This window comes from Balaenoptera musculus, chromosome 17 (assembly GCF_009873245.2).
Source record: "Balaenoptera musculus isolate JJ_BM4_2016_0621 chromosome 17, mBalMus1.pri.v3, whole genome shotgun sequence".
NCBI lineage: Eukaryota > Metazoa > Chordata > Mammalia > Artiodactyla > Balaenopteridae > Balaenoptera > Balaenoptera musculus.
The window spans coordinates 7,894,770-7,966,858 of NC_045801.1; the positions used below are offsets into that span (position 1 = coordinate 7,894,770).

The following is a 72,089-nucleotide window of genomic DNA, read 5'->3' on the forward strand; positions in this document are numbered from 1 at the left end:
GCAACTAAGCGCGTGCACCACAACTACTGAGCCTGCACTCTAGAGTCCGTGAGCCACAACTACTGAGCCCGCGTGCCACAACTACTGAACCCCACGTGCCCAGATCCCATGCTCCGCAGCAAGAGAAACCACTGCAATGAGAAGCCCATGCACTGCAACAAAGAGTAGCCCCCGCTCACCGCAATTAGAGAAAGCCCACGTGCAGCAACGAAGACCCAATGCAGCCAAAAATAAATTAATTAATTAATTTAAAAAAAAATATTTTTTCATCACTGATTTTGGAGTAAATTGTTGTCAGAGAATGTGCTATCAAAGTATGGTCCAGGGGCTGGTACCATTGTCAGCAGCTAAGAGTTAGAAATGTAAATTAAAAAGCTGCACCTCAGGTCTACTGAATCAGAATCTCTAGGGATTGAGGCCAGATATCTTGTGTTTTAACAAGTTTAGTAGATGATTTTTTTTCACAATAAACGTTGAGAAACACTGGTGTATATAATATTGATTATTTGAATTTCTTAAGACTATAAGACTCCTTTTGTGACTTAGTATATGGTCGATTTTTGGAGAGACACGTGTACATTAAAAAAAAAACCTGTTAGTTTCTATTTGTTGGATATAAAATTTTACATTACATTAATTTTATTGTTCACATAATTTACATACTTTCCAGTTCTTCAGTATTCTTGACCTGTTTATGGAAGCGTTAAAAAATCATGGTTCTTCAAATGTAAAATAGATAGCTAGTGGGAAGCAGCCGCATAGCACAGGGAGATCAGCTCGGTGTTTTGTGACCACCTAGAGGGGTGGGATGGGGAGGGTGGGAGGGAGACACAAGAGGGAGGGGCTATCGGGATATATGTGTACATATAGCTGATTCACTTTGTTATACAACAGAAACCAACACAACATTGTAAAGCAATTACACTCCAATAAAGATGTTTAAAAAAAATCATGGTTCTTTATTTCTTCTTGCTATATTTTTTATTCATTTAAGCAATGTTAATTGATGTCCACTATGTGTCAAATACTGGACTTGTAATTTTCAGTATTAAGAAGTGAACATCTTCACTCTTATTGACGCTATTTGCTTTAAATTCAACTTTAAAAATAGTGGTATGCCTATGTCTACATTCCATTGCTTAGAATATGGACACAGTTTTTTACCTATAGTTCTAACTTGTCTCTGTAGTTTTATTTTAGGTGTGTCTCTTGTGATCAATATGAATTAGATCAGGCAGTCAGGCAGGAAGAATTCCCCTTTATTCAGGGAAGGCTCAGCCCTTTTGTTCTATTCAGACCTTTAACTGATTGGATGAGGCCTACCCACATTAAGGAGGGCAACCTCCTTTACTCAGTATATTAATTTAAATGTTAAACTCATCCAAAAATATCCTCACAGAAACACCGGAGTAATACTTGATCAAATATATGTGCATCCCACGGTCCAGCCAAGTTGACATAAAATTAACCATCACAGTTAGACATCTAACAACAGGGTTCCAAACTTTCTAAAGCAAAATATGATAATACTAAAGTTAAAAAATATACATATCTATAATGATAGTTGGAGATGTTATCGCCCTTTTCTCTGTATTTTGTACAATAAGTAGATAAGGGTCTCAGTATAATCATCCAGTGAATTTTCCACTTCTGATAGTGTATTATACTTTTCAGTTCTAGATTTTCCATTTGGCTCTTTTCTGTAATTTTAATTTCCCTGCTAAGATTCCCCACCCATTTACTCACATGTTCACCCTTTCCATGAACATAATGTCAATAGCTGTTTCAATATTCTTGTCTGTTAATTCCATCGTCTGAATTATCTCAGAACTCTTTCTATTGACTACTTTATGTTTTGATTCTGGGTCACATTTTCCCACTTCTTTACATTCGTAGTATATATTTTTAACTGTATATTTGACTTTGTGATTACATCATCCGGATGTCTAATCCACGTGGATTATATTCCAACAAGGATATTTGTATATGAGAATCCTAAAGTTTCAAATGTTTGCTCAAATCCTCATAGCAAAGATACCCCAGAGACCAACTTCACACTCAGATCTATTTACTTTTTCACCCAAGCAATGACCCTTAAGGACATCAATATACTGGAAGTTCTGTTAACATACGCCTTATGCTGTTGTTGTAAAGATACACACTGATGACATATATGTCCCCAAATGGTTGTCAAAATGATTTTTCTCCCAAATATTCTCTTTCAGTAGGTCTTCTAGGCAAAGACAGAAAGACCAGGAAAGACTAGGAAACCTAGAAAGACTCATTATCAGGAAGACTTTCCCCAAAGAGAGTAGAAAAATGCCACAATGAAGAGTCCCATTTCCTGAGAAAGTTGAGTCCAGTCCTATATCTCCACTGGCACCCAGAACAAAGCCCAGGCATCTCATTCTCCCTAGTTTGCACTTGAATTTCCTTTGTTGTAATAATTGGAATAACACTGACCTCATGAGATTATTTTAAGGATTAAATGAAATAAATTGTGTCAGCTTTTGGGTTCGTGGGTTCAAGGTATATACTTGATAAACATTTATTGAACCCAAATATTAAGGCTGTTACTGTTAAGATATTGAAAGAAGCAAAAATTCAGATTTTGGGTTTAAATTGTGATGTGGTACATATCTGAGTCTCTGTTTACTCATTTGTAAAATGGGGATAGCGTTAACCACCGCATGGGGAAATAGCGCAGATGAGCTGAAGTGATCATGCAAAATGACCAGTCCAGTGTTGGCTATAAAGTTAATTAATACTAGATCTTTTTAATTAACATTAATTTTTAAAATATGCTTTTACACAGATGCATTATGTTCTCATTTTCTGAAGATTTAGGGCAAAAAAGCACTGCTCCATTTAATCCATCTCCTCTCTCCCACACACAAACACTCCCTTCTTTCCAACAGTTTTCCTTTCTCTATTTTCTTTCTGCTTTAGGCTCAAATGGATTAACTACTTCTGAGCATTAGAGACTGAGATGAATCCTCCAGAAGAAAATCTCATTACAGATGGTCCAGAGCCAGGCAGATTAGAATGCTTACTGTTCCAGCACTAGGACACGTTTAGAGGTGAGAAAGATAAAAACATTTCTTTCTTAAGTGGACGATTTCCCAGAAGGTAATAGGAAAAGAGTCTAAATCAAGGTTAAAAAAAAAAGAATACATTATCTGTTTGATGTTTACCCATTGGCAGATCTTATAAGTTAAGAAGAAAGTAATATCTTTGAGGGGGTTCACATTTAAAATCAGTTATGAACAAAATCTGATGGTATTGAGTGTTTGCATTAGGTAAGCTCCCCAAAGCCTAATTCTCAAAGATCTTACATTTCCATTAGTTTTCCTTTCTATCATTCTACCAATGTAATAAAAAGAGTGCTGGACAGCTGCTTATTAACTTTGCAACCTTGAGCAATTCACAGAAATGATGTCTAGGCATCCTACCGTTTATTTGTAAAGTGAGAGAGTTAATTCTTCTCTTCTCTTCCTACTGTTCCCGTCCTGTTTCGGGTCCTCAATATAGCTTCTCAAGGCAATCTCAAAAACTATCCTTCCCGTAGAGTATTACCCTTTCTGGTCAACTCTTCACATCGCTCCTGGAATTATTTTTGGGCAAATGAATATGTGACTTTTTTTGCAAAATTTTGATCTTTGACTAAGGCAGAGATCTCCTTCAACTGCCACCTCTCTGCCAGCACTGGTCATTATAAATAGGGTCATGTGGTATTTAAGAATAAAATTTGCATTAGTTGCTCTGTCAGTTAAGTGCTCATGCAATACCCCTGTGTGCTGTGATACTTCCTAGTCTTCCTCTAAGTTATATTGAGGGCAAGTGACTCATTCCAGCTAATGAACGTCTGCTGCCAAGGTTGTTAAGAAGCAGTGTACTTCCTCCTCTTCTGCTTCAATGAATGACCTGGAAGACCGTGAGATTCCATTGACAAAAGTACGAAAAGGAAGAGAGATGTTCTACCCATATTGGACTTGGTAGGAGTGAGAAATGAACTGTCATTAGGTTATACCACTGAGCATTGGGGGCCTCTTTGTTTTCACAGCACAGCACAGCATAGCCTGACTAATAAAGTTGCTAACATTTTAAAAGTCACAGAAAATCTTGATTCTGAGCTTTAATGAAAAGCTAGAAAATCTCTGACACTGGGTTTGAACATCCAGAAGGCAGCAATTTGCCGCCCCTTGTGCCCACTGGGGCTTGTGTTCTCATTCACTTTGTCTTTTCCCTTCTTCTCTTATTTTCATTATCTGTCCAGCTATTGTTCTATGTATTTGAGTTTGTAACCCCTGGCTGCAGTTCAGGATACAGTTCAAACCCTCTAACGTCGCATAATGGATCTTTCCTGATTTGGGCTTATTTGTCCCTGTGACCATAAAATCCAGCACCAAATGCACCCCCGATATTGAATAATTTGAAGTTGCTCAAAGATTTCATTGCATTCCATGCCTCTACTATTTTGAATATTCTGGTCTCTTTGCCTGGAGTATCCTTCCTGCATTGTTCATTTTTCAATATCCAGTTCCTCTTTTACCTTTTTGGGAAATCTCTCCAATGCCAGTCTTGTATTTCTCCCTAAAGATTTCTCCATTCTAACACCTAATCTTTCGTTCTGTCTTATTTATCTTTGAATTCTCAAATCCCAGTACAGTGCGTGACACAGTGCACAGGCACGGTCCATGCTAATGGGGAAGCTGTTGAAGTATAGGATTTATTTTTCAAATCTCAAAGCAACTTGTTCACATGTTAATAATTCAAATAACACAGAAAAACTCATGGTGGAATGAATATTCCCCCCTCTTCACTCTTAAAGCCACTACTCAGAAACAGCCTCTTTTTCATACAATTTCTGCTTTTATTTATTCTATTGTTGGCCTCCATTACCCTAAGTACAATGTTTGAAACTGTATTTCTTGATTTATTGTTTTCCTTCCTCCTTACCCTATCCTCTTCCCAGCATTTGATGGTACTATTGCTGTGCTTTACTTTCTGTCAGTTGTCTTTATAACTCTAATAATAAGCTCAAATTCTTTTTTTTTCTGTTCCTTTGATAGTGTCTCTTAAATCTTGCTTCTCCTTTCCTTTCCTCCCCTTCTCCCTCCCTCCCCCATAGCCTCATTCTGCAGACAACACTTTTTGCTGACAAGGATGTTCATATGTATATTACATTTTCACCCTAATCAGGTCTTCCCTGATTGATTTATTCATTCAGCTCAATTCCTTTGTTCTTAAAGCAACACCAGATGCCCCTCCCAAACATCTTACTTATGTCTCCCCACCCCCAATACACATCTCCTTCCCAGCCAGTCCATTGCTCACCTGTCCTTCAAAAGCAAAGAAAAACCTTTTTCTGCTGTGAAAGCTTCCAGCCAGATCTGTTTTTTCCTCCTTTTATCCTCCTTTCTCTACTATTTCCTAAATTATCATGAAAGTACATCATGAAAGCTGAGAGCTGGGTCAGGGACTGTCCCAAGCACTCTGTGTAGGAAAAGAAATATAGTTTTGCAAGCTAGGGAAATCAGGAGTCAAAATTTTTCTTTGTAGACACAGATTAGACTTAATGGGCTGAATTAGTAAATCCAGAAATGGACCTATTTTAGAGCCAGGTCTATCGTTTTTATAACCATGTGGTGTTTTTGAAGCATAATTCTGCAGTCCTTAAAATTCAGAGCTGTCAGTCTCACTGAGAAAGCAGCCAGTGTAAGGGAGGGATGGATAATCAGAAGCACTTTAATTTTTGCAGTGTAATTAGCCCAGCATTGGTAGGTTGGAGTCTTGGGTTCCTGATCCAGAACTAGCAATTGTTGGCTGGACAACATCAAACAAGTGGGCTTAATGTCTCTCTGAACTTCTTCAATACTTGAGAAATTTGGATGAAATTACTTTCAAGGTCATTTCAAACCTTAGTCTCCAATAATATCACTCCCCTGGTAAAGATGTTGTGGTCTCCTTATTCATTTCTTCTATCAGAGTCACATGTGGTACCCAACTATGAAGGGACTCTTTGGTGACTTTCTTAATGAATATCTGTCTTTTAATCTACCTGGCATTTATTCTCTCTCCTTCTAGTAATCTAACTCTGATTTTCCATGGAGACATACCCTATACATCTGCAAGTGTGACCTTGATGGAGTTGACCACAACCTCTAACTCTAGGTGAGCACGTGACTCAGCCTTGGCTAATCACCATATTCTAATACCCTGGCCACCAGACTCAACTCAGGATGGGCATGGACCAATCAGAGTGACTCACACTATTTTTTAGGTGCTCTTGAGAAGAGACCTCTTGGAATGGAACCAATACTGAGACTACAGAGCTGAGAGATGGATTAAAAACCATATCCTCATATCATCTGTCTTAATTTGACTTCTCCTGAAAGCAGAGCCTGAGATGAGAACTTGGGTTCAGGTAGTTTGGAATGTTCTTCCAGGAAGAAGTGAGGAAGTAGGGAGAATGAAAAGGAAGAAAAGGAAAAGCCCATTTAAGGGTGTGTTTTCATGTTTCAGCACTATGCGCAACAGAACTCAAGTCTGCATACTCTCTGACCCAGCCCTTCTCTGATGCTGAAGGAACCTTCTTAGCCTGAGGGCAAGTGCAGTCCAGAAGTGTGGGCAGGATCCTGTAGATGAATCCTTCAGCCTCCTTACCCTTCAGTGGACGAATCTGAGGGGTGTGATCATGTCCCAGCAGACCTGACACATAGAGATGGGTCTCTGGATTTAGACATAGATTGGGGGATCACATACTTGAAGGTGAGAATTGAAAATATGTGATGGGTGAGACCACCCAGGGATAGATGGCAAGGTGAACACACAAAGACATAAATAAACAGAGATGTATTAGAAGTTCTTTGAAGTCATTAAATGATAGTTAATGTGCTTGGGGGAAAGCAATCCAAATTAGATGTATAAGATGATAGACTCTAAGAAATGAGGTCTTGTTCTTTGAAGATTTCATCCCAATGAACTACAGGTCAAAGTGGTCCCCAGAACAGAGATAAAACAAAACAGGGAATGACACCGCAATTTCTCCCATATTATGGGCTATGCACTTTGTAGCTGGACCTTAGTGAGAGCATTATACAGCAGAAGGATGCAAAGAGAGAGAGAAAGGATGTGCTCAGAGTACTTACGCTGTGCTAGGCATCACACATACCATGTGCCACTTTATCTTGGGGCCACCTATCTCCTAGAGATAGGTGTTGTTGTCATATCCCTTTTATAGGGAAAGCAAAAGAGGCTCAGAGAATTTAAACGGCTACCCACAATCACCTGGCTAGCAAGTGACAGAAGCCAAGATTCTGCCTGATGCTGAAGTCTTTACATCTCCACTATGATGATTATGCTATGTAGTCTTTTTTATGGATATACTATGCTTTCTTATAGAACAATAATTTGTACACATGTTTTATCCTCCATGCATGTTGCTGGTGGCAGATTCCAAACGTATTTTCTAATTATGAATTATGCAACCTAGCATAGTACATTATGAGTGAAATTTGCTTAATAATTGCCTATGAAGAGGGGAATTTCTATTGAATAAATGTTGGCTAGATCATAGATTGAGCCCTCATGATTGTAATAACTTGGACTGTTGTTGAGCATTATCTATTCCCCTCATCCACTCACTGTGGTTAGGGTATATTTCCCACCCATTAATGTTGGGCTTGGCCATGTGACCTGTTTTGACACTGGGATGTTAATCGACATGAAACAAACAAAGACTTGAAACGTCCTTGTATGGTTGGGCTTCTCCTCTTGCACTTTTACCATTACCATTAGAGAAACCTGTCCTAGGAGACCTGCTGCTCCCAAACAAATGGGAGACATGTGGAGGAGAGTTGCTCCAACTGACCCGTGATCTGCAGGTTGAAGCAGGGCTACCACAACTACCCGCATAGGTGTGAATGTGTGAATGAGCACTTACCATTTCATGCCCCTGAGTTCTGAGGTAGTTTGTTATGCAGTAGTAGCTGACTGGTGCAATTATTTTCAGTATAAATTATATTCACTGATAATCCTGATGTGTTCATTATTTCAACTAATATTTATTTAGCAGTTACTGTAGTGGGCCCTAGAAATAAACTTATGAATATGATAGGCACAGTCCTGTTGTTGTGGCCTAGTAGGGGAAAGAAGTATTTCAATAAAGTATTATAAAAACATATTGTTAGAGCTCTGACGGGGAATCATAAGAGGGTATGGACACCATAGCAAGGACACCATCCCATTGTGGGTTTATGGTTAAGAGAGGTTTCTGGGAGACGCAAAATCTCATCTGAACCTGAGGAGAAAATGATATTAGTGTTAGTCAGGAGAGGGGGACACTTGGGAAGGAGAAAGAGTTATGGGAAGAAAGGACGTCACAGGGAGAAAGAAAGGAGAGCATGTGAAATGTGCCAAGAGAAAGAGAGAACAAAGTCTACCAAGGAATATGAAAACTTTTTGATAAAATGAGGGCAAAAGAAGCCATTGGAAAGGGTTAGGATCAAGAGATGACTGAGCTTATATCATATAAGCACTTGTAAGTCTTGTTAAGAAGTTTGGACTCCATTCTAAGATAACTAGAGGATAAGGAATTGTTGTATTAAGCTTTTAAAAAATCCAAGTACTTTTCTTCCAAAATTATAAATAACTTAGTTTATGCAAATAACACATTTTGAAAATTTTAGGGCAAAATAAAAATTTTAAAGATCTCTTCCAACACCAACACACCCACTCTAGTGATGAAGCACTAGAGCATTTCTAATTAACCAAGAGCTCATTTATGTTCCTGATCAGCACACTCAGAGGGCCGTGTGGATAATTTAATGTTAGGATTGAACATGTGCTTTCCTCCACTCTTCATTGCTCGCTTAAGATGTTGCTATGGGTAACCAATATCTGTTCCAGAAATTGATGTTAGTGCTTACAGAAAGGTGGGCAAAGAAGGAGAAGAGAATCTTCTGTCACAACCCATAATTTCTCCATGACCTATCCTCTTGGAATCTTCCCAGATCCCAATCATCCCCTGAGCTTCTCCACGTGGAGACTGTAAACTCCACAATGGCAAGGACTTTAACTCTTATCCATTCATTGAATCCCCAGTACACAGTAGGAACTCAATATATAGTTGATGAATACATGAATAAATGAATGACTGATTGACTGGCTCGTATAAATCACAGTTAGCAGACCCAGGTTAGCTTCCTCTACTAGACTGTGAGTTTCCTGGGGTCATAAAGCAGATCTTATTCTTCTGTCTGCCTTAAGCACCTATCACAGTGCCTCACAGGTAACAGACATGCAGCAGACACTAATGTCTAGTTGAATAAATGAATGAATGAATGAAAGTAATGAATTGCAAGTACAGCATCTGCTAACCAGAAATAAGTTGGAGTCCAAAGAATTAAGTATCAACACAGAAACATATTAGTTTAAAGAAAGTGGTTTGAATAGCTGAAGCAGAGATGGAAAGACACGGGCAAACAAAAGAGCAAATGAAGTGGGGAAAAAATAAGTAACCAAAGAGAGAGAGAGAAAGAGAGGAACAGCATGCCTTAGCTCATTCTGTACTATCTGCCTGGGATATTTTTACCCTTCTAATGCCCTCAGTCTGCCTTCTCTGTCTGGATGTTTCTTCCTCAGTTATTAAGACTCAGCCTAGATACATCACTGTGATATTTTAATTCCTATAATGATGAAGATGATAATAATAATTATCTAGACCGAAGTATCTTTTATTTTTCCTTGAAAGGCATATAAACAGAAGGTAGGTGTGGACAGAAAATAAGCATTTCCCACTTGATTTTTTGATATTATTGAGACAAACCTTCTGACTTTCAGGTGAAGAAGACCTAGTCTGGTGACCGTGACATTCCCCTGTGGTTTTTTAGAAATGTTGGGTTCCACCCATTCTCCAGACTGCCCAGCTGGGAGCTCTTTCAGAGAACACAGCTAGATTGTGCAACATTTCATCTGGGAACTGACAAGGAACAGAAAGCCCCACTACTGCTCCTGGGAAGTCCTGACCAACTTAGTGAAGCCCCAGAATGTACCCCTCATCCTGGGCCGTGGTGTCTCCCTGTGGGGTTTTGCCCCTAGAGGCGCTTCAGATTTGATGCCCGACCTCCATTCTGGTAACGTGGCAAGGAGGAAACAACAGTGGTCCGTGCAGAGAGATTTCTATGTCAGAGCTGACTGGGGAAGGTCTCCCAGGTGCTTTGTGGGGTATCTTTCACAATGTGCAGGTTGCTGATGAGGGAGTGTCTCTGGTTTTATTTGCAGTGTGAACTAAGTGTTTACTTGTCTTTTTAAATTCGAATAACAGACGTTGCCTCACCCTAGTACCGCCCCACCCACCTTCCATTCATTCTGGAAACACTCATCTGGGGAGTGTAGGTCTGCTCTGGGCTCTCCAGTCCTGATTAGGTGTTCTGAGCATCTCTCAAACTGGAGACCCCAAATCCCTGAGAACAGACCTGGTGATGAGAAACCAATATCTTTCTTTCCTTGAATCCACCCCAAACACTTACTGAAGGATAACTCTGGGCACAGAACTGTGCGAGATGTGAGATGTACAAAGAAGGAGAAGGCAGGATGGAAAATATTAGTCAAAGACGTACACATGGCAAGCATCCTGCTTGGCCAATAATGTACATTTTTTTCCAGTGAAACACTGTAAGATATAATATTATTATTATGGTTTGTTCTTCACAAGATATAAACAGAGGCTTGAGAATATCAAGTAACTTGTCCAAGTTCATACCTCCATGAAGCAGCTGAAGTAAAGTAATAGGTGGGAATCACACCTGGGTCTGTTGTCTCACACACAGCTGGCTGTCCCTAGCGTGGCTCTGGGGGTCTCGTCAGCTGCACATCACTGACAGCCCAGTGCAGTTACAGTCACGAGGTCCCCCTCTCTTAACAGATCTCAGGTCCCCAATGAGTCCCACTGTTGGAAAGGAAGTCTGTTTCATTGCAAGGTGAATTCAAAGCACTATCTGGAAGGAGGAGAGAGTTTTCTAAGAGGGTTATAATGCCCTCCCCCCAAGGTCCCAGAAACCACACCACACAGCCATATATCTGGCCCAGCCCAACCAAAACAAAAATCATAAACTAATAATAGGAAAGGGTCCCAATGAACAGTCCCAAAAGACGTGGAGAGGTTACGGGTGTGCATTCTAGTGGGAAGCGGAGATGGAGGCCCAGGCAAAGTCTGGACGCTGGGACAGTCCAGTGTGTGAAACTGACCCCCGGAAGTCCAGAGCGCAAACAACAGTGAATAAACGAGCTTAAAATGCAGGTTTTATTCTGTGAACCCCAAGGATATAACTTGTGGGTGAGGGTGGCAGGACTAGCTTGGGCCTGTAGCAATAAGTAGGATGATGAGATAAAGTGAGGGTGATGGGGGAGGAGTGGAGGGCTTCAGAGAGCGGGGGGGAGGGGAGGCCTTTTAGGGGAAGCTCTACGCATGCCTGAAGGCTGAGATAGAGCCGGCCCCGTGCCTGAAGGCTGAGATAGAGCCGGCCCCATGCCTGAAGGCTGAGATAGAGCCGGCCCCATGCCTGAAGGCTGAGATAGAGCCGGCCCCGTGGATAGCCAGGAGGAGAGCATTGCAGGGAGAAGGTGCAGCAGATACTAACTCTTCCACTCAAGGGAATGTTCAAATAACGGAATGGACGTGAGCTCCCAGCGTAATAGTTAAATGCAAGGCGGGAGAATGAGCAGGAATGAACGAGTCTGGAGGCAAGGGATACTTCAAAGTATCCAAGGCAATGAGAAGCAGCTAAAGTTTTATTCTAAGATAATGGAAAGCCATTTTAAATGCATTAATATAATATAGCAAGATTTCCAGGGCCCTGAGCTAGCAAGCCTGTACTGGTAATGATTAGATCATGGCTCTACAAGTTAAACTCCTCACTAATGGGAGGAGCCAGGCTGAGGTCTGACTCTAACCTGCCCATAAACCCCACCCCAGAAGCTTCCGGGGAGCCCTCTCACCCACTCCAGAACACAAAGCCGGGATCAGGCTCCCAGGGTTCAATTCCTGGCTCCATCCCTTACTACCTGTGTGACCTTGGGCAAATTACTTAACCTCTCTGCGCCTCTCTGTCCTCATCTGTAAAATGAGGATGATAATGATAGGATCTCACATGGTGGCCTGAGGGTTTCATGAGTTATTATATAGGCTCATAACAATGCCTGGCACATGGTAAGAGCTATTTGAGTGTTGGCTCTCAGTACTCCTATGATTACATCGGATTTTCAGGGCCAGTAGAGAAGACAAACTCACAGGAGGAACTTGTCTTCAATTTAGAGCTGAGGAGACATGATCTCACTTAGAAAAATAAGAAAATACATGGGCTCAGGTTGAAGACACACCATGGAAACAGTTACACAAAGACGATGAATGGATGGGTTTAAAGAGGGGACAGTGCAGGCAAAGAGACCAGCCCCACGTGGTCAGCAGGCAGAGAATGGGGACTTTGGGTAAGCAGTGAATTTTGGGGGGTCTCTCAATTTGTGTCAGTTCTTCTGCAAACTTGCGGCTTCTCCACCAGCTAACCTGTGGATGTGTTTTGACAAAGGCACCAGTTGAATTGCTCTGCAGGTTCACCTGTTTTGCATCTCATCACTTCTGTAGGCTTTTGTCACGGGGAGGAGGCCCTGTGGCTGTCCTTCTGGAGCACAGGTGGCGTGTGCAGGCTTGGGAGTCATCCAGCTGTCCTTCCTTGAGCCTTGGTTTTCCCATCTGTAAAGTGGAGTAACATTGTTCATCCTGTGAGGATAAAACAAAGGGATGCACATAATGTGCCTCGTGCATAATATGTGGTCAGTGTACGTCTTTTCTCTTTCCTTTCTGTAGCTCATTGGAAAGTTTCACTCAAGGAAATAGCTGAAGGGGCATCTTCTTTAGTCTATAGAAGCTCCAACTAAGTCACAGTACCCCTGTTAACACGGCTGGGACAGACTCCAGAGCCATTAGGAAGATTAGTTCATTCAAAAGCATTTATTGATCACCTACTATGCAATAACTCCTTCATATATATATATATTTATATATATTTATATATATATAAATATGTATATATAGTTCCTGCATCAGTCTTACTAGATAAATGCTATTATTATCTCCATTTTAGATGAGAAAACTGAGGCTCAGAAAAAAGAGTAAATTTGCCTGAGATTGGAATTTACATGTGTCTGATTCCAGAGAGTTAGCTTTAGATTAACCACCCATTAGCTTTCATGCGTTGCAGCACAGGGCTATTTGTAACTTTTGTAATTACCTCCAGCAGTGCCTGACCTTCTCAGGAAGTCGGTTTCTCTCCCTGTATCATGTCCACTGTTAAGGTATGAAGTTTAGTGACTCGTGGAAAAAGAAGGACACCACCTCGAACAAAGTCGGGGAAGAAGATGCATAGGACTTAGGAGAAGTCCCCCACTCACCCCAACACACACAGAAGGGGGAGTAAGGTGGTCAGATGTCAGAAAGAAAATCACTGCACATCCAGTTAAATCGTATCTGCTAACCCTAAGGAGGCTAGGGATACAAGAGGGAAGCCTCTGGTATCAGGGGATTCAGAGGAGAGTCAGGGAAGGGCTCGCTTATATCCCAGGCTCAGCATTCCTCATTTCTTTGAACTTAGTCCAGGATGGCCATACCGGGAGATAAAACACAGAGAGGTTGAAGGGAAAGCAAGATTCGGAGGTCTTGGGACCCACTGGTCCATTTGAACTTTGGGACGAGACTCCTCATAGGATATCCCCACACCAGCACCAGGGGCAGCTGGGCAGGATGGCAAGGGCTGAGTGACAGATTCAGGAAGGGCTGGGAGAGGGTTAGGGGGCGCACCCCCAAGGGCTTAGTCTGCTGCAGAACGGAGCCCACAGCTCTGCTGGCTCCCAGGGGAGTGAGGCACATAGTAGCTGAGGGTAGAGAGCCAGGAGCCCAGCATGAGGCTGACTTGCTGAGGTTCAGGCTGCCGGCTCACATCCTGAGCCAAACGCTGAGAAGCAGAGTTGAGATGGGCCTCACCAAACAGAGGAGAGAAGACAGGGAGTGACAGAAAGTCTCCTTATTGTCTTATGTGTCACCAGTCTGGATTTTAGCAACAAATGTCATCCTGGTGAGGAGCAGAGAAAGGGACCTCCCCACCTAGACTGTGAGGACCCTGAGAAACACAGGGCCCCCACTTAGGGTCAGAATTCTCTCTACCTGGGTCGCCGCTGAAACACTGATGCTCCCTGTGCACAAGACCCCATCATGGCCGGGAGAAAAGGGCGAACTTGGCAAAACTAAGGCGTTTTCTACATAGCAGAGACTTCAGAAAATTAGAGGATGAATTACCCATTATTGGCAAGTGTAAGTGTGTGAAGTGAGTGTGTGTTTCCTCTACCCAGTGGGGTGAAGGCCAAGACTAAAAGGGGATCAGATGTAGAAAATAAAGATATGTCTATTGAACTCCCTAGTCTGCACTTTATTAACTTACTGACCCCACTACACAGCAACAAGGAAATCATTCTTGGCCTAGTGAAAAGCTGTACAAAACTGCTGCAGAAGCCGCATAGCACAGGGAGATCAGCTCAGTGCTTTGTGGCCACCTAGAGGGGTGGGATAGGGAGGGTGGGAGGGAGGGAGACGCAAGAGGGAAGAGATATGGGAACATAAGTATATGTATAACTGATTCACTTTGTTATAAAGCAGAAACTAACACACCATTGTAAAGCAATTATACTCCAATAAAGATGTTAAAAAAACCCAAAAAAACAAAAAACAAAACAACAACAACAACAACAAAAAACTGTTGCAGAGAGAACACAAAGAAATGATGGGGGTGCTGTGGCTTCAATGGTGTGATCAGTGGTGAGCTAAGAACTGGACCCTGCAGTGCCCATTGCTCCCGGTGGTAAGAATGATACTCACCCAATGAGGGTAAAGTTTCACTGGAGACTCAATCAAGAGCTATGATGACACAGAGAAAGAGTTTTAGGCTGGGCCTTTTAGCAAAGGAGGATTTCCATGTGGGTGAAATAGGCAAGAAGAGGTCCCCCAAAGGAGGGGACATGGGACATACACCTGTAGGGCATGTTCAATAACAGCAAGGGACCCAGTGTGTCTGGAGATTCTCTAGACTGCACCTGGGTGCTAGTAGCGAAACGCACCTGCTAAGGTTTCCCAGAGGAGCTCAACTGAAAAGGATTCAAACAGCAACTTCCAGGAGAGGTGGGATTTGAACCCAGGCAGTCAGTGCCCAGAGTCCACGTTCCTCACCATTTTGCCACACTGCCTTTCATAGTAGTGCACGTTTGGTCATCATTCATTGATTGGATGGATGAGTGAATAGGTGGTTCTGAGCTGCTAGAAATGAGTTAAGAGATAAAGGGAGAGCAAAAAAAGTAAGCAAGGAAAGATAAGCAAGCACAACCATGCTTGCAGAAGTCCGCACAGAATTCCTGGACAAGGAGGTACTGCTCCATACCTCTCGTGGGCTCTCACGCTTCCAGAACGCGCTTTTCCATGTTTTAAATGTGCTGCAAAAGCCTTCTGACGTTTCAGCTCCCAAACTCAAACTATGGCTTATCCATGTCAAAAATAGGGATGATCATAGATTTCACACTGGCTGCCTTTTAGGCCCCGTCAGAGTCCCATCTGAACCTTTCACATCACTGCCACCTCCTGCCCATCTAGGACCCCACCTCAGGTGTCCCTGGCTTTAAGACTGCCTGAAAAAAGAAATTATAAAAAGATGGTTTGATTATCCAAACAAAGCAGTTTAGATGGGGCTTAGCAAAGTCTCAGGACATGGTCTGGAGTCCTTCTGCAGAAACATCTCATTTCGCCCTCACAATAGCCACTGAGGTTGGTCATATGATTGTTTTGGTTTTTAGGATTAGGAAACTGAAGCTAAGAGAAGTTACATAATTGAGATGTGATGATCCCACTTACTAGAAGCAAGGTAGGACTTGAATCCAAGTTCTGGTGATAGATAGGCTCAAGCCCTCAGTCCTTTTATTCTGCTCCTTCCCTGTGAGGCCAAACCATGGAAGCAGAGCCATGTGGACACAACACATGAACTGAATGTCTACGAACTTGAATTGAACGAGTGGAGTGAGAATTACCTAAGCTTAAGATAATTCCTGGATTTGTAGTTTGACATTCAGTAGTTCTTCATCCTATTATCGTATTTGCTTTTAGGCATAAATTAATCAAATATGAGATATGGTATCTACAGAGCTAAAAAACAACATTCCTTTCCTATTTCCTTTTTTTGGTCTAACAACATTAATATTTTACCGTAAGGAATGTAGTCAATCATGTCCAGAGGTACTGACTTTAGATGTCTTAATCTTATAAAACAACAAATTGAATCTCTGTTTGCACACAAACTTATCATGGCAACTAAATCTAAATAAAATTTAACTTCCTTTAGACTTTACCATGCATCATATCATTACTTTCATGTTTAAGAATGATTTTCAGCTATTTCCATCCATTAAAGGAATCGAAATTTGGATTTTTTCTATTTTTTTTCATTTGATCTGCCACAATGGGACAAAGAAGCTTCTTTCCTTAGACCTTGGGATGTGGCATCAACCACCAAGACTGCTGTAACTTTAAGGATACGTTGCTGGGGAGAAGGGAGAAGCCAGGATGGGTAGACTTAGTGTTTTGGACACAGCTTATTATGGGGTTGGTGAGGGAATGGGTGGTCCCAGTAACAATGCATCAAGGAGGCATGAACATTCCTTAGTGTAGAAAGTTGATATAATGGACCTAGCTTGGCAGCAGGAGACTCCGGCAGCTGGGAGTCCATATTCTGAGCAAGGCACGAAGGAGAATCATGGCTCTTGATGGAGAACATAGGCCTGTGTTGGGAGGTGCAGACAGCAGAGGGGCAAGAGGCAAAGAGAACAGAGAGTCAAGTTAGAAACTAACTCACCAAAGCCTCGGGAAATATTCAGGTGGTCATGCTTTGGTGCGGACATACCACAAGAGGCCACGGGTCAAGCAAAAGCAAACAGCCCCAGTCTGAAGACAGAGATCTAATTCTGGGATCCATCTGCTGGAGGCGTGGAGATCACTGCCATCTTGCGTACACTTTGCTCAATATTGGCTCAGGGACCAGCTGGGGTAGTGTCTGCAGGGGAAAGGCCTTGACCACCTATAGCTGGGTGAGAATAGGAAAGAGAGAAACTGACAACATCTAAATGACTGACAAGATCTGAGTTTCTGCACTTGATTCATTCACGTGCTTTGCTTTCCCCGGGTGCTGATGGCAACTTCACTTTGAAAATCAGTCCAGTCCAAAGAGTAACAGATCCAGTTACCTTGGTCATGTTATCGACCAAGTTCTGAGATAGTTCTACTCGTCTGCCCAGTTTGGAGATGAAGGCCACGTGAAATGATCTAATTGTTACTCAGAGTGTGGGCCAGGGGTCAGCTGCAGCAACATCAGGATTCAGGATAACTTACTCATCTCAGTAAAATCTGCAAAAAGTCCCTTTTGTCATGTAAGGTAATATATTCACAGGTTCTGGGGATCAAGACCATCTTTTGGGAGGGTTGGGGGGGATTAGGACCTGGACATCTCTGGACACCTATGGGGGCAGGGCTTTATTCTACCTACCACAACTCGCATAGCCCACAGCCCTTCCTGAAGCACCTCCAGCCAATGACACAAAAGGGGCCAGCCTGCCACCCTGCTGGGCAAAGGAGCTTTGATAACGTATTATGAGACCTTCGCAGGGGCTGAGCTCTGAGTCTCACCCCCTGAACCTGTGACGGGGCTAAGAACTCCTTCCTGGCTTTCTCTAATGGTACAAATGAATGAGACCCCAGGGATGCCATTAACCTACTCACCAAATGGGCAACACCTCTTAAGGTGAGAGATCAAAATATGTGAATGTGGAATTCGACTCGGAAGATGATTCTGACAATGGGAACATGTTCATTAGTGAGGCAGCCCTGCGATTCGGAGGCAGAGGGAGAGGGAATGTGGGCAGGCGCCTGGGAAAGGTCCAGGTGGTGGACGAGTTCCGGCCATGCTTACTTCTTCCCGATGTTCATTCTCTGCCTGGTGCACAAAGGAGCTTCTGAAGGATTGTTGCTAGATGCAAGTTCATGTGCCTGATGCACAGTGAGGCCAAACAAACTGAAACGTCGGAGTTTGGAGCAGAGAAAGGTTAATTGCAGGGCCATGCAAGGAGATGGGTGCCTTGTGCCCAAAAAATCCCGAAGTCCCTGAAGTGTTTCAGCAAAGCACTTTTAAAGTCAGGGTGAGGGAGTGGCTTGGTTAGTTGTTGCATATTCCGGAATCCTTTTTTCCTGCGGCAGTCCACGTAGGTCAAGTCCTGTAAACCTCCAACAGAACAAATGTTATTCTCTGTTCTAAAGCTTTTTACCTCCATATGAATGGACTCTTAAAGGTCAGAGCCTTGGGAATAGGCTATCTTGTATATTTTAGGCTATAGGCAACATTCTTTTACAAAAAGGTGCAGAGCCAGCATGAATAAGCACTGGCAACAATGCACAAAGGTGAAAGCAAAAGGAGCAGATCTAATATGGAGTCAGATTTGTTCTTCCCTATTACGGGATGAAGCCTTGGGGGTAGAGATGGGGAGTGAGGGGCTGGAGGGGACTGGGCTAGTGGAGTCATGGGTCATGCTCTTTATTTCTTCATTTCCCAAAGTTGTGCTGGAAATCAGCCATGAGTCATGCACCGTGTTTGGAACTCAGGAACAGACAAGGTGCTCAGAGAAGATGAAGAGAGCAGGGGTGGAATTGAGATGGTGTGGCTGGAGAGGGGACGGCTGAAACAGCTGAGGACTGAAGCAGCATCCCCCAAATTCCAAACTGGTACGGTGACATGACCGTAGCACTTTGAGGCAGGGCTGCTTGATGTGAAATAACCCAGTATTAGGATCTGGAGGCGACCAAGGAGCCCAGACAGAGCAGCAGCTTCTAAAATCTCTTCCCAGTTGTCAGCATTGCCTGGTTAGTGATCTGCAGGGTGTTCACGGAAAACTTGTATACTCTGATCAGCCCCTCACTTAGTGTCATCTCTGAAGTTGACCACTGTGCTTAAATTGATGTGAGGACTATAGCAGAGAAATGTATAAAGGGCCATAGCCTCTGGCTCCCGCTACATGTGTTCACCTCTCCAACTTGGGGACCACATCCATGCTGTTGCTGCGACCTGGGGGCCTTCCCCAGCCTTTGTTCTCATCCCAATGGCATCCATTAAATGTCCCCTCCATAGAAAGACGATCAGTGCCACCCTATTAACTTAGCCTGCCTGCCCCGTTTAGCCTCCATCCTAGAACTGCGGGCATGTCCTTCAGGCTTGCGATTCCCCTCCTCTGATCCTCGGGCTTTGTCTGGGTCCCTTGGTGCATCCCCGTCTATGAAGACAAGGACCTTGTCCACTGCTGGGGCCCCACTGTCCAGGGCTCTGTAAACATGCACTGAATGAATAAATCCACTCATGCTTGATGTATTTGAAAATGTGTTTCTTCCGTTTTAGAAGAAGCTTCTGTCAAAGATGCCAAAACCACAAATATTTGGATGAAGCAAGGCTGAGCATTAGGGTCAATAGAAGCAATGGCAGTCAGGAAGCAAAATCCTTGAGCTCTGATGTCCGAGCACCCAGGTGGGAGTTTTGGCTCCATACTTACCTGGATGATAAGCTCCTTGAACACAGAGACTGATCCCAGGTCCTACAATAGGGACCAGCATGAGTGTCTGAAGAATACATAAGGGGGGCATATTTGCACCTTGTCCCTTTTCAGCGTTTCTCCTTCCATTAGAGTCTTTCCTCCATGGTTGTAGGAAGTCCGAGCGGCTTCTATGCAATCCCGTTGCCTTTGTTCCTTGCATTCTTATTTATTTTTAGGAAAACGAATGCATCTACTGTGATTCCAGTATTATTGTCTTATTTAGTGCCCTTCTTTCCCGCCCCAAGAAAAGGGTGATTACTTAGAACTTTGATATATTCCTAACTAAATGCAATGTCCCTGCTCCCTGAAGTTTTCCTTTCTAGCATGTTAAAAAGCCCAGGGCTGTGGCAGCTTATAAAATCCTTCTGCAGTCTTTTGAATTTGCAGACAGTGGTCCCTACTAAGAAACTGGCCCATCAAGCTGATGTTCTCCATCCCTATGAGTGAGCATGAATCTCTAGCCAGTCCACTTCTAATTGGAATTTTTACTTTCTGGGGCAGAAAGTTAAGCTTGGCGCAATTAAAGTGGCTGTTGGTTTATGCCCATTTGCCTATGATAGAAAAGCCACCAATTTTCCAACAAAGAAGCTGGTGGTTTCTATCAGTCCCTCTCCAAAGCCAGTTTTCCTCCTTCCTCTCTTTTTCTTCCCCCTGGCCTCCCTCCTGGGGTCTAATCCTTGTTCCTCTAATTGCTTGTTGGGTGACTTTGGTTAGGTTATTTAACCTGCTTGGGTCCATCTCCTTCTATCTAAAACAACAGTCCCTACTTAGAATTCTATTTTTAGTTCTATTTCTATTAAATGAGAAAATGTTTGTGAGATCCTTGACAACTTGGTACATAAGAAATGCTTAATAACTGAGACCTACTCTTCTTTCTAATCCCTTGCTTCTCCCCCTTTCTCTGTCCTCTTCTTTTCTCTTTGTTAGGTGTTCTCTCTTTCTAGTACATACATCCTTCCTCCCTTTGGTCCTTCTGTTTTATCTCTCCTTTGTAACCCAGCTCCAGTGGTTGTCTAATAATCAGCTGATCAGAAGTTACATGATCATTCATCTGAAATGTTCAGTCAGATTCCAGGGCCCTTTGGACAAGTGAATATCAGTAGAGTTGCTCCATAATGGTACCAATAGTCATGGCATCAGGACACGACTGCCTGCCTCCTCTCCAGCAGACACTGGATTGCAGAGATCATCACAAAGGGATGATCAGGATGTAGGAGCATCGAAGAAACAACCCCTTAATCTAGGGTCAGATTTTTCTCTGGACAAAGCAAGTAAGAAATACGGTTATTATGCTAGTACCGTCAACCTCTCTCTTCCGAATTGAGCAGGGGCTCATTAATTGTTTGCCCAGTGTTTTCAGGCCAGCTGTTAGCTGTGTTTGCTGACTCTCTGTATTATTGGCCAACGTGTCAGCACCTTGTTAATTGTGGGAACATTTCCATTGCCTATTTTGGAGAGAAATCCTGCTTTCTGAAGGAATATACCATTCGACAAATCAGAGTTTTGTATCAAGTGATGGTTACCCATCAACTCCTTAAGTGCTTCCTCAGAGGACACTGCATTATTCCTTCAATTTGCAGTATCGTTTGTTAAAATTTCCTCAATCTGAGGAAGTAGAGAAATGTTTTCAGAGTGATTGTTTTCATTTATATACCAAAACAGCCTGTTTTTAAAAATTATTCTCCCAATTCTGTGTGTCTGTATTTATGTACGTAGGCAATGGGAACACTTATACGTGGGAATATTCACACCACTGCTGAGTGCTACACTGAAACGTATTGGCCACAGGACAATTACAACTATGTGAAGTTATAAGAAGTTTAATCCCGCCTTGTCTCGGGCCTGTAACAGTGCTGGCGTCATTGCGTACACTGTTTAACTCTGCACAATAATTCTGCAAAGCTGAGTTTACAGTTTCCATTTGCACAAGAGGAAACCAGGGCAGTGAAAAGCAATCAGGTGCCAGCGTGAACAGAAGAAGGTGGGGTGGACATTGTTACTGTAGCAAATGTGGGGTGAGGAAAGTGAGTGGAGCTGGTACCTCGGGGCATGGGGCGTAGGAACATCCCTACTTGCTGTGGTGGCCTCAGACAGGGCATTTTATTTCTTGCACCTCAGAGTGATTAATAATGCATGCAAGTGGGGATGCCAGCTCCTGTCCTGCCAACCTCACAAGTTTGGGGTGAAAACCAGGTCAGATAACATGGCATGAAACCAATTTATTCTATGTATAAAATAATGAGAAACTTTAGTATGCAGCTATTATTATATTCTGAGTTGAGATGGCATCTAAGGGAAAGGGATGGACATTTATTGAGCATTTACGATGACTTGGCAGAGTTCCAAACACTCCCCCTTGTGTTGTCTCGTTTGAAGCCCACAGAAAGCCAAGTTGATTTATTACTTATTTTACATAAGAGGAACCTGAGGGTGTGGTGTTAAAGTAACTTGCTCAATGATACGCAGTAAATGAACAACAAAGATAAGGTCTGAACCTCTCTTTCCAACAATAGAACCTGGTTCTTTCTATTACAACATCCTGGCAAAGCCAAATGAATGCTTCTCCCCTTCTTCAAAAAAAAGAAAGAAAACAGAAGGAAACAAGAATAATCTCAGATAAGCAAAATCCTGCATCTAGAGAAGATTTCCTCAATTCCCAGGGAGGAGTTCTTCACCATTTGAGTTTCAATAGCACTTAACTGATGTATAACTTTGTCATACAATTTGCCAAAATACAAGGGCCTCAAAAGAGGAGACTCTGCCTCCATTCCACATTTAATAAACATTGATTGAGCCATTGGCATGTGCCCAAACCCTGCACTAAACATCAGTGACTGAGCCAAAACAGACACAATTCCTGCTCTCATGGGGCATATATGGTTTAGTAGAGGGAAGAGGAGTTGAATTAGCTCACACAGTGGGAACTTCTAACAGTGACAAGCACTTAAAGAAGAGATGCCGGTTTTAATAAGAACTCCTGATAGGGGATTTAATCCGGCCAGAGTGTAAGCACACGGAAGAGGCTCTCCTATGAGAGCCATGTTGAGCTGAATCAGAACGCTCTAATTCTTCTTCGGGCCATGACAAATACTTAGAAGAGCGCTTGGCACATAGCAGATGTTCTACAAGTGTTGGCTGAAGGAAGTAAGAGTAGGCTATTGAAAAATGTCTTAGATGATAATTATATTCACATTACACTGCACAGTTGAAGCCCTCAGCACATTTTCCCTCATTTTATCTCACAATAATAAAAGATATTCTGCGATTATTATTCTCTTTTTATAGAGGGAGTTAAGTAATTTTTCCAAGGCTCTACAGCCAGGAAGCAGTGAAGCTGGGATTTGAACCCAGGTGTTCTGAATCCAGAGTCTCAGCCCTGAGCTGCTGCATCATTGGATAACAACATGTGTGCCAGCTTTGTGCTAGGTATTTTACTGGCATTATTGCATGACATACCTGGGAGAGGTGGGTATCCTGTTTTGTTTTGTTTTGTTTTCTCTCTTTGTAGATGCTGGAACTAGAAGTAAAGGATAGAAGTTTCTTCACCTAAAATAATGTTATAAGCAGCAGAGACAAGAATAGAGACAAGCTTGGCCCTACAGACATGTACCTGGATTCCTTCCACAGCGCCCAGCTGTTGAGACGATGACGGTGGTGGGCTAGAGATTTTGGAAGATGACAAGGATGACGAGGAGAAGGAGGGGGAAGAGGAGGAGTCCAGGCCTCTGTTTAGATCTTCCACCCCTCATCTTGGGATTTGGATGTGGGCTGTTAGAATAACACAGACATTAAAGGCAATCAGCTCTTCGTGAACACCCTAGAGCTATTCCCATTTCTTTATTACTCTCTACCTTTCCCATGTCATTGTACATTTGTAAAAAGCATCACAATCCCTTGTAATACTGTCTGATTAGAAGCTCAGTCTATTTTCCTATGCAAATATGAAGCTGTCCATAGTATGAAAATGTTATAGAAAATTACTTGTACTCGATGGAATTTTTTAAAGAAAAATTACCAGTTGCATCTACAGATTTTAAATCCAGGTTTGGTTTTTTTATATTTTCCCAAATGGATGGAAATAATATTGAGCTATTGTTAAACGCTCTGAAAGGTGTGTGAGTAGGGAAACAATCAAAGAAAGGGAGGGAGTTGCTGAAATCTTGGTCGACTCAGCTCCTGAGCCGCTAGATGAAAGTTTCAAGACCTAAGCAGTCTCTGTAGATTCCATACTAATCATGTTAATTGGAAACTGGAAAGAGGAAATGGTCACAATCAACAAATTTATCACCCAAAGGGCTGAACAGTTCATAAATTTAATCCAGCCAAGGAACTGGAAACTAGAATTGATGCTGTAAGAATGAGGGGTGGGGAAGAGGGAGGCCTTCTAAACAAGCTTTTGCAGCCAGATGGCTGGGAGTGCTTGAACATATTTTATCTGAAGCTATTAGAAATATGCAAAGGCATCTTCCTCCTGGGCCCCGGCTAAAGTATTGTAGCTTCTTTTTTATGGTCTTTATAAAAGAAGAGCAATAAAGAGACACAAACAGTTAAGTTTAATGGCTGTAAAAACCAGACACCTGAATATATGTAATTTATTTTCCTAAAAAACTCGCCCCATTGAGGCTGCTATTAATTAGCATGGAAATGTATTGTGGAGTCAAGATTGCATGAGGTTTGTTATCTTGGCTACTTCGTAAAAAGGAAAAACAAAGCAATCAGAAAAATCTTCGTCATTTCATTGTGAAAGGAGGTGGGGTAAGTCATCCATTAGCTTGGGGGCTTCACCTGAAAAAATACTTGTGTGAGATCCCAGCTCTCCAGAATTGCACAAAGAAACTTCCTCCACCACGGGGGGCAGCATATGGGGGGAGGATGGACCCACACCAGTTCCTGCTGAAACCTACTGTGGCCAGGGACAGAGCTGTGGGCTTTACATATAGAAGATGCTTGCAATCATTTTTCAGATGAGGAAACCAAGGTTCACATGAGTTATGTCCAACAATAATAGGTATGTAGGCTTCAAAGAACCCAGAACTTTATTTGGCATCTTAGGAATTGCAATACAAAAGACACTGATTAAGATGAAACCAAAAGAGTATTCAAGGAAGAGAAAGAGCCAGACACTTATAAAGGCAAAAGCCACAAGGTTGTTAAAATTGTCTGGCAAGAATAATGATTGTCACGAGTTATTTAGTGTAAGGGTCCCATAAGTATCTTGAGTTTCTGGAACATTGTGCAGATGCTCTGGACGCCTGCATTAAGACAACAAGTGACTAAAGTCCAGATTCTATCCTGGTTGAGAAGTGCATAAGTCACGCATCCTCAGTGGCTTCTTGGCTCCATTTTAGAAAGTTCTCTTAGCAATGCTGATTTCATTTTGATTTTCCTTTCACAGTTAAGAGACTTCAGGCTAAAACGGGGAAGGGAGGCATGTCAGGCTGATGGGAGAGTGTGTACTAAGGCATAAAGACATGAAAGTGCGTTGGGGATGGATGCATGGCTGAAGCTCAGGTAGCATGGTAGAAGGAGGGTCAGGAGACAAAGTAACCTAGGCACACTTGTCTCTCGAGCATGTAGTTCAATGCCTTGCATGTGTTTGCTGCTCGATGAATACTTTTTCACTGAATGTTAAATGGAAGGGCCAGTGCTCATACTTAAGGAGAATACAAAGTAACTGGCTATGAATAAAGAGACACAAAGTTTAGTATATTATGTAAGACACAGGTTCTGGCTGCAGTAAGAAAGGCCAAATAGAACAAATGTGGTTTACATTAGAAAGACATTTACTTTTATCTCCTACAAAAGTCTGAGCATAAACAGTATAGGGTTGATAAAGCAGCTTGGTGGCACTGGGGACCTGGGCTCCTTTTATCTTCTTGTTCTGCCATCTCAACACAGCTTCCATTTCTGGGTCTATGACGGCTGCTCCAGCTCTCACCATGCTACCCCACGTACCAGTGGGTGGGGAAAGAGAAAGAGGAGGCTGCTACATTATTTCAGCTTCTCCTCCCAATGGCCCAGGAACTAGCTGCAGGAGACAGGGGCAAATAAAGTCTTGAAATGTGTGATGGTTAATTTTATGTGTCAAGTTGACTGGGCCAGGGGATGCCTACATATCTAATTAAATATTTCTTTTTAGGTATGTCTGATGTGTGTTTCTGGAAAAGGTTAGCATTTAAATTGGTGAGCTGAGTAAAGCAGATGACCCTCCCCAATGTGGGTAGTTTTCATCCAATCCATTGAGGATCTGAATAAAACAAAAAGGTGCAAGGAGGTTAGATTCATTCTCTCTCTTTGCTTGACTAGTTAAGCTGAGGCATTGATCTACTCCTGTCCTCTATGCTCCTGATTCTCAGGACTTCAGAACCAGTCTGGAATCTAAACCATCACTAGTCTGGCTCTCACACCTTCAAATTACACCACCAAGCTTTCCTGTATCTCCAGGTTGCAGGTGAACGATCATGGGGCTTCTCAGCCTACATAATTGTTTGAGCCAATACCTTATGATAAATCTCTTTCTAGATAATCTCTCTATATCTATCTATCTATCTATCTATCTATCTATCTATCTATCTATCTATCTATCTATCTATCTCTCTGTCTCTCTATCATCTCCTATTGGTTTTGTTTCTCTGAAGAATCCTGACTATTATAAACTAAGAAACCACATGCCCAGCTAAAATATTAACTACTATAGAGGAATTAAAAACAAGTATTAGGGTGACAGCCATCTCTGCTTCAGTCAGCTTCTATGCATGATTAGCCCACTGAACTAGGAGTTATTGTGAAATCTATAAAGATGAAACTTGAGACAACTGGGCTCCTGGGAAGGCTCTGATTCAATTTCCATCCTTCCCCCACTGTGCAGGTAGACTTACTTCAGTAAAAAAGGATGTCTTCCTAGAGGAATGGGTCAGTGCCACTCATACCTGCTATTGTGAGAAAATACTCTGATGTGCATATACCAGTTATGAGAGGGGTTAGGAGTCATCTACTACTGTTAAAACACAAAGCTTTAGAACGAATATTTCCCTTACGAATTTGAATTCCTACACTTGTATCATGAATATGCTTTATAGTGTGGGAGAGAAATGGGTAGGCTTATAATTAGCTCAGCATGATTTAGAGGCCATGGTGACATGGGGGTCACAGTCTGCCTTATCTGTAACAGAGTCTGAGAGCGGGTTATACTTGGGAATGCCCTCCATAATTCGTGTCGCATTGGGGATGGGGAAGGCTGGGGACTACAGAAAAATTAAAGAAATGCAGAGTCTGGGAAGGAGGGGAATTCACTGAACTCTTTCCTTCAGGGTAGGAAGGAGGACGAGGCCTGTAGTATTCCTGGGAGGAAACTGAGAACCTCACACCAAGGGCTGTGACAGTGATAATCCTGTGAAGTTCCACACCTTTCATCAGATTATTTTTCAGCACATTTCCACTCCCCTTCCCCTCCCTTTAGAGTGGATTATATTTTCCTGATTCACTGACTTTTGCTTGGGCAATAAGAAGTGAGCATATTTAATACGAGCAGATAATGCTAGTATTATTTAAAGCGCTGGCACAGTTTGGCTGGGCTCCTGGCCTTCGGTGATTTGCCTTGAGAAGTGCAAGCCCAGGAAAGCTCCTGCCCCTTCAACCTGGACCCTGTGATGAAGACAGTTGAAGCAGACCAACTGTGGGTCTGAAGCCAAGCCTGATACCCGAAGCTGGCTGTAGAGCTGGGGAGACACCAAAAGCCAGATGACTTGGGAAAACCAAAATTTGAGCAGTGACCAAAAAAAAATAAATTTTTGGGTGGGGTCCAAGAAGCAAGAATCAGCAAATTAGAAGGAAAAATTAGGAGAGTTCAGTGTCATAAGTAGTTTTAAAAGGGAGAAATCATTAGACCCAGATGAAGCAGAGAGATCCAGGTGTGCACATGGTGAGCTTTTCATAACCATGAGCCTTTCTCCTTTGCTGGGAAGTCGCTCTTCTTTTCCCACTTCAAATACCAAGTGTTGCTCTATGATAGAGCCTTAGAACAAGATAAGACCTTGAGGTCATCCAGACCATTGTGTCTCAAACTTCAGCCTGCCTCAGAGCCATCTGGAGCCTTGTTAAAGCACAATCCAGTGGGACCCAACCAAGACCTGCTGATTCAATCGGTCTGGGGAGGGGCTCAGGTATGTGAATATATAAGAAGTTCCCATGTGCTGTCCAGCCACAGATGACACCTGGAGTACACTAGAGTACATAAAACCACTCCTTCAGTAGATGGAATCTACAGGAATCTTTTGTTAATGGAATTGCTCAACCAGTAATATCAGAACACAGAGAATCACAGCTTACTGGGAGCAGAAGTCCAAATTGCAGGCAATATCAATTGGAACAATTTAAACTGTAATTGATGAATGGCTGGAGGCTCAGTGTGAACTAGCTTGAGACTTAAAAACTCCAGGGAGGGGACAGTCTTAAGAGGGACCCACAATTTCATGAGCTTTGCCTCCTGGAATCCCACTAGGTTCTCAGGGTGAAATTTGGAGAAAACCCCCTCAAGCTTCCAGTGAAGGGAAGGGAAAAGTAGACATTTTGTCATATGCTCAGAGCTCTCCATTCTCCTTAATAAAGTCCTCCTTAAGAAAAACCATTTTACCAGAGCCTAACTGACCTGTGAGGTGGGAAATATGCAACTTCATCCCCCTTAAGCCTTCCTGAGAAGCCCTTACAAAAGTCACAGCCCAGGGACACAGGCTAACTAAAGACTGAGACCTGATTGTAGGACTATAGAAAACTTGCCCTCCGTTATAACATCAATTATCATAACAGCAATAGGACTTCCGTGCAACAACAGAAATTACAGCTAAAAGAACTTCAAGCTTCATAGCTTATTTTAGGAGTCTTTAAGGAAACCCAAAGACAACAAGAGATGCACCAGAGGAAATTTTAGCCTTTTCCACCACAGCTACAGCACACAGGAAACACAGCCTAACTCCTAGGCACATAATCATTAAACCTGAGGCCTATCTACCTCAATTCCTTTTACTTGATATGTTATATAAAGCTTTCAACAGAAAAAAAAAAAAAATATATATATATATATATGCATACTAAAAGGCAAAAACACAGTCTGAAGAGACAAATCAAGCATCAGAACCAGACTAAGATATGGCAGGGATTTGGGAATGATCAAACTGGGAATTTAAAAGGACTATGATTAATATGACAAGAGCTGTAATGTAAAAAGAAAAAGACCTGTCAATTGAGAATCTTATATCCAGCAGAACTGTCCTTCAAATGTGAAGGAGATATTAAGCCATTCCCAGATAAACAAAAGCTGAGGGCGTTTCACATTATTCCACCTAGAAAGAAAGAAAATTCTGATATGTGTGACAGCATAGATGAACCTTGGGAACATTATGCTAATTGAAATAAGCCAGTCTCAAAAAGGCAAATACTATATGAGTCCACTTATGTGAGGTACTAGAGCAGTCAAATTCATAGAGATAGAAGGTAGAATGATGGTTGCCAGAGTCTGAGAGTAGCAGAGGGAGAATAGGGAGTTATCGTTTAATGGGTCCAGAGTTTCAGTTTGGGAAGATGCAAAAAGTGCTGGAGATGGATGGTTGCACAACAGTGTGAATGTACTTCATGCCACTGAGCTGTGTACTTAAAAATGTTTAAATTGATAAAATTTACATTATATCTATTTCATCACAGTAAAAGAATAAATAAAGCATAGTTCTTTTCATAAAGTTGCCATGATGGCTACTTTTTTCTTTTTTCAGAAAAAGAAACTATTGTATCCTACCTTAATAGGGAGATTGCAAAATTTTTCAATCAGTCGATCTTCTTTCAAAGCTTAAATGAGTTCATTAAGATTCTCAAAAATAGTTTTATCACCTTTGTCTATTGCTTTGGGCACCGTCTCCCTTTAAATATGCATTAATATGGAAATGAGGCATTGCTCTTCACACATTTTCATTGTTGGATCCAGAGTGTGAAGGCGAAGTGGATGTAATCAAACCTACTCGTGTTCCTGCAGCTACTTAAGGCCTGAGTTGATTGCAGACTTCGAATACAGGGCTGCTCGGTGAAATAAGCGGAGGGAACGACTTCAGCTGCAGGGAAGATGAGCTCACCTTGAATTTGTGACTCTGGCTGTTTTTCACCATGATAACGGTTGCTGCCCCTGCTCACATCAACCCAGGCTCATTCCCCACACACAAGAGAGCCAGCCCCGTCATTACAGGAGTCAAATCTGGTCACAACACCTGCTGCAAAGGCTGTGCTGGCCTGGAGAGGTCCCACCATCTGCTGGCACACCACCCCTGTCTTGATGCTTCCGGCAAACAGGTGTGCAAGCATCACAGTTGGCTGCCGGGGCGGAGACAAGGCTAGGTGGCCCAGGGCAGAGGTGATTTACGTGGCTGAGTGGCGGAGGGCCAGATAGAGACATTGGGAGCTTGGAGAAAACCCACTCCTTATTCCGAGAACGGAGTCGAGTTAATTTCTTTTCATTTTGGTCTCCTCTTTTGCAAAATGGGGATAAGACTTGCCTGGCAGGTTTGTTTTCAGGATTGTATGTGATAATACACATCACTTGTCTGACTCACTGTAGGTAAGTTTTCTCTGAATCTCACCTCTATTATTTAATACGATGTTCCAAGTAAAGCAATTTCATTCTTGCCTTGACACTTTTGTTTGAGCTGCTCCAAAGGCCTGGAATGTCCTCCCACTGCATTACAAACTACTGTTACTCTTTCATTATGCAACCCAGACGCCATTCATTTTTCCTTTTAGGAAGGCTACTATCCCCTTTTCTCCTATAGAGACAAATGATGCTAAAGAACTCTCCCTCTTCCATGTCCTGACCATATTTCCAATGTCAGGCTGTCCTCATTGAATCGCTGCTTGCTGTTTCTCTGTCTCCTGCACTAGTCATTGCTCTGTCCCTGGTATCTGCAAACTTCTTTTGTACAACACCTCAGAGTAAATATTTTGGACTTTGAGGGACCATACAGTCTCTGTGATAACTGCTCAACTGTGCCGTTGTACTGAAAACACAGCCGTGGACAATAGGTAAAAAAATGAACATGGCTGTATTTCCAAGAAACTTTATTTACAAAACAGGCTGCGAGCCAGAGTTGGCTCACAGCCATAGTCATATCCCACGCACAGAGCACAGAGCTTGGCATGACAAACACTGGAAAAATGTATTTGTCCCAAATTCTAGACTCAAGCCTGGCCCGGAAATGTCCTCTTCCATCCATATGTTTTGTCCCTGTCTGTGATGGGCTTGCTGGATGCAAACAGAAGTCCAGGGAAGCCCACTGCATGTGACTTTTGCTCCAGAGGCTAAATATAGTGTTTTGTTGCTTGAGGCAAAAACATAAGACATATTATAGTATGGAAGGTGTACTTCCTGTTCATGGAATCAGAAGACCTGTGAATTCCTAGTTTGGGTACTAAGTGTGTAACCCTAGGCTGGCCATTTCACCCCTTTGAGCCTCCATAAAAATTCATCTACAGAATAGGCTGTGTGCCTGCATTGGAGGACATAGTGAGGACCACGATGATATCACACGTGGCATTGCATTGTGAGCTGACTCGCTAGTCAATATCATTATTATTATTATTATTATTAGACTCAGATTCTAGATTATTTCCATACTCTGCTTTCTGGGCTGGTAGGAAGGTCATGTGTGCATTCATTCATTTAATTCATTGATTCATTCATTTAATTCATCATTATTCATTCATTTAATTACAAATTTAAGGTTGGAAAATTGTCAAATAAGTAAGGAAACCATTCTCTTGGGCCAGTACAGACTCAGAGAACATTCCAAGCACCGTCTAACTGATCTTATTTATTGTCTAGTTCTATTTTTTAATGTTCTGGTGATTTGGCCATCGGACAAAGATCTAGGATGAGAGAAACCAGTGTTGGATTCTTAGACTGTGAGAAGCAGTAAGCCATGCATTGTCTACGGAGCCCCACTGAGAGAATGAGTTGGTTTGACAGATTGTTTCTGTTCCACCAGATTCTATTCTCTTTTCTTCCCAAGTCACAGCCATACTACCTGTCCCTTGAAGGTACACCTGGCCGTGAGACTGACTTACAGCCAGTGACGTGTAAATGGAAGTAGAAAGCACCACTTCTAGGCCTGGCCCTTGGGAAAGCAAAGGCACTCATAAAAGATAAAAAAAAAAAAAATTCCGATGGACACTTCTCAAGTTCCCAACTCTGCATGACCTGGGAGGGTGTGAATGAGAGAAACCCTGGAAGCCTCATGCCAAGGACAGCATCCTGGATCCCTTAATGATATGGTGGAGTGGAGCTGCCCTTGACTTGGAACCCCTCCCGGGACAGTTACCTGAGCACAACATGATCTACCTGTTGTGTGTATTGTATTGTGTTATGTTGTGTTTTCAGCCAGTGCGTATTAAAGTCTAGTTGTTACAGCATTTTCTTACCAAAAATGATATATCTACCTTATTTCCTTCCTTCCTTCATATCTTCCTTTCCTTCTGTCTTCCTGCCTTCTTCATTCCCAAATTGCATAAATCCATAACCCTCTAGGTGAGATGTGCTTTGGATTGAAAACTTTTCAAATTTTACAAAGTTCCTGTGAAGTACAAGGGCTGATCCCTAGTGAGGTCTGAAGCTTATGCAATTTGGGGAGCTTCTTCAAGTAGAAGATTACAAAGTGTTGAATACAAAATCAGATATACCATTTCATACCCTGTTACTATGACAACTTAATAAACCATGCCCTTCAACATGCAGCTGGCTCTCAGTCTTTTTGAAAATTTGATCCATAATGGCCAAAAACACTTGCCATCGAGGTCCAAATGTTGGAAGTATAATGACTTCATAGTGATGTCTTTCAGCCACTTAATGACCCTAAACATGAAAGAAATTAGAATTGGCAGGGTCTGCAGGGCTATTGTTTTTTAACTTATTGGAGTTTCCAAATGGTGGTTTCATGCTGCCAGCTAGTATGGTATTGAGGATTTATAGGCTATAAAACACAGACAGATTCCCAACCATAAGAATTGTCATGGGCTGCACGTAGGAAAACAGTCTCCAATTTATGTTGCCCGATGAGACAGTGATCGGCTATAATCATACTTTTATTTCATACACTGGCTTTCTTCAGAGGATCATGAGGTCCTTGAGCATATGGTTTACGACCTTACCAACAAGTACCAATCATGACACATACAGACAAGGCAGGTCCATCATCACCAGACCTTCTGTAGAGCACTCAGCATATCAGTCCCTCACTGTTTTAGGCTGTTTCTATTTGAGCAAATCCGTTAGCCTTAGAAATTAAGCAACTACAAGATTCCAACCCTGAGAACATGGGGCTAATCTCCCCGATGTGGTAGGCTGACTCCATTCATGTATTTTTCCAGCAAGTATTTCCTGATCCTCCCAAGTAGAATAACCTTCTCCCAGTCATCCTTCCTAGTGCTCTTAGCACTTGGCCGATTTTTCTGCCACACACGCTTGGCCTCATGTGAGTATCAGACAGCACCGGCTCATTGGCAAAGGACAGGTTTTCATAGCAGATAGACATGGGTGTGGCCCTCTATCTACCTTTACTGGCCACACGAATTAGGTACACTAATTAATTTTCTTATCTTCAATTTTCTCTTCTTTCAAAATCAGAAATAACTCTACTGACTTTGCATAGTTGGGAAGAATATTTGGGAGATTGTACATAAAGTACTTAACTATAGAAATGGTATTAAAAGAATTTTAAACTCCTTTTCTTCTTGACTGCAGGAAATGGGTTGTATTCTTTTATCTATTCCTCTTGGCAGAGTTCCTGCTTAACTGAAGGAGATCAATAAAATCTTATTACAGGAAGGAAGGGAGGGACATTCAAAGTGGTTAAGTGATGTGGGTCACTTAATGATAGCAGGAACAAGACAAACAAGAATTAGGAATTTCACAAAGCTAATTCAAGGAAAAATAGGTTTCAGACATATGAATGGATGTTTCTTGACAAAAAGATTCTATGGTCAACAAAACCCCCATGAGCATGCCTTAATCTGAGGGTTTAATATAAGGCCCTTCAAAAAAAAATCTATTTTACTCTTTGAGATAAGGGTTTGACATTTGATTTCTTCTATCAAGGGAAAGTCCTTAAATTTCTCCTCTGTGGGTTCACTGACCTCATGACAAATTCAAGACCCTGGGATTTACTCTGTCCAAGGAGCCCATTTTAGTTGCAAACTGCCATGCAGGGTGGAGACTGGAAAATCTCAGTCCTCTGTGGACCATTCTCTACTGCATTGATGATATCAGTGTCACATTGCTAAAAAGCAATGCACTTTCATCCACTGGAGAGGGCATCCTTGACCTCCAGCCTGGTGATCTAAGCATGCCTTCACCCTGGTCCTGCAGTAACTTACACAGGAAGTGGAGGAAAAGAGGACAGCCCTCATTGTCCATGCGGTCATGGTCATCCCACACCCATGTGGACGTGAACTTCACATTCATCAGTGTCCCAGCAGGGAGTGACACCCAAGGGATTTAACCAAAGAAAGCTTAACAAAGGGACAATTTCAGAGTGGGAGTGGCTGAGTTAAAACAGAATCTGTGCCTTTCTGAAGCTATGGTTTTAACAGCATCTTTGAAAGTCCCTACTACACCATGATGAATCACGTTTCAGAAAGCACTTTGACACACATGATCTTGGTCATTCTTGGCCAGCATCTCCCCAGATTTGCAAATGGGTGGTCATTGGTTTTTCTTTACGTAGTGGAGTCCGCAAGATCATGTTTAATATTATGCTAACAATAAACCTAATTTGACCCATAGAAGATCCTTCCAGCCTCCAAGTACAGCCTTTAGTTACTGCCTCAGTCAAGCAAAATGTAGACGGAGGCTCGATGTTCCATTGCAGAGTCTGTGTAAGAGACACAATTGGTAAGCACTGGGCTGTTTCAAGGCATAACAATGAAAAATGGAAATGCAATTTCATAAGCAGTGCCAGGTGCACAAATTGGAGTCTGCAGCCCCTCTTTTGGGGACTTGTTTCAAACTCACATCCTTCAGTTTTCATTTACAGCCTCAGAAATTCATTTATTGTTCCCAGTGGACCTGGGTCCAGGGCTCCAAAACGATATGTGTAATCATTAGGATTTTAGCAAAGTGAGAATGGGAGACACCGTCTCCAATATAATTTCCATTCTTTTGGACGTAGCCTCCTATTATTCAAACCTGTCAAGTCACATGACGGTTGATAACAGGATGTTGGCGATCTACACCAGCCAAATAGGCAGAGCTCCATCACGAATCATATTCTGGCTGTTTTAGGGTAAGGATTTTGCATAAAAGTTCAGAAATAAACATGAAGACTTCAAGAAAGAAATTTATCAAAATTACTATGCAGTGTCTGGTTCTAAATTTTATAAATATTTTAATGAGAAGTGAAAAATGAAAGTTAATGTCCAGGTTTGTTTTGTTTTTTCATATGTGAAAAGGATAATAATAGTACTTTCTTCACCAGAGGGTTTTAAGGCTAAATAAGATAAATATTAATCCACCTCGATCATTTGTTGAATGAGGCAGGGGATAGATAGAGATAGATAGATGATAGATAGATAGATAGATAGATAGATAGATAGATAGATAGATAGATAGATAGATAGATATGCAAGTAGAAAATAAATATAGATACATAGGCAGAGACTGACAGCTACTCAGTGATGGTGAATGTTAAAGCCTTGAGTTCAACATCCATCATTCACTACGTCTTCAATACATGTTTATTGAACATATGGGTTATCAGAACAAAGCTTTGTTTTATAACTTTCAGTTCTTAAGCTTCACACATTCACACTCAATATTTATTTAAAAAGAAACAGGGTAAAAGTTATATTTCCAAAAGATATATTTTCACTAATAAATAGCACTGGTAAATTATGAAGCAATTACCCACAGTAGCTACAGGGACAAGTACCTGCTGTCTGTCACTGAGAGCACAAACATCCACAGGGCAGACCCACAGGTATGGGAAGGAGTCCATGGGGACCTTGAGTTGCAAAGCTCTCCTACTGGGAGGAAAGAGGGTCTATTGGGAATGTGGTGGGTGTGTGTGGTGAGTGTGTGTTTCATGTACAATTTGATCTGTACAATTAGAAGTTGTATCTTATTAAGTCATTCTATGTTGGCCACTTATGAACACACCCTAGTTTAGATGAATCTACTCAACTTCCAATAAAAATGACCTTAATAATGATGATGATTACTAGCACTTAACTATGTACAAGACACTGTCTAAGGGATTTGTCTGTATTAATTCATCTAATCTCCTCAACAGTCTTGTGAGTTAGGTACTATTCGCATCCCCGTTTCATTGATGAGCCAGGTGACACATAGAAAGGTCGAGGAACTTGATGACACCTCATACTTAATAAGCGGCTGAGCTGGGGTGTGTATCAAATAATCTGAATCTAGAATTTAAACTCTTGGCCACTACTGAGCCCTTTTATTCAATGGTTTTGGAAATGGAGGCTTGGGAAGGAAAATGATCGATAGTGCCAGAGCCAGGGCGAGAAAGTGCCTTTTAATTTAGTTAGTACAAATCTACTAAATGTTTCCTTCAGGCCAGCAAACAGGCTTAGAGATACAATTGAGAGCCAGATGAATAAGGTCACATCCTGTGTTCACTGATGAAACGCAAGTCAGAGCATGAAGCGTGTGTGCAGGCGATGGCGATGAAGCATGGCAGGGGCTGTGCATTACAGCACCAGCAACATCGCGGCCCCAGGTAAGAGTGGAAGGACGGCTGGGTTAGTCAGGTGAGGGCACCGGAGCCTTGTGTTTAAGGTCCTACTGCACTTCGAATAAAATGTAAACGCCTCATCACGGCCTCAGAGGTTCCGAATGGTCTGGCCCTACCTAACACTGGAATCTCACCCTGGCCACATTCTCCTGTTCTCTCTCTGGTCCAGCCCACCTGCCTGTTTTCAAGATTTCCAGAACATGCCGAGGTCTTTCCTGACTCCTGTCTCCTTCACAGACGTTCTCCCTTCTGCCTAAAATGCTCTTCTCTTCCTGAAGCTGCCTTGATTTCCTCCTTCGAGGCTTGCTTTGATGTCATCTCCTCAGGGAGGCCTTTACAAATCACGCTTTAAGTAGTTCCCACCAATGCTCTCAATTTTTCATTGTTATGAGTTGAATTGGGTCTCTCCTCACCCACAGGTTTACATGTTGAAGCCCTCACCTCCAGTACCTCAGAATATGATCTTATTTGGAGATAAAGTCTTTACAGAGGTAATCAGGTTAAAATGAGGTCATTAGGGTGGACCCTAATACAATATGGCCGGTGTCCTTATAAGGAGGGGAAATTTGGACCTAGACGCAGGGATAAAGCCACATGAAGATGAAAGCAGAGATCAAGGTGATCCTTCCACAAGCCAAAGAACATCAAGGATTGACAGCAAGACACCAGAAGCTAAAAGAGGCACGAGAAGAAAGACTGCTAACGCCTTGATCTCGGGCTTCCAGCCTCCAGAACTGTGAGACAATACATGTCGTTGTTTAAGCCACTCAGTTCGTGGTGCTGTATTCCTAGCAAACGAACGCAGTAATTACACTTTTTGTTTTTTTAACACTTCGTATCAGGGGCGAGCGCGAACGCAGTCCCCCACTACCACAAATTATGTGTCGAGTTTCCCACATTTGGGGAAATCGCAGGGGTCAGCACATCCGGAGTGCAATGGATAAGCCTCGTCCTGGGAAAACCACCTTCGTGATCATGGTATCTTAATTACACTTTTATTATGGGTTTACTTCACTCAGCTACAAGCTCTATGGGGCCAGGGCTTGTCAGTTTCAGTCACCAGTGCCCCCAGCCAGGGCTGGAACATGGTGGGTACTGAAGGATCTCTTGGTGTGGAGTGATTCTCTTCTCCTATGAGAACCTCTCTCCTCCTTTCTTCCTTCCCCTTTTTCTCTCCCTCTTCCCCTCCCTAAATTCTCTCCTGCTCCTCTTGCTTTTTTTTTTCCCCCCTTTATTTTTTATTATTTATTTATTTATTCATTTATTTTTGGCTGTGTTGGGTCTTCGTTTCTGTGCAAGGGCTTTCTCTAGTTGCGGCGAGCGGGAGCCACTCTTCATCGCGGTGCGCGGGCCTCTCACTATCGCGACCTCTCTTGTTGCGGAGCACAGGCTCCAGACGCGCAGGCTCAGCAGTTGTGGCTCACGGGCCTAGTTGCTCCATGGCATGTGGGATCTTCCCAGACCAGAGCTCGAATCCGTGTCCCCTGCATTGGCAGGCAGATTCTCAACGACTGTGCCACCAGGGAAGCCCCACTTCTCTTGCTTTTAATGTGCTTTCAGGATGATGGGATCTATAAGTTTCCAGAACTTGGTCATAGCTTGAGACAGATTAAGAAACAAACTGAGACTAGAATCAGATGCTAAGCAGACTCCACAGACCCCGCCCACCCATTCAAGAGACCCTTGTATAATTTCCAGGCAGTCTTAGGCATGGCCTGTTTCCTAAAGATGGATCACAAAGAACTTGGAGAATGGAAAGCACATGGCCCCCGGTATTGCTCAGGTTTGGCTAGTACCCTGGGTTTTTCTCTGACTGTGTGGCCTTGAGAAATCCCTTTACCTATGAGTCCAACTTATCGGCAAAGTAGGACGAGTGTGCCAATCTGCCCTTTACATTTGGCAGGATACTGTGAGTCTCCTTCTACGGCAATAAGTGTTGATTTGTAATATGCCTCTTAATGTTTGCAATATTACGCCGCTATTAAAAATATGTATATACATATAACATACATTTATATGGTAATTTAGCCAATCCCCATTTCCGTACACTTAGATATCTTCCAAATTTTACTATGAATAGTTGATGTGATAAACTTTCCTATATAGCCATTTTTTTGTGAACCTGTACAATTATGTTCTTAGACTATGTTTCAATTATTTTGGGGGGGAGAAATTTCTCTAGCATACATTTAAGTCTAAGGGAATGTAAATTTTTAAGATCTCTTCCATATACTGCTAAATAGCTTCCCAGAAAAGTCAAATCAATTCATTCTCTTACCAGCAATATAGTAACGTGTTAGAGCACTTTTTCCGCCCCCCGACAAATATCATCATTCATTCACACATTGCCAGCTTAGCAATATTGGACATTTTTCCATCTTCATAAGCCATTGGTGCTCATCTGCTCTGCTGGTGGTCCTCTTTGTACCCTTCAGCTCCATCCCCGCTCTGCTCTGCTTCATGTCCCAGAGGAGAGCTTCTCCTGGGCTCTCTTACACTCCGGGATCCTGCTGGATTTGGTTTAATGGTCACCCCTGAAGGGTGTCCAAGGGCCAGAGATTCCCCTTGCGCCCCTCCACCAAGTCAGGCTGAGGTTTTGGCAGTGGCCGTGTTTCTCTGCCTGTGGCCACAGTGCTTGTCTTGGAGCTCCTCTTTCACAAGCAGGTTCTGGTAGCACTGCTCCCTCTCGTGCCCCCTTGGACCTTGCAGGGCAAAGGATTCTGCTGTTGTTTCCCCGGAAGATTCTCCATCGTTGAGGTTTCTTAACCCTGCCCACCCTAACAGTCCCATCATTAAGCTCTCTTCAGTTACTGTTTGGGTATGTCATCTGTCTCCAGCTAGCATGTAGTGTAAACCCTGATGGCTGGTTTCTCCTTTGCTTTTCTTTTTAATGAAAGCGCCTGACTTAAGTTAAGCCGAGGCATCCACTTCAAAGATGGCTTTTCTCCAATAAGCACACTGCCAGTCACACAACTAGATAAAGATCCAACCTCTCCCCTACCTTGTTTTACAGATCTTGGTTGATTTCCATAAAGGATCATGGGGGGCCTTGTTTTTTTCTCTTCCCATGCTTTAAAGCCTCATTTTAATGTTTTAAATTAACCAATAAAATTTAATCCCTGAAACCTTAGGCCCCCAGCCTCAACCCCAAAAAAGCAGAACCCCAGGCCCTTGTCACCTCTCTCTCTGTCTCTCTCTCTCCCCTCGACCTTGCTGTGTGGCCCCAGGTGTGCCATGCAATTTCCAGGACATTTATGTAATAAACCTCTTTCTTCTCCCCTGAGTTTACTGATGGTTATTGCTAAGCTCATCTTGCAATCATAATAAGAACCCCAAGGGCTGGCCCCGCCAAAATGTTGGTTATCGACAGGCTGAGACTTACACAAAGCATAGTACTATTGCTGTTTTAACCATTTTTTCTATTTCGGCATTTGCCAGTTGTGTGTATGTATTTTATATATATATATATGTATATATACACACACATATATATCTTTATATGTATATATATTTCATTAATCCTTTCTTATATAGTATTGAAATATTTTCCCTAGTCTTCTGATTCTCAGTTGCCTTTTTTATGCCATTAAGAAAAAGGAATTTTAATATAGTCAGATATCCCCAATTTGAGGCAAAGGGAAATGTAATTTAGTCAAAATTCTGAATTCTAGGATTATTTTAAAGAGCAGTTACTGTATTACTTAGAGTAAACACAGAGAAGGAATAGGAAAATGGATTAAGAAATCTTTCTGAAACAGGGATAAGTCAGACATAATATAATGGATAAAACTGGTGATGTCTGGGATTCTTTCTTTCTTTTTATAAATTTATTTATTTATTTTTGGCTGCGTTAGATCTTTGTTGCTGTGCGGGTTTTCTCCAGTCATGGCGTGTGGAAGCTACTCTTCGTTGTGGTGTGTGGGCTTCTCATTGCGGTGGCTTCTCTTGTAGTGGAGCACGGGCTCTAGGCACGTGGGCTTCAGTAGTTGTGGCACGCTGGCTCAGTACTTGTGGCTCGCGGGCTCTAGAGCGTAGGCTCAGTAGTTGCGGCGCACGGGCTTAGTTGCTCTGCGGCATGTAGGATCTTCCTGGACCAGGGCTCGAACCCGTGTCCCCTGCATTGGCAGGCGAATTCTTAACCACTGCACCACCAGGGAAACCCCTAAACTGGGTTTCTTTAAAGGGTTCAAAGTATTTGCTCACTGACTCAGGCAGATTAAAATTTTTCCATGAAAATGTGTTGATATTACTCATTATATATATAAGACTTTTCCTCAGGCTTTCAAATTCAACTAGTACTTCCATGAGTATTTATCATGAGTCTGCCACTTTCACACACCTAACTCAGTGTGAGAACTCTCTAAGATTGGTATTCTTATCTCCATTTAAAGGGGAGAAGATCAAAGTTCATAGAGGTTAAAGAACACATTCAGTCACACAAATAAAGAATAAACTAACTTTCCAGCAGGAGAAAGATTTAAACCTAAACTTTTTGCTTTTAAATCCAGTGCTTTGTTACAGTATCAAATATTTATCCAACAGAGCACACTTCAACAGAAATCATGAATATTTAACAAAAATCAGATTTAGCAGACATGTAATGATGCTTCTAAAATGTTCAAAATGGGGCATAAGTGTTAAAAGAAAAAATGATACTGAAATAAGGGCCACCTACAGTTAATCAGCAAAAATGTTACAAAAGTAATGAGTTATAAGCACTATGTTTAAGTGAAACAAACATTCTTTAAAGTCCTTCATGAATAAAAACATGCTAACAAACAGGTGGTGAAGTGTGCCCACATTGACACCAGTTAAAACTGATATACCCAAATGGATATAAAAACTGGTAACAGAAACTGCTTGAAGCTGGTCATCCTGAATGCAATGTATGTGTAGCAGGAGAGGCTGTTGATTTTTGGTGTGCTAACGAGAATCAGTGGACCAGAAAATGTCTCTTCATTTTCCTCATTCTGGAAATAATAGACTGTACAATAACAGAATTGTTATCGCAAATGCAAAATCAAAAACTCATGCATGAGCCTCATCTGAAACAGTGTTGGTAAAACATATGGCATTTATGGAAATTCTTTCCCTTCAATTCTCATCATTACAGAATTCAGCTGCTCCCATGCGATGGAAGAAACTTGCCAATAAATAAAAAAGAGATAAACCAATCTGCCTATGCGTTGTAAGCAGCAGTGTCAGAAACGATAGCCACTGAGAGATGGACGTCTCCTGTGACAACATGTGGAGTAGAAAAGACGTTCCCATTTAGTTCAAATTCCAGACTTCCAAATAATGTGTCTGTAGAGAAAGACAGTGTTCATCGAATCTGGTGGCATTCACTGGTGTATAATATATTCCAGAATACAGTTCTTGAAGGAAGACTACTTTATCACATCTCTGCATCCACTTCTCAACTCCCCCTGCCAACCACCTCTATGAATTTGGAGTCAGTAGACACGTGAAACCTGGTGAAGGTAAGCAAATCTTTGGGACATGCCAAAATCCAGACCTAAAATTCTGCTGAAGGAGTTCTGCTCCCTAGGTCAAATGAGAGACTGGAAATGAATAGAGAGAATCCTGGGGTGAGGAGTAGGACATGGCAGCACTTGTAGAGATTTGGGGTCTCCAAAAGTTTCAGGGGCTGGAAAAAGCATTCCTAGAAAAACCTGTTGACCTTGATTTCAGAGCAGCTTTATAGGAACTGAAGAGATGGGCTGGAGTCATCTGTTTAGCTGAGTCTTGTAAATTTAGTCTGTAGGATAGAGGCCAAGGTGCCTATCTCATCTTTGGGGATTGATGCTAAGATACCCTGGTAGCCCCACTGAATGGGCAATGGAAATTTGCAATCTACTCAAGACGGATCTAACAGCCAGAGAGAGAAAATGCTGGAAAATCAGGCAACTTAAACAAACAAAATTATAACACTTAAGGTTATGTCACAGCATGAAAAAAATAAAAGACTTCATAGAACCAGATACTGTCAGTTCTCATTATTCGTGGTAGTTATTTTCTAGACAAAGATGCAAACACTGAATTAGCAAATACTGAAATGCTGCTGCTTAGGGTCAGGTTTCCATGAGCCTCTGGCCACAGTATTTTCATTAACCTATCAATACCTAATAAAACTTTGTTTTATTAGTGTTTGCGTTTAAGGACACCTTAACACACACCTAGTACACACTGTTCATTCATTAACATTGTGCTAACAGGTGAACAAGATAATAACAGATGGAGAAAGGGCTATAATAAAACAGTTAGTACATTAAAAATGCATTGAGTTAATGAAAGATTGGAGTCTGAATCCAGAAAGCTTCACCCAATTCTAGGCAAGATTGATATTAGAAAAGACACACACCAAGCCAAAGTCTGAGAATGTACTTTGTTTTTGAATCTCGGGGATAAAGAGAAAACATTTAAAGTTTCCATACAGAAAGAACAATAATTTGCAAAGATTAAAAAGGATCAAACTGGCATGGAACTTTTCATCCACAGCCCCAAAGTAGAAGATAATGGAATAGCACTCTGAGACCGCTAAGAGAATGAGTTTTGACCCAAGATTTCTACCTCTAACCAATATGATATTTATCTGTTGGTGTGAAAGATGTTTGCAGGTATGTAAGGATTCAGGGAATGTATCACTTACACCTCACTGAAGAAAATACTGAAGTATGGACTCTAATCAAAGAAGAAATGAATATAACAAGAGATCCCAAGACAGGAGAAGATGGGAGGGAATGGTGAGAAGCAAATAAAGATAGAAGTAGAGATAGAGATACATAATCATCAAAGTCTTGGAATGCACAGCATACATCCCAAAGACCAATTCCTGAAATAGAAGTCACATTCTATAAGACAAAATGTTTAAAACTGGAAGAACCAAACTCCTTCTGTGAATAAAACCCTGAAGATGTGTGATAGACCAGAAGGCAGAAGTAAAAGTATTTCTAAATTCTTATGACATTGGGGTAAGAAATTAGCAATGGGCAGGTGAGTTAAAGAATCTTGCACAGGAGTAAAAACTGATATCTTATTTTAATGCAATGATAGAAGAATAGTGATTCTGAGCTTCAAGAGAGGGGAGGTAATTGGTAGTGGTATCAAAAAGGACAACATAAATTCTAAACTAACAGAGTGGAAAAATAAGGATGTGTAGTAACTAGAAGAGACCAGCAACAAGAAATAAAAGAAAAACCTGGAAATAACAATATGCAATAAATAATAAATACAAAGAATGTGAAAGGAATAAATCATGTATAGTTGTTATACTACATGTGAATGACAAAGGCTGCCAAACTTGTTTAAAAATAAAACCCATCTCCATCTTCTTGACAAAAATGAATTTAAGACAAAGTAATAGAGAAAACTGAAAATAGAAAAGATGTATAAACATATAACAGGCACACAATAAGAAAGCCAAAGTAGCAACATTAGTGCTACATATACTGGAATTAATTCACATGTTGTATACATATTTATAAATAATATGTGTGTATATATATTTCCCTATGTTCTTTGAATATATATTATACATTTTTACATATGTCTAACAAACATTTTCAAAAAGTGATCATATTCATGACTATGAAAAAGCTTAAGAAATTCAAAAATAGAAATTTGACAGACTACATGCTGTGATCAAAATCATAATGACTATAAATAATTAATAAAAAAGAGCACCCCAAATTATTAACTGCTTAGAGTTTTAAAAAACCTGGTGATTGCCACTGAAATTACAGACTATCTAAAAAACCAGGAAAGGGAGAGAACTTTATATCAAAACCCAGGGAGGCACAACAAAATCAACATACAGAGAAAAATACAGAGCCTGTAAGGGCATTGCTTTGTAAGAAGGAAGACAAAATATAAAAGAAATTAAGTCTCTTCTTCAGAAATCAGGACTGATAACAAACCAAATACTCTGAATGAAGAAAGACTTATTCAAGTAAAAACTGAAATTAACGAAATATGTATAAAATACGTATGTTTTAGAATAAATATCAAAAATCTGATTCTTTGAAAAGATTAATAATATAAATAAGTGCCTTATGAGGCTGATTAAGGAGAAAAGAAACAAGGTAAAATATTCATGGTTCAAAATGAAACGGGAGGTTTAAACACATATGAAGGAGATGTTTAAGAATTACAAGTTAATAATATGTGTAAATCTATAACAAATAAATAAACATGTAAACAAAACCTGGAGAAATGGATATCTTCCAATCAAAATACAAACTGCCAAAACTACTTTGGAAGAAAGAGAAAATCTGAACAGATTAATTACCAAAAAAGGATTGGAAAAGTGATGAAAGATATACCCTTAAAAAAAGAGATGAGGACCAGATGGCTTTGCAGAGTTCTATGTGATCTCTAAAGAACACTTATTCCCAATGCTGTTTAGAAACTTCTGACAATACAAGAAAAATGAAAAGCTCAACCATGCAACTCTTAAGCCAGCATAACCTTAATAATAAATCCTGCAAAATTCTGAAAAAAGGAACAATGGCAATAATTACAAAAACTATAGATCAATCTTCTTTATTATTTGGGAGGCCACAATTTTTATATGAACTAATAAGATCATGCACTATGACCTGGCAGGGTTTATTCCAAAGATACTCTATTAGGAAATCTCTTAATATGGGAATAATAAAAATGTTTAAGGCCAGTGTGAGTTCAGCATGAACTCTGCACCAGACAATCTGCTAAATGATTTACATGTATTAACACAATTCCTCTCTCATGTAATCCTGTTTGGTTATCATAATCACAATTATGATATTGAATTTTGAAGATAAGAAACCTAAGGCATTAAGAAGAGAAATTAAACTTCCATGATCACACAGAGTAAGTGGTAGGGCTGGAAACCTCATCTGGGAAGTATTGCTTCTCAGTCCTGTTCTTAACCCCTCCACTACAGAGCTGCATGTTGGGGGCAGGAAGGAGGTAGCGTAAGAACATAGGACCAGATGCTGGAAAGGAATTTGATAAAATTTGGTAGCTATTATGATTATAGTTAAGAAAAATATTAGAAACTAGGCAATGAATCAGTATTGATAAAAATCTACTCATAAACATAATTCTCAAATAATGAAACTCTGAAGCTGTTTCTCTTAAAATCAAGCACAAGATGAGATGTCCATTAACTCCATCAATATTCACTATTTTTGTAGTTCTTGCAAATGCAATATGACATGAAATAATAATAGTTTAAACACTGTAAGAATCTAAAAAAGAGTGGACATATGTATACGTATAACTGATTCACTTTGCTGAACACCTGAAGCTAACACAACACTGTGAAGCAACTCTACCCTGATAAGAAATAAAAATAACAAAAATCCTCAGGGATATTGCTCTAGCGGTTCTAAACCTCAGCCTTACATCGTCATGATCGTCCTGCCCCTCTAGCATCAGGACCATTGGCATACAGACAGAGCATCACTTTTCCTGACCACACTCCCTTCTCCAACACCACAGCGTTTCATCTTTGCACCAGAATACGTTAGAGTGGCTGTAACACACTTGTGGTTCTTCAGCCTCTTTCCACCATTTACTCTCACCACAACCCAAGCTGGCTAGCCCTCTGCCCGAAATGCTCATATGAAGATGGCAGATGACCTCCAAGCTTTGGAAGCCTGTGGTCAATTTCATCTTTCCCACGTGTGGGTGCTGGCTGTGGCATACCACCCAGGTTCCCCCTTCAAGGTTAAGGCACTCATTCCTACAGCTGCCAGGAGTGTTGGCTGCTCTCGGCTGAGTCTCTCCCGGGAATTTCCCCCTAGGGATTGCTTACAATGTTTTGTGGGGTGGGGCACACATCCAGTGACTGCTCTGTGCCAGTCTACCAAGGCTTGCCACCTTTATCTCAATTCAAGATATGTTCTCCAAACTGTTCCAACATTGGTGTGTGTGGCAAATATGTGCAAAGATGCAAAATCAAATCAACCTGAGAAAGAAGTGAAGAGACGGAATGAACCTTACATTTTTATCTTTGGATAAAAGCAAAATGCATTTATATCGATTATGAGTTGGAGCTTGTAAACATTCCCTGTTTGAACTCAAGTTCTGTTTGGTTACTCTTAATGAAAGTTTAAAAAACAAGTTTATGTCCAGAGAAAAACAAAACCAAACAACACTTCAGTGGCTCCCTATTTCTCTCTTTCTACGGAAAGAATAGGCAAATTCCTTACAGTGGTCTAATAGGTTGGACATGACCTACCCTACTCATACCCGACTACTTCATTATATCTCTGACCTCCTTCTCTACTATTCCCCAACCCCATTCCCTACTCCACTCAGCTACTCTCACACCCTTGCTCCTCCTGGAGCAAACCAGGTTTGCCCTCAGCCCAAAAACTTTGCTCTAATGTCATTGTTTTCCCTTTTTTGTTTGTAGTTAGCCCTGCTAGGATATAAACTCCACGAAGCAAGAATCCTGCGCCATTCATTCACTGATAGATTCCAAGCACCTAGAAAAATGCTTGGCACAGGGTATGAATCCAATCAATAAGTGAGAATGAATGAATGAATGGATGAGATAAAATTATCTATTTCTGATGACATTTTTACATACCTATAAAACTCAAGAGACTATTTAAGACATGCACACCTCCTAGAATTAATACGGTAGTTGATGAGTGAGCTGGCTACAAAATCAATCTCTTTTTTTAAAATAAAAAATATAACAGGCTAGAAATAAACATGGAGTAAGAGTGACAAAAGCTCTAAATACTTCAGGAAGAAAATTACCAAAATGTATAAGACATATATGAAGAAAACTATAAAATCTTACTGAGGCCATAAAATTAGATCTGAATGAATGGAAAGAAAAACTGTGTTCCTAGTTGGGAATTTTGAACATTGTAAAAATGTCAGCTCTTCAACATTTATATACACACATTAACTGAAATATGAATTAGAACACGTTTTTTTGGAATTAGGTAAAATAATCTCAAAGTTTATATGAAAGGATGCCGCTTAAAATCAGCAAGAATATTATCAAAAGAAATCTAGTGAGACTTGTTTCATAGACACTAAAATATAATAAAGCCATGCCAATCCAAATAGTATGGTATTTAGATAAAGATAAATACATAAGTAAAATAAGACATATATTTCCTTTAAAATGGGAATTTATGGATGATAAAGGTGATTTTTACAACAGAGAGAGAGAAGGTAGGTTTATTCAATAAACAGTTCTGGCTCAATTGGCTATCCATCCAGAAGAAAATACACTTGGATCTCTACCTCATATGGTAAACAAAAATGGTGATGGATTAATGTTTTAGCTCTAAAAAATGAAACAATAAAAACTTAACAATTTTAATGTAATATATATGATATATTATATTAACAATAATACGCCAGGAAAGATTTTCTTTTAAATAGAACAGGAAATCCAAAACTTATAAATAAATCATAAAATAAAAAAAGAGACATCAAGAATTAAGTCAGTAGACACATTTTACATTATTATTCTAAATAAAATTGCAATATATTCTTTATTATTGAAATATAAAGTTTTTCAAATGAATAACTAAAAGACAAAATATCTAATAAAAAATGGGCACTCCATATGAATAAACAGTTCACAAAAGGTACACATGAAATAACTAAATGCATGAAAAGTTACCAAGACTACCTTAATTAAACAAAAGAATACAAATAAAACTACCTTTAATATAGCACTTTATATCCATAACTGGACAAAACTAAAAAGAGTTATTATGTCTACTGTTAGTGGGAATGCAAGAAAAAAGAGTTAACATTACACATAGCTGGTAGAAATGTTCACTGTTGTGTTTTCGAAGAACAAAAAAGCAGCATCTTTTACAACGTAAAAGAAAAAGATTGTATCCATTGTTCAGTAATCATATTTCTTGGCATCGATCCCCCCAAATTTACCAGTTAAACTTTTAACTGGCAAAGAAATCAAAAGCACAGTCTTTGTTTACCAATAGGAGATTGTTGATCACCATTATATCCATTCCATGAACTGTGTGTGGGAGATACAGCATATATATATATATATATATATATATATATATATATATATATATATATATATATATATATTTGTATTTATATAGATTATCTATCTATTAACCTTATATATGTGCATGTATATGAATTTGGAATATTGAGGATATATATTATATATTTATATATGTTTATACATATATAGAGAGATATTAATCAATCAATATAATATATATGCCCTCAATATGGATTTGCCCCTTAACAACTAATTACATAAATCATCCAGGCAATTTGAATAGATTTAACGCATATTTTTAATGACTATATGCATACACACACATATATATATATTCGAGTATATATATTTGATTGATAACAAATTTTTAAAAATCTGTATATGTCTGTATTTGTAGGATACAGAGAGAGAGTATGTGTATTACCTGTTAAATGGTGGGGGAAGGAAGAGAAAAAAAAAATTATCCTTGATAAAATAATATTATGGTGTTTCCCCCATTTAGTTAAAATTATAAGATTCTTCCTGTGTGTTTTCATAAAGAGAGGACAGAAATAAGGATAATAAATTTTTAATGGTGGTGAGCTTAGAGAGCAGGGATTTTAATTTTTATTTTCTTCTTTATAATTTTATGTATTGTTCAGATTTTTCACAATGAATATGTATTGCTTATATGTTTGGGGGAAAACAGAATAAAGCTCTGTTCTTCGTGGAAAAAAGAGACTAACAGCGCTTACAAAAGAAATATTTAAAAGATTACCTCTTCCTTTCCCCTCATTCTGAGATTGTCAGGGCTAACTACTAAAGTGGGGGAAATCAGTGGAATTTAGTATGTAATGACAGGCAATGTAATATGCAATACATATTACATTTAACATGTAAGGTTAACATGTAACAATGGGAAGCACCACAACCTGAGGGGAAAACTAAGCTGTTTAAGGAGAGAATTACAGAAGAACCTCAAATCTGGCAAGGGCCAGAGCTGGGTATGATAGTCCAGGGAACCAGCAGGGACCAATAGGGACTCCTTCAAGATTGTTGAGAAGAAAGTGCTTGATAAGTCCTAGGTCCCAAGGAAACCTTTTTTTGTTTGTTTATAAATTTATTTATTTATTTTTGGCTGCATTGGGTCTTCGTTGCTGTGCACGGGCTTCCTCTAGTTGTGGCGAGCGGGGGCTACTCTTTGTTGCAGTGCACGGGCTTCTCATTGCAGTGGCTTCTCTTGTTGCAGAGCATAGGCTCTAGGCACACGGGTTTCAGTAGTTGTGGCATGCAGGCTCAGTAGTTGTGGCTCACAGGCTCTAGAGTGCAAGCAGGCTCAGTAGTTGTGGCGCATGGGCCTAGTTGCTCCGCAGCATGTGGGATCTTCCCGGACCAGGGCCCGAACCCATGTCCCCCGCATTGGCAGGCGGACTTTTAACCACTGCACCACCAGGGAAGCTCCGAGGAAACCTTTTCTGGGGGCAGTAAAATAATAAAACTAGTATAAAGCAATCTGTTTTGGTGAAAATAGGATTGAGGGGCCTTGAGGACACTCCACAATCCCACCCAACTCCAATAAAAACTCCTGAAGGGCCTCTGCAAAATCCACAGTCTCCTAAGAAGCCTCATTTTGAGACCACTTTTCCAGAAGACATTTGTATGACTGTGGATCCCTCTTATGGGTCACTGGAATCCTGACTCAAAGATAGATTACTTAGCTTAAAGCATCAGAATTTGGTCAGACAGAAAAGAAAACCTTTGTCACCAGATCCATAGTGGCAACTGCTCATTACTAAGGTCAATAAGAAGTAAACTCCTCTTTAGTTTGGGTAATACAAGGACGTAAGATGGCCCAAGAGCCAACTAATTACCCTTCTAACATTGCCATTTATGTTTGTTTATAGAATATATATAATGTGTATATATACATATTATATATAAGTATGTAATTATATATGCATATGTATACGTACTATAACATTTCTTACTTCTTAAGTATTCTTATGTATTGTTATGAAGTTAAAATACAACATAGAAAATTTAGAGTAATTACTCATCTTGATCCACTTTAATAACTTCATTCACTAATTTGTACAATGATCAATCACTGCATAATGATCTCATTCTTCTTTGGGGGCTGAAAAATCTATCTTTTATTTTCATCCATACTGCATTTAAAAATTAACATGAGCCCAATGAAGGGCTTAGTGGGTCACTATTCATTATTGCAGATTTTATTATAATGAACAACTGGGAGCCATCCAAATAGTAAATAAGAAGGGATTGACTAAAGAAATTCTAGTGCATCTCTGATAGAATAGTAGGTATGTAGATGTGCAGATGTAAAACTGATGCTTGCTTAGAGTTTATGATGAATTCCCCTACACCTCACCTGAGCACGTAAGGGTATTTTATCAAAAGTCATTAGCCTTTTTTTTAACCTTCCCAACATTTTTATTTTTAGATACAACTCCATTTCACCTTAGCTTTGCCTGACCACTGAATACTTCTTTAATTGGGTTGATATTTTTGCATTTATGTATTTTTAAAATTTAATTTAATTAATTTATTTTTTATGCAGCAGGTTCTTATTAGTTATCTATTTTATACATATTAGTGTATATATGTCGTCCCAATCTCCCAATTCATCCCCCTACCACCATGCCCCAAAGTCATTAGCTTTTGTCCCCACCTGTTTAAGAAGTCTCACCCAGTTATTTCTGAATGTCCTAAGAGAATGTCTCACATAGTTCACCAGGGGGCCTGTACTTCTCCTTGGTTTTCAAGAAAGAAATTCAAAAATTTTCTCCATCTGTTATGCAAAATGACTTTCCCTTCCTAGGTAACTTTGGCAACCAATTCCCAGGTCACTGCAAGGTGGGAGTCTGGGCTGGGCTCTGGACCTGCCTGTATTCTATGTATCAGATCACTTATAAAGCATTCCTTCCCAATAAAGATAATGTTTTACTTACCAGAATGTCACAAGAATCAATACGTTAGCTCCTGCTGCGTATTAGTGTGTGGGTAAGTGTATGTGCCTGTGTGTATGCTGGAAAGGTTTACCAGGATTTTTAATGAAGTTTGAATCTGTTTGCAAAAGATCAAGGAGGACATTATTAACTGAACCTGAAGTGGCAGCTACTGAGATCTGGGGAGATTTATTTCGCAGGTAAGCAATAATCTCTTAATAAAATCTTGACTGATGCGTGGGAGAATTGGGCAGGCTGCAGACAAATGAAAGGAGGGTAAAATTAAAATGTCAAAGGTACATTGAATGAAATGAAACAAGTGCGTGGTGGTGGGAGGACTTGGAGAAATCTGAAGAAGTACAAACTCAGGGTTTTCAAGGAGGAAACAAACCTGAAAAATCCAACGTGAATCGGCTGTATTGGCGATTCACACCAAGGAAAATTGGTGAATTTTGCTTCTCGCTTTGGAGGAAAACTTAACAAACTGAAGAATCTAGAGGAGAAACCAAGATGTTGGAGAGTTTGGAAGCCTGATCCTGCCAGGGGGCTGAATGCCCAGAGGATATTGGCTTGAGAAAGCCCGAGATAGTGATGGTCCCTGAATTCAGGGCAGGGTAGGCTGTGAGATGGAAGATGATGGGGGATTGTTGACCTTCCCAGGAGCAGAGACAGGAAAGAGAGGTCTTAAACTCAACCTCTAGAGAGAATGGGAGCATGATGAGAACGAGTGAGGTAGACCAGTTGAACGTGACACAGGACAGTGGCACTAGGCCTCACTCAGGCAACAACTAAAACCAGGAAGCAGCTGATCAGCTCCTGTCCATTTTGCCCTTTAGGAAACTAACCCTCTGTTTGCAGATCTTCTGATTTTTCAAGAGAAGCCAGAGAAGTAAAATCTCTATTTCTATTGCTGATAATTCATGTTAAACATGACACCTTCGGGCAATAAAACAAAATATCTCTAAGGGCCATGGGCATCTACTGTACAACTTTGATCGAAACTGCAGAACCCTTAAGAGTTAGGTTTGTGTTCAACATAAAGGACTGAGTTCTAATGATTTGAGAGGCTCAAAATGAGCACGAGCTTACTGGTTCTCGGGGTGGGGGAATAGGCTCCCCTATCACAAGAGATATTTAAGCATAAGGATACTAGATTTAAAATGTTGAAATATTGGATGAGGTGACTTTTTATCAAACCCACTCTTTATAATTAAAATGCCTGGATCTGTCCCCAAAGAGTCCTAGAGTACGTATGTTGCAAGGCCAGACACCAGTGCATTGTAGGACTCCAGGTGATTCTGATGCGAAGACAGGAGCACAGGATGTTCTATTTGAGGACCCCCAGGTTTCCATCCTCCTGAGATCCGATAGATGTGGAGCAATGAGGAGACTCAAGAAACTGGAGCTGGATGATTGGGAGAACTGACCAACACACACAGACTAGTATACGTTCCCCATCAGTAATACACATCAGACTAGTATACGTTCCCCTGCAGTAATACACATCACACTATGTTATTATCTCTTATTCGGGTGATTGTTTGTCACAGGGGATATAGGATTATTTCTTTAGTGTCTATCTCCTCTGCTTGAACGTAAGCTGCGTAAGAGGAGGGGATTTCTTAGCCTTGTGCACCAATAGTCCCGCTGTGACCCCCCAGCTGGGAGCCCCTTCTCTGTCTCCAGATACTTTAATGGCTTGTTCCCTCCTTTAATTCAAGTCTCTGCTTGAACATCGTCTTTTTAGAGTTACGTTTCTTATCCACAAACTTTAGTATGGTGGCCTCTGTCATTTTCTACCGCTTTATCTGGCATTAACTCTCCTAGGAGTATTATGACCAACATGGTTTATATACTTATTTGTTTGTTAGTTTGATGTCTCTTTCTCCTTTTGAATGTAAGAAATTTGACTGCCCTGTTCTCTCTCTCCTGAGCCAACAACACAGCACAGTACACCTGAGATGCTCAATAAATACGTGTGGAATTAAAGAACATGCAAAGACTGGAAATCATGAAAGGATCCAGCAGGTTCACTGAACAGACGTGACTCCAGTGTGCCTGGGCCCAGGGAGAGCAGCTGTGTGCAGAATAGTGCAAAAAGTGTAGCACACCTGGGGTCAGATTATGATTTTTCTTTTAAACCAAGGTAAGGAGATTGGACACCACTCTGGAGGTAATAGGCGGCCGGGAATAATTTGACCAGATGTGACTCCATTGGAAAGATCCATCCAGAAAATAAGAAGAGGACTCTTACATATCTTGTTGCAGAGGTTATCATTTGTGAGATAGTGGAGGCCTCTGAATGCTGGAAAATGGGGCTCTCGCACTCTTTCTGGAGGAGACTGGGGTTCCTCATTGGTGTTTTCTAGCACTAAAGGCCCATTAGGTTGCCTTAGTCAGGTTGGAAGTCCAATGTTTTCCAGCAGAACTTGGGAACAGTTCCTAAGTTACACCCACATGTAAACTGATCCAAAATGTTGACACCATGAGACTGGTTTGAACATCACTCAGGGTCCACTGTTATCCAGACAGATGGACCAAATCCTGTACCACGAACTTGGGCAGGGAGAAAAGTGAAGCCCTGTGATGGCCTCCATTGGCTCTGCCTGTTTTCAGGCAGGCAGAAAAAGACAGGGGAGGCTTCTGAGCCAATCTAAGGGCTGAGTAGGCCGCTCTCTTGGTCGGCTCTGTCAGCATGCACCTGCCTCAGTTCTACCCCCTGACCCTCTGTCTTTTGAAGGCTCAACCTTCCCAGATCAGAGCTCTGGGGACCAGGACAGGTAGGGTCTGGGAGTCAACTTGCTGCCCCCAGTCTAGTAACTAGGATTCCTAAGGTAAGCCTCTGATGTCTGGGGCCCCTCCAGTACCTGGCGTGAGTCTTCCTCACTGAGCTATGGGAGGCCCCGCCATGCCCACAGGACCTCTGCGCAGAGAGCAGTGTGCTTGGCCATTGCTCTGATCTTTAGCCTGCTTGCTGTTTGCCTTAAGACCCCTATGTACCCACCTCCCCCTGAAAACTTTTACCAGCTGGGAAAAGTGCCCTTGACCACACGCCCCAAGGCAACCCAGGGACTGGTGTCCTGCTCTCTCCCCTGTTCCCATCCTGCCCTGCTTCAGACCCCTTAGAAAGTGGCACAAGCCTGGGTGGAGGGGTGTGGACAGAGGGGTTGAGTTCAAGAGAGATCAATATTAAAGGAGTGGCAGAAAAGGTGTGGGAACAATGATAAGAAGGCCGCTGTGAATGTCACCCCTTATCTCTGCACACAGAGCCAGCTGTGGCCTCATTGCAGGAAGGAAGGCCAAGTGTCAATGTCAACATTTTAAGTAAACAGAGACAGGTGGAGAGGAGGCTGGGAAGGCTGATTGACTTGCTGAAGTCAGCTGCTGTGTCAGGACACCATCCCCTGTCTCCTAACCCCTAAACCAGGGTATTTTCCTGTCTACAGTGTTGACTCCTCTCTGAGGGTCTGGAAAGCTCCTTTTTCTTCCTTTTATGTGTTTTAGAGTTGAAAACCTAACTTTAAAACCTAGCTCTGTGACTTAGGATCTGAATGAGTCTTACCTCATTGAGCCTCAGTTTCTTCATCTGTAAAGTGGGAACTAATAACAGCTATCTCATAAGGTTGTGCAAACAAGACAAAATACTGTAGGTCCAAAAGCTATGTTATTAGAACAAAATAAATATGCAGGTGATTATGTTATTGGGCAAAGATCCCCAAACCCCCCTTTTTGTCATTACTGGTTACTATATGCTGGGCAGTTATGTAGACTGTGGGGTGGGTGGGAGGCATCTGGGCCACATTTTGCACCCTAAAGAAAACTGAGTATCAAGCTGTATGACATAGCTTGGTGCTGAGCCAGTAGAATTTCCTTTCTGTGAAACAAGTACTGAAGAGATCATGGATAATGTCTAGGCAAGACACAAAAAGACATGAAAGATGGACCAAGAGAGATGAAGAGTACAGAAAGAACTGGAATCACCTAAGATTACAGCCAGTCCCCAAGAAAAAATCCCGGTACTTGAATCACAGAATGTAGGAGCTCTAAGGGATTTCAGAGTAAGGGGTTCAAGGTTGAATTTCTAGCCCTCCCTCCAGGCTGAGAAAGTGAGCACATGCACACCAGTCTCTAGTCAACTGTGGGCGAGGAGTCAGCTTTATCAATGACCAAGCAGGTGTCCGATCTTCCTCTTTGTGCAAGATTTGCCACTAAAAGCTAGATTGAATAATACAGCTTAAAGTCTTCTATACAGGTCAGATGTATAGAAGCCACTATACAGGTCAGATGTATAGTAACCACTCCCCACTACCACCTCACAAACCTATCAGAGTAGGAACAGGGCAGGATGGAGCGGAGGGAATGGGCAGGGTGCTGGGTTACCAGGCTGTGCTCAAGGTCTGAGAACAAGTAGAGAGACGGACAGAGGGCAGAGGATTGTTCCAAATCAGTTTCACACCAACTAGTATCACTCTGACCAAGGAGTGCCAAGATCCTCCTCTCTACTAGAAAAAGGTACATGGCACTAGAGAAGAAGATGGAGGTGGAAGCACCTTTCTAGGACTTCCCTGAGAAAGTAGAAGCAGAGGTGAAAATTCCCTCCACTTTGCACCTAGTCAAGACTAAGAAAAGAGAAGGGCTTTCATATCAATGCCTTTCTCAGGAATCACTTTGTCTTATTGTTTCCCCACCTGTAAAACAGGGATAATAATAAGAGTTAGCACTATTGTGAGGCATAAACCAGTTAAAGCGTACAAAGCACACAGTAAACACTGAAACAGCATTAGCTGTTATTATCACTACTGTAAACATGATTTATTTCAAGACTCACATTGACTGATTTGCAGTGGCCCCTAAAGAAGGGTTCTGAAGCCCCTCTGGGCTCAGCAGGAAACAGTGCCCAGATGTATTCATGATGCACCGTGGACTGGAGAGGTGGAAGGGGACAGCCCCTGTGCAAGGTACTTGCCAATGCTCCGAAGCCCCACTGTCTTTTACAAATGAAAGAACCGATATTAGAGGTAGGTAGTGATTTTCTAAAGTCAAATACAATATGGAAGATATGGAAAGAAAACTCACACCTCCTTTCCAGTCCCACTTTCTAAGTTTGCTTTTGTTCCCCCAAGCTCTGCAGCCAACAGTGGCAACTGGAGGAAAGTGAGAGCGGAAAGGACAAGTCCAATAGGTTCTGGAGTTTTGTCCAAGAAGGGAAGGAATTTCTCTGTTCAAATGCAGGCTCCTTCTGGTAGCCGATTTTGACAGACTCTTCCAGAACTGCCAGAGACTGCTGTTCTACCTTGGAGGATACCATGGAAATTGTTCATGCCTTCTTATCTCATGAACTTCCTAACAAATTGCTTATTTGCTCTGTGGTTTGAGAACATTTTATTTTGCTGCAGAGGTTCTTGTTTATCTCAGAAGCACTGAGCAGCTCTGATGAGCTGGAAAAGAACACGCCAATTGTACTGTGTTCATTGAGCACCCACGGGTGCTGGAGGGGGTGCCAGACTCTTTGAAAACTCTCATCTCATTTAAGCCTCCTAAAACACCCTGGAGTGGATATTGTTCTCTCTCTTAAAGAAATTAAAGCTTGGAGAAGTTACAAAACTTGCCCAAAGTCCTATAGCAAATGGTGGCATTAGGAATCAAATCCAGCTTCATCCATCTCCATAGACTGAACTATTCCATTTCGATTGCAGGAAAGTTGCCTTTTTTTTCCTTAAGAAAAGAATCAGGCATGGGTGGTGGAGGGATGAGTCACTGAGAATCTACAGCGAGCCAGCCTCCAATAGGTATTTGCATATATTGTTTCCTTCGGTGTTCAGAACATTCTATTCCGGCCAGGCTTCTTGTTCCCTGTGTTAGGAGTAAAGTAACAGAGTCTAAAAAGAGGCCCAGTATCCTGCATCAAGTTGCACCAGCTGAAAAGTGATGGAGTCAGCTTCAACCCAAGTCCCCTGGCTCCAAATCACCGTGTTCTTTTCACTGCCTGACACTGCACAGCAGAGATTTCAAGCATTGTCTACAGGAAAATATGTCATTTGGGTCTCAATTATTCCTGACATGCCTCTTTGGGTGGAGTAGATATTCGCTGTTTTGCCTGCCTAGGAATTATTATTTTTTTAATCTGGTAAGAGTTTTTTGACTTCCCTTTAAGATGGATGTGGGGTACCTCTCTGCTCTTGGGTTCAGGCTCAGTGAGACCATCAGTCAGGTTTTCCTACCCTCCCTTGTCCCAGGTATGGACATGTGACCCAAGTTCTGCAATTTGTCTCTCTCTCTCCCTAGAGTTTGAAGTTTAAGTGGAGAGGCTGAAGAATGAGAGAGAGCTGGAGCTAAATCTTCCTCATTAGAAAGTCCAAAGAGACTACCCCCATGGGACCACATGCTGCAATGAATGCCTGTTGTCCCAACACAACTGTTAACAGCACTCCCTTTCACTCTCCAAAGCGAAAGGTTGAGATGATAAATTATATAGTCACTCTAACTGCCATCCCAGTTCCCACAGCCAGATGCCTTCTGATGTCTGGACATCCCCTTCGATTATGTAAGCTGTCTCATGCCTCTCCAATAAATTATTTTTGCATAAGTGAATCAACTCTGTGTCTTGCTTGCAATAATAACAAAGACTTGCATTGTGTCTCTTGAAATGTTTCACCAATATGACCTTGTGTGGAAGAGGCCCTTAATCATCGGGTGGCTAGGGTTTTCACCAATAGTACTCAGCCTCCTTTTCTAACAATGCCCATGCTTACTCAATGGGCTTGTGGACAGATGTCCACAGGAGCGTGGACAGAAGTCGTTCTTAAAAGCATGACTTCCCTTCACCTGGGTTGAGCCAGTTCCCGCCATCACTCAGCGCAGAAATAACCAACCCTGAGGCTTCTTGTGGTGCCATTCTTTGAAAGGATCAGCCAGGCTTACCTGATGAAAATGAACTGCATTCGTTTTGGTGAGATCGCAATTTGTCCTCACTGGAACTGATGTCTATCTAGATTTGATTTTGCTTTCCCAGTTTCTGATGCTTACCCAGTCTGTGGACTTGCCGAATGCTTTATACACTGCTCTAGTATATCAAACCAAGGAACAGTTGCCACTGCAATGAGACAGGACAATAGAGGGCTGCCTATGAGATTCACTGCTTTATAATGAACCTAATTGCCCCAAAGCAAGCACATAGCCTTATAAAGGGATGGGGGTGGGGGATCCTATCTATAGCCTTGGAGGAAGCATGAAGACAACATCTTGTAAGGATGGGGGCTTTCTTGCATGTATGATATATGCTTTGAACCAGCAACCAATGTTTGGCGCTCTTTTTCTCATTGATAAAATAGAAGGAGGTAAGAACTAATGGACCAATGTGGAAATAATGCAGTTCCAATGTTCCTAAGGACTTGCTTACAAGTTTTGGCTTCCCATCCTGCAATGAAGGCTTCTGTTGTTTTAGAAGTCTCTCTACCTGTCTCAATCAGGATCCCAGCAGAAACATCCCACACACAGACTAGGATAATCCTAGTTGAGCTTATTTACAAGACGACTATAACGACGTTGTAGGCAAAGTATAGTGGGACCACAAGGGACAGTGATGGAACTCAGGGCCAACAGCATGAGAGCTTTTATTACCTGTAAGCTCAAGGAAACAAGAGGATGAAAACTAGGAGAGTGATCCCTGCAGAAGCAGCCGTTTTGAGAGAAGCCATGACTTTCTGTTGAGAGACACAGTCAGCCAGAGGCTATCTCATAGGAATGGAACCAGACAGATAAACATGCTGGTTGCACTCTTTTCTCTCCCCTACAGCCCTCTCCCATGGGACTCACTGGCCAAATTCCAAAGAAGTTCAGAGGCATTAGATCCTTTGATATGCAACCCATTAGGGCAGAGATCAGTATGGAGAACAGTAGCTTGTAACTAGAGAGATAAACAGGAGATATTCAGCCCAGGACCCAAATAAAGAACATAGAAAACTATTATAATTAATCACTAGCTATGAATCAGTATTTTTGTAAGTCAATTATATTTCTATATACCAGCAATGAGCAATCAAAAACTAAATGGAGGCATATATAATAACTAAACCACTTCAAATACATAGAAATAAATCTAGTTAAAAATGGATGAGACCTCTGCACACAAAACTATAAAATATTATTGAGATGAACTGAAGAAGACCCAAAAGAGTGGAGGGATATACAGTTGACCCTTAAACAACAACCTCCTGCACAGTGACAATCCCTGTGTAAATTTGCAGTGGTCCCTCCGTATCCATGGATTCAGCCAACCACAGATCGTGTAGTACTATAACACGTATTTACTGAGAAAAATCCACATATAAGTTGACTTCCGCAGTTCAAACCCATGTTGTTCAAGGGCCAGCTGTGTCATGTTCAAGGTTTGAAAGAATATCATTAAGCCAATATTGTATTATCCACAGTTGATCTATGGATTTCATGCTATTCTAATCAGAATTCCAAAAATTTTTAATGGAAATTTCAAGCTGATTCTCCCTTTTACACGGAAATGCAAAGAGACAAAAAAATAGCCAAGACAGTCGTAAAGAGGAAGAGAGAAGTTGGAGGATTTACACTACCCAATATAAATGCTTCTTATAAAGCCACATTAATGAAGACAGTGTGGCATTGGTGCAGAGGGCAGACAAATATATCACTGGACCAGAATAGTGTCCAGAAATAGACCCAGTCAAATAAGGACACTTCATTTATGACACAGGTGACACTGCAGAGGAGTGAGTAATGGACAGTTTTTTCAATAAATAGTGCTGCATCCACTGAAATTCATTTGGAAAACCCCCTAATTTTAACCTCTATTTTGTCTCCTAAAAAAAAAATCAGTTCTATGAGGTTTTTAGATCCAATGTAAGGGCTTAAGAAAAAAGCTTCTAATTAACTCAAAAGGGATCATGGACCTAAACGTAAAAATGCAAAATTATAAAACTTCTAGAGGAAGCATGGGAAAAAATCTGCATCACCTTGGGTTTAGTGATGAGTTTCCAGACACAACACCAAAAATTATTGTAAAATTGAAACCTTAACTTTATTAGGAAAGAAAAATGGATACACTGGACTTTATTAAAATTGAAAAGTTTTGCTCTGTGAAAGACAATATTAAGAGAACAAAAAGAGAAGTTGGAGAAAATAATGAAAATCGCTTATCTGATAAAGGACTTATATGCAGTACATGGTACAATTTATACTCCAGAGCTCCCTACAGGATCAGGCTGGGGGGTAGGCTTTTCCTGAATCCACATCCTTGCTTAGCTTCTCTCTCTGACCCAGAACTTTCCCCACATTTCTTCCCTCGCCTCCTTATTGGTTTCTCCTAAGAGTACCGCTTAATGAATTACTTATCCAATAATTCCTGTCTCTGGCTCTGCTTCTAGGAAACCTGACCTATGACAGGCCTCAAACTGGAAGCCACCTGTAATGATTAATTTCATGTATCAATTTGACTGGGCTAAGAGATGCCCAGAAAGCTAGTAAAACTTACTTCTGGGTGTGTCTGTAAGCTGTCTCTGAATGGTACTAGTGTTTGAATCGATAGACTGAGTAATGATTATCCTCACCAGCGTGGGTGGTCATCATCAGTAAGTCAAACACCTTAATAGAACAAGAAGGACATCAGCACTTCTGGTTCTTGGACCTTCAGACTCGTAGGGAGACTTACACCACCAGCTCCTTGCCACAAGTCTCAGGCTTTTGGGCTCAAATGGGGACTTATACCATTGGCTCCCCTGATTCTCTGGTCTTCAGATTTGAACTGAATTACACCACTGGCTTTCCTGGTCCTCCCCAAATTACAGATAGCAGATCCTGGGAATTCTCAGCCTCCATAATCGGGTGAACTGATTCCTATACTAAATCCTCTCTTATCTCTCTCTCTCTCTCTATCTATCTTTCTATCTCCTATCAATTCTGTTTTTCTGGAGAACCCTGACTAACATACCCCTCAAATATCCATTATAGAAAAGTGGATCAATAAATCATGATATGTCCATACAATGGGAAGCAAAAAACACCCATGCGGTTGAGTGAATCGTTGCTACATGCAATCACATAGATGAAGCTCACAATCATGTTATTTAGGTAAGAAACTGTACACATTACATAGATACTGTAGGATTACTTGTATGCAATAATTTTTAAACATAGAGTAGTATAACTAATCTATAGCATTAAAAGTGAGAATTGTGCCCACATCTGGGGAGGAGGGAGGATGTAACGGGACATAGTTAACAGCAATTTATGGGATTCCAGGGATGTTCTATTTCTTGGTTTGGGCAGGGTTAGATGGGTGTGCATGGAACTTAGGTAACACTTGAGTTCTTGCTCAATGGAGAGGAAAACATTTTATATAGGTTCTAAAAAACACTCCATAACTAAGTGTCCTGGCATGACCACAAAAGACTATTCTCCCCTTACCATGGCAGCCTGCTGACTTGGGGCAGGATCAGAGTCTCTGATGCTGACTTGCTGAGAGGCCTTATCTTGTCATTGATATCCCCAAATTTACAACTCGATGAGTTCAGCTTTCCAAGTAACCCATATAAAATTCCAAGAAAAATTCTGGAAAGTGGTTCCGCAAAGAAAATAGTGGGGCAACCAAAAGAACAAAGGAAAAAACATTTTGAGCCGTATAGAAAAAAATATATCTGGTCATCTAAAGCTATAAAATTTCATTCTATTTTGAAGGGAAAATGTCAGATGCCTATCAGAGAATGAGAAGAGGAGAAAGCTTGACATTTTTCTGTACCTTTAGATCACTACAATTCTATTTCAATATCATCATTAATATTCGTCTCCCAACCACATTGCCTTGTGTAATATTCCTCGGCTGAAAAAGCATGGCTTTTAGAATCAGACAGAACTGAATTGAATCCCAGCTTCGCCATTCTCCAGCTGTGTGTCCATGGACATCTGATTAAACAATGGGCATGACTACAGCTCTCTACCTGCATGGCCGGGAGAATAAATGTGTTACTACTTAGTTCACCGTCCTCTGGATCCATAGGAATTACATCTGAGGAGTTTCAATCAAGGAATCACACCTAAGAAGCTTAATCTACATCTGGGCCTCTTTAGATGATGAGATTTTGGACTTGGAGCCTCAGTCCAAGATTGCATGAGACTTTGGGGGTCTTGGGAGACTCGGAGGGCATTCTGCACACATGAGAAGCGTGGTGTTTTGTAGCCAGGAGGCAAACTGTAGGAAATTATCAGCAAGAGGTCTACCAACTTTCCTCCCAGCCTGACTCCCTTCACCATGGGGAGTTGATGTCCTTTCCCCTTGGAATCTGAACTGGCTTTGTAACTCATTTTGACCAGTAGAATGCAATGGAAGCCACGCTGTGTAACTTTCAAGATTAGGTTTTCATAGGCCCTGAAGCTTCCGTCTCTGCTCTTTGGAGCTGTTTTGAACATCCCAGCCCCTGATGAGCTCTCAGGGGGATGCAGCCACAGAACCCCTGTAATGAGACAGGGGGGCCAAGCTGAGTCCAGCCGAGTCATAAATCATGGGACGTAATAAACTGTAGTCTTAAGCCACTAAATTTTGGGGTCACTGGCTACATAGGAACAGATAACTAAACACCTTGTAACTAAAGAGGGTGGGACTCTGTGATTGATAACCCCAGGGTAAACACACAAAACGTGGAGGGAGAGACATACCCCCAGAGGAAATAAAAGAGTTATGGCTACCATGTTCCACCCCTTGGCTGCCCTGTACAACCTATGCCATTCTTTCCATGTGTTCTAGAAGTATCTCCTTCTTAAAAAGAGAACTATCCTACAAGTGCAGTCATACCCACTTCCTCCCCAAAGACAGACAACCCCAAAATACTTTCATTGACTACATCCAGTTCCAAACCCATTTTCTGATCAAATACCTCTTAGTCCCATTCAGGTGTATTTTTCATGGACTATCAACCTAGGGGATTTGTAGTAATTTTAACTCCTCTTGACACACCCACTATACAACAGTGGAGAGAAAACAGGAAGAGAATAAGGTCAGGGTCGTCTCCACTTTGATTAAAAAAAAAAAAAAAAGGGGGAAATGGCCTATTTTTGCACAGCCTTCCTGTTGGGCTGTGGAGTGAGAATCAATTGTTTCATCTGTTCAGGGTGCTTCCTGGTCAGCCATCCTGGCAAGGTCTGCTCTTTGAAAGGCTTTTTTGTGTCCACTGTTCTCCAGAACCACATCTGAGTCAGGTACCTGGGACAATTCTGTTCCCAGGCCTAGGACCACTTAGTAGCTCACTTCCTGTTCCCTCAGAGGCCTAGGGTTGTGTGGTTGCACAATCTCTTGTGCAATGTTGTCGGCGTTGCCAGGACTGGGCTTCCTCCTGCAGACAACGTCCCCTAAAATCTCCGTCATCCACTGGTTGGTTCAATTTCTGGAAACGTCGCTGGCTGGTAACCAAAGACAAGAGCTTTTGAGTCAGAGTTCACAAATCTGGGTACACCCTTGAAGTTTCGGTTACTTATTAAGGCGGCTCCAAGCTCTGCCCGTTCCAGTAGCCCTCAGCTAAATGACTCCCACTTGGGTGACTGGTGGGTAGCCAGAGGTCATCTGTTCCCTGACCTCAGGCTGTAAAGGGAGTGCACAGAGAGGGTATTTCTGGAGGAGATAAAGGGTCAAGCGTCCTCAATTTTCCAACTCTTTCTGGACCATGATCTTCTTTCCAGTTGTATTTCCCAGTTTCACTAGCTTTATTGGGTTAAGGAACGGGGCTTTTGCAAATTCACAAGCCTCCTAAAATCTGATTCGTAGTGATCTTGGACAGCTGCCCAGAGGCAGAAAATACCTCTAAACAGCCATGAAAGGATTGCTTTGGATGGAAGGTGATCCCTTGACTATAGTACGATGTGAAGGTTGTGAGAGAAAGCAAACACTTAACTATTAAGTCCTCTTAATGCCCGTCCTCAGAAGGTTTGGGGTCAGAGGTTTAAGATACACAAATTAACAATTTAACCGACTGCTCTGACACTACTGCAGAAGAGGGGCTGCCAGCTTCCCAGATGCAACAGAGGACTTCTCATACCTTACACCCCACCTGCCCAGGTAAACCTGTATTACAGGGCCTGTCACTTCCAAGAGCTAATTCTGCAGGTAGAACTCTTTCAAAAGAACTCAACTAAATGTAAATTAAGTTAGGAAGGAAGAAAAGAAGGAAAGGAGGGAAGGAGGGAGGAAAGAAGGAAGGAAGGAAGGAAGGAAAGGAGGGAGGGGGAGGGAGGGAAGGAAGAAGGAAGGAAGGAAATATAGGATTAAAGTAGAAGAAAACCCAGGATGGAAACCTGCTCAAGCCGTATCCAGAACCAGGGGTGCAGGTGATCTCATTGGTCTCTGAGTTTATAACAACATCTCTCCTGTTCCCTGTGTGTTACCTTCATTCTCACCTGGGCTCTCTGTAAAAAAGATGCCTTCTGCAAATCCCAAACATCTATTTTCATAGTCCATAATCCCAGAAAACAAATGAAGACCATTTGTTTCCCAGCATCTATAGGTTGTTTTTCAGAGGAACCCTTTTGAAGAGCCCTGCTTGGGTCTCGCACTGGCTCAAGGGTCCTGGTACAGCCTGGCACCACGATCTTGTTCTCTCCTGCTGGTCTGGAGCAGACAGGAGCTGGGAACAGACAGGCACACTGGGCAAGGAGGAGCGATTTTCCTGGGGACCTAGGGGCTTAGGCAGAAAAAATAAATAAACACGATTAGACGGTGCCTAATATTTTTTATTAAAGTAGGCAAAATGTGTTTACATTTTTAACCTGGTTTTATCTGGGATTTCTCCAGCTGCAGAGTGAAAAGAGACCCCCAGTAAGGACTTTCAATCTTTCCTGTGACCAGGATTTCGGGCCAGTTCTGGGAGTGAGGTGAGGGGGCAGAGTCAGCCAGATGTCATATGCGTGGGCCTCTCAGTTGCTTTACCTGCTGTGGTTTTGGCTTCCGGGTGCCTGGGATCCCGTGGCTGAACAGTGCCAATGGCCAGTGGAGGAAGTCATCCCCTATGGAACTGGCAGCTTCCACAAAGCTATTAGTTGCCCTCTGCAGCCCAGGGAAAGCCTCCACCCCACTGCGGTGAACTCCAGACCTTAAAGCAGAGCTGCTTCATGCCTCCAGCATCTCAAAGTCTTGGGGCACCAGCCCCCCAATCCTAAAATCAGTCCAGAAGACATAGGGCTAGCCTGAGGGTCTGCTGACCGTCTCAGTGACAGACCCTACCTACACTCCAGTCACGGCTCCTCTCCAACGCAGGACCTTTGCCCTAGAACCAAATGTGTGTGTTTATAGTTTCTCTTCTTTCAGGCCAAGCAGTTGCTCAATTATTCCTCAGACTCACAGGTAAATAGATCCCATGAGGACTCTCTGCTCAGCCTGCCTTTCACCCTCTCATCTAATTTGATTAGGAGTGAATTCTCTCCAGACTTTACTCCAAAGGAAACTATTGCCTGTGGTCATTTTTAATTCCAGGGAATTCCTTGGTGGAGACTTTGTCTTTCCTTTCTGGAGCCTAGAATGTGTTCCAAACACAACAGTGATGTCAGTTGCCTGTGACTGGCCACGATGAAGTCAGAAGCAGCCAGCCCTGCCCAGCCTCAGATGTTCTTCCAAATTTCAAGTCGTGAAAAGAAATTGCTGCTTTCTTACAAATACGTTTTCCCTGGGGTTCTATTTTTTTTAAAACCGACATGCTTCATGCTGGAAATTTGAAAAATACACATTCTGTCAAGAAGAAATTTAAATCCCCCAAAGCTTACAGTTAACCGTTGTTATCACATCCGTGGGTTTCTGACTTAAAGTGACTTGAAAATAAGCAAATTTCTGGACAGGAAGTCAAGAGGAAATGCGAGCCCAGGCATGGGGTGATTAGTTTCTGCTCATTTCATGGTGATTTTCTGCCTTCCTTGCAATGCCTGTCTGCCCTCGGGGCAAAACCTTTCCCTTGGCAGCTAAAGCCACATGCTTCCTTGTTCACCTCCAGTGGCAGAGAGAGAAGAAACCCACCTCCAACCATCACATAACAGTCTTCTGGAATTTGGATGTGTTCATTCAGTTATGGTGGGAAGGAAGAGGTAAATGGATGCAGCTCGGTAAACCACGCTTACTTTGCAAGAGTTCTCTGAGCTCTGAAGGATGATGTAGGTGAAGGTTACACATTCTGGGGAGTTATTAACTATTAGACATAACCGTCAACACTTGCATTGCATCAGCATTATCACAGGGGCAGGATTCACTAATGTAGGCGTTCCTGGTCCTCACCCAAGATTTGTTACAAGATACTGTTAAAGTTGGGTAAGAAGAACAGATAAAATCTTAACAAGAGAGACTAGAGGAAAGGGGAGAGATCTCAGCCAAAGAGACCGAGTCAATTTACATACTGATGAGTTTGGAAATAAAGAGAAGTGGAGAGAGGAGAGAAAAGCTAGATGGCTGGAAGCTTAAAGGAGATTTGGGAGTGGGGGTAGAGGTGGCATGAAAGAGATTCTGGAGCAGGTGCAGAATCTGAACGCACAGGGCTTCAAGGAAAAAGATTTGCGAAAAGCTAATGTGAATTACAAATTGGGTCCTGGTCAAAGTCCCTCAAAAGATACAAGAAAACTTCGGAATTGCTTTTTGAAAATGACATTTCATGGCTGCACTGGGCTTCTTTCTCTGTGACTATATGTAGGGGTTGGACTACCTGTGACACAGATTATACTCGGGTTATAGCATAATTTATACATAATCTCTCCTTTCCACCAGGGTGTAAGATCCCGGAAAGAAAAATGTAATTTTGTCTAATGGATAATGTTTAGCGCAGTGTCCGTCATAATGCAGGCACTCAGCTAGTCTTGAATTGGAGTGGAGATGAAGGGAAGGGATGGTGACTTAGATTTATTTAATACCACAATATTTCAAATACGCTGTGCACAAAGTTGACAAGAGGAAATTTCAGAGAGGTCAAGAGCCTTGCTCAAGTTTACAATCTTTGAGCAAGGCAGCCAGGGTTCAAATTCAGATTTTTGTGACTGAGGGTCCTTACTCCACGTGGACCAAAGGAAACAGGGGTCCTGAGCTGGGAGTGGGGGAGAAGGAGTGCTGATGAGAGATCAATAACTGTCTTTCCCGTTATGTGTTAAGTCCCACTGTGTTCCCAGGGTCTACTGGAGTGTATGCCCCATCATGGGCTCTAAATAGACAACCATTCCATGAATCCTTTAATGAGTAAATGAATGAGATAAAGGTAGCCAAAGACCAAGGGGAGAAACAGAGAATGGGAAAGAAAAGATAGCACAAGGAAAGAAGAATAGGACAGTGAGAGAACTGGGAAAGACAAAAAGAGGTACAGAGAATGGAGGACCCAGAGAGTGTCAGAAAAGAGAAATGCACCAGACAGCGGGGAGGAAGACAAAAAAGACGGGAACATTTAGAAATCTTATGGGAAAGCAGAGAGATCCAAGTTGAAGGGCTCAGGAAAGAAGTCCAGGAGAGAAGGAGGCTGAGACAAATCCTGAGCCACTGGGGGAACAAGTGGTAGAGATGGGGGTGCCTTCCCTGCCCGGGGCATCATCCCAAACCCCATCAGGCAGGCATGGAGGGCAGTGTACTCACATCTCAGGCAGGATCCATACGTCTGTCTTGAAGTGTTCAGTGTGAGAAGATGCTGGGGAAGCACATACACACTAAATAAGGGCAAAAACACCACCAACGTAGTTGTCGTGATTTTCCAGAAACAATCAATGCAGAGATGTCTATCTGCCCCCTATTATGTGCCTGAGTGTTCTCTCCACCTCCCTCTGCCCTTGCGCAGCTGGGCCTTCAAATCCCATTTCCAGGGTCCCCCCTGCACCTGTCCCCACCCTGCACTGCGATGTCTCCTGCTGCATAAAATTATCCTATTTGCTTTCAACAGCTGGGAGAGCAGCACGTGATGCATGCAAATGGGGTGACGGGAGCTTGCTGCACCTCTGCTGGAAGGATGGAGGACAAGCCTGCAGCTGTTGGTGGAAAGTAGCCTCAGAAAAGTAGGAGCGAAGGTTCCGGAAAGGCTGAGCTCCTGCAGAGGACGTGGTGAGCAGCTGAGTGGTGAGGACTGGCAGAGCTGGGGCTACACACATCACGACAGCCAGCGCCCTGACGTCTAACAGAAGGGCCACCCTCCTACTGGCAGCAGCGCTGGGTGGCTGGCATCACAGGCGGGGGGGGGCCCATGACGGGAAGCCCACTCCAGCCTTTCAAAGCTGCCTGGGGAGGGTCCTCTCACAGGACCTCCAAGGGGGTTCGTAAGGCCCAGGCTGAGCCAGCAAACGATCCCTCCACCCATTGCGTTCTTCCAATGCTCTCCTTGTTGTATGTGCTCCTTCTTCTAGCTATTCATTCATTCATCCATTCATCAAGGGGATGAGGGGAGAGGAAGGGAACTGGAGACAAGACAGAGGCCAGAGCACAAGGACCCAAGAGGTGCTTTTGCCAGGGACGGGGCGGGGCGGCCGGAGGGAAAGGAGAGGCTGTCTGCCCTTTGGGAGAGGGAGACCGGAGTGATGGGCAGAGTCGGGGGCCTGGGGGCTCTGTCCGGGAAAGTAAAGACCACAGAGGACACCAGTGCGATTCCCACATCTGAAAGAGGCATTTATTGGTTTTTGTGTGGATCCCGGGAACAAAGAGTAGAGATTAGCGAGGGGGAGTTTAAAGCCCTGTAAAGAAGAGTTCTGGAAGATTAGCATGAGGATAAACTGCCTTGGGGCTCAGCGAGCTCCCACCTGGGAGGCCTGCAGCCTGGGCTATGCAGATTCGTCAGCCTGCGTGGGGCTGTGAGTGTCCGCCAGGACCACGGGGGATTTCTCTGCAGCCTCGGGACAGGAGCTGCACAGCAGGTCGGGCGCATCCGGTTCCTGACCAATTACATGTTAAATTCTGTGAAAATCTTTTTTAGCTCAGCGTGTTTTGAGATTCACAAGAGTACATTCTGTATGGTTCCATTTATAAGAAACTCCAGAATGACTAAACTATTCTATGATGACAGAAAGCAGATAACCAGTGGCTTGGGACAGGAGTCTGGAGAATTAAAGGCAAAGTGGCAGGAAATAAAATTTTTGGAAATGTTCTGTATTTTGACTGTGGTTTATACAATTGCCAAAGCTAAAACTTAACACTTTATTGTATGTAAATTGTACCTCAACAAGGGTGATTTTTAAAACTAAAAAAAAAGAAAGAAAATTCTGTGAAAATCTTCATCTGGCCTAATTAGTTACTCTTTTCCCCATTTTATGTAAGAGGACACGGAAACTCAGGAAGACTAAGCGCCTTGTCCAATGAGTGGTAGAACGGAATTCAGACAGGGGCCCACATGCCTGTAACCACAGCCCTATGTGTCTCCTTTACGATTTCCTATTCCTAATCTATAAAATGAGGAGAGCCCACTGGAAAATCTAGAAAGAGACAGAGTGGAGAGAGACAGAAAAGCAACATGGCTACAAAGTAGCTGTGTGACTTTACATGAGATACTTCACCTCTCTGATCTTCAGCTACAGTAGGGAAAACATGGAGACATACTACTACCTATCTCTAAGGATTTCTTGGAAATTAGGTGAGTTAACTCATGTAAATCACACAGAGCAGTGCCTGACTCACAGGCAATGCTCAGAAAGTGTTACTACTGTGACTGCTGCTGCTACTGCTGTTGCTACTACCGCTATTACTGTTATTACTGCTACTACTATTACTACTACTATGCTGCTGCTATTGCTACTACTGTGCCATTGCTACTGCTACTACTGTCGCTGCTGCTACTACTATTACTACTACTGATGCTGCTACTATTACTACTACTGCTGCTACTATTATTACTACTGCTGCTATGACTTCTACTAGTACTACAACTACCACTATTGTTACTCCGACTGCTGCCACTATTGTTGCTGCTACGACTACTACTTCTACTCTTCTGCCACTGCTGCTACTATTACAACTGCTGCTACTAGTACTACGGCTGCTGTCGCTGCTGCTGCTGCTGTTACTACTGGTACTGTACTACCAGACATAGTGTCCCAGGAGCTACAGAGACGTGCATTCTATCGGGGCGCAGGTGGTCTTCTGCAGGGTCAGAGCATGCGCTCTGGAGTCAGGCCTGAGTGCAAATGTCAGCTCAACTGTAGCTCTTCGCCCTCTAGCAAGGTCTGAACTTCCTTTGCTCCTGTGTACAGTGGGAATGGTTGGCACACCACTGCATTATCTACGACTCAAAGGAGATAATTTATGTAGAAGTCTTAGCCCTTTGCTCCCTGCAATGGGAATTGATTGGGAGGATGTATTTATTAGGGAGATGCAGATGAGGATGGTGATCATAGATACTCCTCAGTGCATACTTGTTGGATGAATTAAAAATGGTCCTTGCACATGAGAAACTCCCTCCATCCAGGGACACAGATGTGGAAGCAAATTGCACTCAGGAACCTTCTGGGTCACCTGGATCCCTGAGTGCCCACCCGGCTGCTGCCCCGGCCCTGCAGTCAATGTGCCCACACCCTGTGGGTGGGCAGGGGTGGGGGGGAGCAGAGGCACGGGGCCATGCCTTGTTCTCCTCATACCTCCGGTCTTTGCTGAATATCGTCTCCTTGTTGACCTTCACCACATGGTTCGCCCCAGTGCCTCTCTCCCACTGTAACATTGGCTGCCTTCCTGATGTTTCTCTTCCGTTTCTAATGACATGTTTATTTGTGCCTGCTTGTTTGTTGTTAGTCCCTTTCTGTGCTAGACCCTAAGGTCCACGAGAGCAAGAACTAGGTCCCTTGCTTTCACCGTGGCATCCCCTGTGCTTTCCAGCATGGTTGGCACATAGTAGGTGCTTAATAAATATATGTTGACTGACGAATGAATAAGTGAACTCACACTTGGCTTTTAGAAAAGAAAGAAGAAAAACAAACCCAGTATATTGTGCCAGAGAACCACAGCATCTGGGCACTGAGAGGTACTTTAGCAATTGTATTCTTAACTGCTCACCCAATTCTGGCATTGCAGCTGCAGAAGCTGAACAAATGGCTAATATTAGCCAATATCTCCCCTTGAACAAAACTGAAAAGACAACTGTGGGCCTCATTTGCTGGCTTGGCTTATTTACAAAGGGTGTGTTGGAAAGAGACCTTTCGTGGGTATTCTGGGACCTGAGTTCCAGTTCTATCTTATTCATGGCTTGCAGGGTGAGCTGAGCAAAGCACTTACGTCTTGGGATGTTCGTCTCTCGTGGTCAGCCAGATGAAGCTGGATTATACAGATATACTTAGTATCTGTGCTTTGGGGCTCCATTGTATTTCCATGTCTGTATCCATTGTTCAATGCATCAAGGCTGAAATCTCTTATCTACTTCCCCGCAGGCATTGGAAGACAGCGGAGTTTCTGAGGAAGAGTGTGAACTAAGAAGTTAGAGGAAACTGGACGCCAGCCCAAGCTGATTGATCCGGACGGGGCTTTCAAACACTCATATCCTCAGTTGCATCATCTGCAAAATGGGGTCATGACACCACTGCACGTGGTATCTGGCACAGAGCATACGCCTAACAAGGTGTCATCACAGTTAGTGTTTTACTGACGAGGATATTCCAGATTTCTTGGTCTTGATATAACACATGGAATTTAGATTCACCAAGAATCAG

The 72,089-nt window shown here is 42.0% G+C and overlaps 1 non-coding gene across 1 annotated transcript; it reads right to left on the bottom strand.

The window, feature by feature from the left end:
• Positions 1 to 37,339: 37,339 nt before the first annotated feature.
• On the bottom strand, positions 37,340 to 37,502 carry LOC118883905. The gene has a single exon (XR_005017134.1). It is a non-coding gene; the product is annotated as a U1 spliceosomal RNA (small nuclear RNA).
• Positions 37,503 to 72,089: the final 34,587 nt, after the last annotated feature.